Consider the following 61873-nt stretch of genomic DNA (forward strand, 5'->3'; position numbering starts at 1 on the left):
GATATTAGGGGAGGGTACCGGGTTTGGGGGGAACACCCAGGTTTGGGGGAGTACTGAGGTTTTTTTGGGGAGGGCACCCAGGTTTGGGGGGGGTTTCTGCCAGGCCGGCCTGGATGGCGATACCCTGCCTTGGAAATAAATGAGGGGGGCGGCGGGGGGGGTTTAGGCCCCTTTCTGGAGGGTTTTGCAGCTCGGCGCCGAGCGGGGCCTGTTCCCGCAGAGCCGGGCAGGCCTGGCCGGGGGCACCCGGGCCGGGGGGGGCACGACCTGCGCCGCCCCCCCGCCGCCAAGCAGGCAGCACCAAGGGTGCCAAAGCAGCCGAGAGCTTTTTTTTTTCTTAAACTGCTGTCTCAGGTTCAACGGCGCGGCGTCGGCAACGTGGACCAGGTTACCCCCGTAAAGCCTCCTCTAGCGGCGTTTCTCTCCGAATATTTGGCTTTTTCAAAGCCTCGGCCCAAATACTGAGGTGCGCGCTCCGTACGCGGAGCGTGTGCTCCGTAAAGATGTGCCTGAAGTTGGTAGCGTGGGGCGCTCGGACGGAAACCCAGCAGGCAGCGCTGCTTATTCTTCTTGGGATGCTGGAGTTAAAAAAAAGAATATATATATATATATATATAGCGCTAAGCATATTGGTTCGCCAGGTGAAAAGGCCCATTTTTGAGATGTTGCTGCATAAAAGCAGTAAGACTTAGTCGCTACTAGCAGCTAAGTCCATGCAGTAGCCTGTTGTTATTTTGTCAGTTGTATTGTGCTGATAGGAAGGGAAGTAATAGATTGTTATTTTTTTAAGGCCTCATCTGTTCTCAAAACAATGTCTTAGAAAAACACTTTATTTCCTGGCTGAGGACATGGCTTGCTGTTGAATTTGTCGAGGAACGGCAGCGGGGTTTTTTTTAATGTCTGTCTGCGACTTGCAGGGGTTATCTTCAAACATGTTTGCTCAGAGTTGAATACAAATGGAGAGGTGGGGAGAACGAAGCTGCATCTCTGCGTTTTATGGCCGTGGGGAGCTTCTGCTATTCGGAAAAGGGGAAATTGCCTTGTTTGACAGCATTTCTGTAAGGATAATTGTTCTAAGTGGTTCCAGGCAGATCCTGTAAGCCTCACAAGCAGAGAAAGCTTGCCGAATCTGCTGCAGTTCTGTATGGGAGAGGCTCACAGGCTTGAACTTTGGCACACGGGAGCTAGAGGAAGCTAGATAACCCTTTAGACCATTTACTGTAGTGGTCTTGCAGTGTCAAGACAACTAGAGTAATCATAAAAGCTGAAAAAGAAAAAGGCATTTAATATCCTGCAGATGTGCTGGCTCTTGCTTATTTTATGAATCAGGTTATTACATAAATGAAAGAGTTAGTAAAGCAGCGTACTGTTTTTATAGAGCCGAGCGCATGCCAGGTGCTTTGCGGATCAGAAGAAAAGTTCCCTACCTTGGAGAGCTTATAATCCATAACGAGATATTGATAAAACCTGCTTTTGGACAGCTTGCTAGCCCGTGAGCCTGCGCTGGTGGTAAGATCTGGGACAAATATTTGCGGAGAATGCAGGGAATGGTGGCAGAACAGGGCCAGAGACTAATTAACCCGGCAATGTAGTGCAGCGTGTTCTCATTGCGTGTTTGGGTTTAGGTTTTAATTTGACGTTTTACTCTTTTGGTGTTTCTACAGCTGTGGTTAGATATTTGACACTAATGTTAATGTAACATCTGACATTAACTGCTTGAGCTGGATGCTTAAGCAGTTGCTGCCTAAACAAATAGGGGTTATTTTTCAGCCAGATGATTTTCCTGATCTGATTCACCATGTGACCACATAAACAAATGTGCAAGAACAGAACAGGGAGTCGATGCTGGGGAAGCGGAAGGGAGTTGGGGAAAAGGAAGCAATTGCTGAAGCTGGTAGTCCTGTGGAAAAGTTGCTTCTGAAACTGCACCCTAGCACTGCAGAAAAAGAGATTAGAAATGCCGTTGCTTGAGTTCTAGTTTGTTGTGGAAGCCCACTTTAGGGTGAGAACTCTCAGTGCAGTCGTTCAAAGGCAAATCAGATTTCACATTTGGTTGCCTAACAGGAGAATCTGATTTATATATATCTATATATCTATATAGTGTTGGCTGATTTGTCCTGTGGTAATAGCTAGAATGAGTTACAGCTGAGCAAATCTGAGCTTAAATAGCATAGTACCCAGTTTTTGTCAGCTTGTCCTCAAGTGAGCAAAACTGATCTGTGCTCAGGCTATGCTGAGAGGTGCATGCAGAGAAGACTTGTTTAAATAGTTAAACTCTTCTTACAGTGAGGCAACAGACTGAGCAGAGCAAGGTGTTGAACTGGGTCAAGCCGTGCGCTGTGTTCACAAGCTGTCCTTTTCTCATGTCAGGTGGTACTTGGAGCAAAAGGGAGACAGGGGCCCGATTTCCATTTTCAGCTGCAAGCTGGAGGTATCAGTCCCACGTCTTGGGTTTTTATGTGATGGGCCTCAGCCTGTGCTTGGGCAATGCGTTGCTAAATTGTGTCTCTCCAGAAGGAGTCTGGCTGTCCCAGTTTGATCCAGGTTAGAATTTTCCCAGCTCAGAAACAAGAGGCAACACGAGACCTCACAGGTGCTCTCTTTCCCTTGGTACTGTTTTGCCAAGGCTAAACGTCTCTCTAGCAATGGCATTCTCATATTTCCAGCTATTAGCTTGTCCGACTGCTTTTTTCTGCTGGGTATGATGGTCAGTTTTGCATTGCTGGCCCTTGTACTTGGTGAGGAACCACATCATGGTTCAGACTCATTAGGAAAAAATGAAGAAATGGAGTTTCATTGATTTCAGGGAAGCTTTGTTCATTTGTGAGCCGAGAATCTCAGCAACTTCTTTCTCTTATCAGTAAATTTCATGGCTGCTTTTGGTCCCTGGGAGATGCTGAACCAGCGGAGGCTGTTTAGGGCTCAGCTAACTCTTGTGTCTTTGGCTGCAAACAGGTTTGCTCCAGAGAAGCCTTTCTTCTCGCTTAGACAGAACAATGTTCCTGTGATCTCTTTGCACATGTTGGTGTTGAGCTGTATGGCTGCGGTGTGTTTTCTGTTGACGTGTTGAATCTCTCTGCAGGGATTTTTCATCAGAGGCCATGGAGCTTTCGACCAATGAACTCAGCATTTATGACAAGCTATCAGAGACGATTGATCTGGTGCGGCAGACTGGCCACCAGTGTGGGATGTCAGAAAAAGCCATTGAGAAATTTGTCAAGCAGCTCTTGGAAAGAAATGAACCCCAAAGGGGACCTCCACGGTACCCTATCTTAGTGGCTCTCTACAAGGTAAGATGTCTTTTGTGCAAGCAGGGACCATTTGAGGGTCTGAAGATCTTCTTTTGCACCAGAGCCTTTTATTTCCCTTTGCATTTTCTTGATGAATTTTTCTGAGTTGTATTTTTAAAAAGCCATTAAGTGTAGCTTACCTCCTTCCTCCCATGAGCTGGTTTGAAAACAGAAGGAAGGCTGACCGAGGCTTGGAATTGCTCGTGTGTGTTGAAAGTCGAACATGTCAACACCCCCTGCTCCTTAAGTTGTTAAAGAATGAGGCCTTTGGCTTGATTCTTCAGGCAAAGATTTCCAGTGTCAGCACCTTCGGTGGAAATGTGAGGAAGGAAGGAGAGTCTTAAAGTTCAGGGTTGGGTAATCGAGAGATCGAAGTTCTGTTTCTGATCCTGTCACAAGCTTCTGCCTGTCTTTATTCTGCCTCTAGTCTATAARATGGGCCTACTGCCATGAAATTTGATGATGGAAAAATCTTTTGAGAACATTAACTCTAAGATGCTATACAGAGTATTACGAAGTGGGTAAAAGGATGCTGTTTTGTTAGGTGATTTGGAGATATTTGCTACAGGGTGAAAAAATTACCATGAAGATAATATTCGGTAATGTTGTAATGTCTTCTTTACAGCTCAGTCATCAAAATAGTTTCCACTTAGAAAGGAATTCAAGATGTCTTTTCCCCCATCCTATAAATGCTGTATAACGAGGCAGGAGAACAGGAAACTGGAAGTCGGAATTTCCAGTTTCTTGGACCTTCTGTTCTTGTTTTTGCTGCTGATTCATTTAGACTTTGACCAGGGGGAAAAATGCATCATGTCATTTCTTTAAGGCTTATTTGGGATTCTGGTATGAGGGAGGGAACTGGTGCCAACTCTGCCAAAGTGTTTTGAAGCTTGACTGATTTCTGCAAAATGCCCATAAAACCTTGTGTAATAGGTATGGTGGAAGTACAAGCTTTTATTTATTTAGGTGGGAGGAATCTGAACTGTCTGTAGATATTTCTCATTGCTCTGGTGCCAGCTTATTAGCGAGGCTAAAATATATGTATTCAGAGTTTGGGGGGGGTTGGTTTTGAAACTTACTTAATTTCATCCTTGGACAGCCCTAGCAGTGGAAGCGAGTGACAGCTCTCTGGGTGTGTAAATAGCGTTGCAGTTGAATGAGGAGCCACAGCAAAAGTTCAAATGTTCATCTGATAGYGCACAGTCACAGCTCCCTGATACCAGCCAGAAGATATGTTCTCTTCTGAAGACACAACAGCTCACTGCAGCGTAATTAATTACGTGCCTGTCTTCTCTCGCAGGGCCTGCTCACGCTGGGACTGGTCTTGCTAACCGTTTACTTCGTGATCCAGCCATACAGCCCATTGCCGCCTGAAGCTCCRCTCTCCAGAGCCCATGCCTGGGGCTCCCTCATCGGTCACATCCGGCTGCTCTCTTTGCCTATTGCCAAGAAGTACATGCTCGAGAGTAAGGAAATGATTTCTCTGCTGTAACATAAGCACAGCAAGAAATACCAGGTTAAATACCAGCCATGCAAATCATTCGAGTGTCTCCCTGGGCACCAAACTAACAAATGTGTTACTGGCACAACACCATGTTTTTGTTTTTTCTTACCACTGTAGTTAAAAATAGCATCCTGTATTTTAGCAAGAGCAATTTCCCAGCTATTGCTTGGGACTGTAGTATTTTTTCTTTCCAACTTCATCATTTTCTTCTTGCCTGTTCTCTTTTCCTTGTTCTTAACACCTCAGTGTTTTTTCTTTCCCCAAAGCCGCCCTTTCTCTAAAAAATCTCAGTGAGGTTCTCGGTACTGTAGAGATAGGCGTACTGGGTAAAAGACGTTTTTTTCCYGAGTAAGCAAGCAGAAACAGTTTGTCAACCAAATCTTGGTACTTGTGAAMAAAGTGTAGAAATGGCAACACATGACCTGGGTTTAAGGAAAAGCAGTTTTTGCCAAGTGGCATACTGAAAAATTGGCTACAGTGTTTGTAGCAGTTAAAGTAACATTAAGGGTAATGTGTGTGTGAGGCAACTCGATAACTGGTTCCCTAATTACGTGGTCCCATCATGGGAGATGAAGATAATAGATGTTCCGAGGCTGGTATAATAGAAATGGAAAGGTCTGAGTGTTTCCCATTCCTAGTTAATCGTTTCCACTGACTTAGACTGGCAAATGGGCGTAAGTATGGGCTCTGCCTCTGTGATAAAATACAAAGACTGTCAGCAATGATAAAGCCGTGAATTATTTTGAGCAGGGAAGTGGCACAATGTTGATCGTCTGTTGGCTCCCTGTAAAAACAAACTCTTGTATCCGTGCCCTTGGCTGGTTTATATTTAGCTTCGGCGGCTCATTGTGTCAGAGTTCTCTGTTCTGGCTCTGACCTTCCTGCCATAGCTAAAAAGGTCGCCCAGAAACGCCAGCACCATTCTGCATTTTCTGTGTGTGTCTCCCTCTCTTCCGCTGACATGTATGACTGTCTGTTGATTCAAGTTCATATGGGTGGGCCAGGGTATCCCCCATTGTTCCTTTCCTTCCTTGTAAATTGGGATCTCCCACAGGGAGAAAAAAACAAAGGTGAAGAGATGGCTCTGATACCCGCTTGACATTAGCAGCCTGCTTATCTCATGCATGCATTTCAGTGCTGGCACTAGTCTGTGAAGACCTCTCTGCTTCTGTATCGAGATGGAAACCAACAGAAGCTTGTATGATCTTGTTTGTTTGATGTAATTTTGTTCAGAAAGCACTGACAGATTCTTCCTTCAAATGCCACAGTGTGTTTGTACAGGGTCAGCTTGGATGTGGAGAGTCCAGTGGGGTTCCTTGGGACACCAAAGGTTTCTAGGACAGGGGCTGCCCTAGTTCCAGTCCTGAAAGTCACGAGCATCTTGCTGTGAAGATAAGCAGGCGATGGCTACTGATGTGAAAACCGGCTGAATGGGGAGGAGATAGAGAAATATCCAAAGAGAGCAAGGGAAAACCAGGGCTTCTGGGAAGGCAGGATGTGAGGTTGTTGTTAAATGCACATAAAATCCTTTATGCCTCCATAGTTCCTGGAAATCTCCTGAAGTGATTAGCAATATGGTTGGGCAGAAAGCCAGATCTGGGGGTAGGAGGGAGGTACAGATGGGATGAGGCTGTTCCCTCTCTGCTTTTGCGATGTGTTAGGTTGTTAGGTGAAAATTACAGCATGCCCCAATTAACAAATATGCTAGGGATGGCTCGGCTAACTTTCATCTTGCCTCAGCAAAAGGAACTGGACTAGACCATGGGTATTTGAATGGGAGAGTGCAGCACCCAGGCTGAACCTTGGCTGGATTCCTGTGGGAATCCCTTGTGTCCTGGCTTCCCAGCRGGCAGCTGCAGCTCGCTGGGGCTGTCCCAGCGTCTGGCCGGCCCAGCAGCGCTGGTGTCACTTGGCTGCTTTTTGCTGAATGGGCCCTGGTAAAAAAACAGGGATGAGTAGGGATGAGTAAGAGCAAATGGTGTGATGCTGGGCTGGGTGGTCTCTCAAGCTCTCTTTCAGCACTTCCTTTGCATGATGTGACGTTTTGCCCTTTGTTTTGGCCTTATGGTCTCCTGAAGGGAAAGGGTAACGCTGCGTCTGTCCTCTTGTTTGTTGCTGTGAACATAAGCTGGGATGTCTTGTAAGCAGGTCTAGCATTCTCCAGTGCGTGCCTGCATAGGAGAAGAAACCATGCAGGGAGACAGAGCAKCAGAGGAAGACACTAACCAAGGGAATCGGCATACAGACTCCTCTTCCTTTCTCCATATAAGTGGTAGATTAATTTTTTGAGGGGGCTGAGGATGAAACGTGGAGTTTTTTGTGCTTGGGCACCCGTTCAAATCCAGCTCGGGCTGCTCATGTTGAAAGCCACCTGTTAGCTGTTTGGAGGTTTCTCGGCCCACCGGCAGTGCTGGCAGACTTCCCCTGTCCGCACAGCCCAAAGTGGTGTGGACAAAGCGCGGCCGTGGCGAGCGTGGGCACGTGGGTGGTCCGTTTCACTTCCTCTGGACCCGAGGTGTCTGGGGCAGGCAGGGACAGCCCGGCTGCCCGGGGCTGCGGTTTGGGGCTGAGCTGTCTCTCGTGAGCCGYTCTGGCAGTAGTGGGTTTGGGGCAGTTTTGTCTCCAAGGTTGGAGCCTGTTGCCCTGCCAGATGTGGGCTGAGCGGCCAGGTTGTGGGGCAGAACAAGGAGACCCTTGAACGCCTGGGTTCTCTGAGAGGCAGCGTGGGTTCGAGTGGCGACAAGGCTCCGAGAGGAGCAGGGATGCAGGATATTGCTTCCCTCTCCCTCCAGCTCAGAGTGTCCTGCCTTCTCCCTCACCTTCCTCCTAGTCCCTCCCACCCCAAGAGCCCTGTTGCGGATGACAAGGGTTGCCTGTATGTCTGTGGCTGTGGGAGGACCTTTGAGCCATTGCGGCCCAGCTGAGGTGAAGAGCGGTTTGTGCAGAGGGGGGAGTTACATCTCTGGCGTTAGGTTTGTAGGATCACATCCAAAGTAAATTTCCTTTTTGCCTCTCTTTCTCTTCTGTTGCTTGCCTGCTTTCTCCTCCAGATCAATTCCCATATTAAAACTAATGTTTCCACCCCTTGTTTCTTCAAAGCTGTCTGTTAGAACCTTGGGTTTGGCCCCTGTGCCTCTTTTTCAGCTGTTTTCCCAGAACTGGGAACCAAGGTCCCTTTGGTTAGGGAAAAGTTCTGCGGAAATGTGGTTTGCATTTGCTCTTCCTGAGCTTGTGTTTATGCAGAGCTTGTGAAAGCCCCAGCGCGGGTCACGCTGCCTGCYCTGGGTAGGGGAAAACGCCTCTCACTGCGTGAGCACGTTTTACGTAGGCTGGATAGCTTGGCACATTAGGTAGCACCCATGCCCGGGGAGGTGATGGGTTCACAGGCCTCTGGGCTTAGCTAGGGCTGTAGCTGTTTTAAGAAACAGGGAATTTTGAATGGGCACGTGGGTTAACACAAGACTTCCTAGTGTGCTTCCAAGGAGAAGGTAGAGCCAATGTGCCTTGGATTTGTTTCTCTGTCCATATCAGTCCCTATCAGAAAAGAGAAATCACTCTCTCTGTTACTCCCTACCTGCAGGAGTAAGAGCTCTTCTGTCTCCCTGCAAGCGTTAGGAAGAAATATAAGGATAGTGGAGCACTTGGAGCCTGTGGTAACAGGGGCCATATGAAAAAGGGTTTTCTCTTTTTCTAATGGAAGTTTTAAAACCATAATGGTGGACACTCTACATATTTATCCATGATTCTTCCCTTCATGGCACTGTGACATCCTAATAGCTTTGTTCATATCTAAATATGAACTTAGATGTCCCATTGACAACTGGTTGGTAACTGTTCCTTGCCAACCGTGCAGATACAGCAACAAGATGGGTAAGCAGAGCATAAGTTCCTCTTACATTAGCTTGTGTGTCTGCCCATGGCCAGTTCACTCCTTGCCTCTCAGAAACCTCTGCAGAGAGGGTCAGGCAGTGCTTCTGCACCTTGTCTTGCATGACGTGGGCTCCTGAGTCACAGTCAGAGTCTCGCTAGACTTGTCTCGACTTAAGATGGATGTTGTCAGGTGAGGCTCTTCTGGGCTGGATTTCTGAGTTGGTGAGATAGTGAGGAAAATTTCGTCCATGCCCCCCTCTCAGTCTCCTGAACCAAGCTCTTAACTAGAGATCCTCTGTGGACCTTGCTTTGTCTCCTACTCTGATCCCATGCTAAGCTGGACAGCACAGTGAGTGTATCTCCCTGGAAGTATAACTTCTAGATTCTTCATAGAAACCTAAAGAGTTACAGACCCTTTCTAGAAGGGTGGTGAGGTTAGGCTTGCGCAGTGGCAGGCAAACAGGTTCTCGTTGGTACAACGTGCAACTTCATGTGGTTGGGCAACAACCCCTGTAATGACCAAAAGACAAATCCAACTTTGCTCCTAGTAATGAGGCCCAGTCCTGGCTAGATACTTCTTGCACAGTTTAAAATCAACTTGGTCAATAGCTGGCACCCCTAAAAATCAGGTGCACACATGCACGCGCAGCTCAGTGGTGGAAAAGTGATCCTGTATAAGTGACCCTGGCTCAGAGAAGACTGCTTGTGTTAAAGACTCCCTTTTGCGTAGACCAAAAGGGCTAAAAAGCAAAGAAATGAACCTTGCTGGAGGAGCTGTGTTTAGGCAACACCTTGTAAATGGCATGTCCCCGTCATATTGCAGGGCCTGTCAGGTGCATCTGAGAGCTATTTGTGGGGATGGGTCACAGCAGGCTGGCTTTCTGGAGCTGCTCAGCTGGGAGAAAACAGCAGCCTCTGCCTCTTGGCTGGCCACCTTCAATTTAGCTTGAGGCTTGCGTTGGCACCTGGCCAGATTCTGGCTTCTTTCTGGACTTAACCCTTTGCAGGGAGCTCGTGATGAGCCAGCTGCAGGCAGATTTCTCTCCACTTCTCGCACTCGTCTCCCCCATTATCCTTGGCTCAGCTCTGTGCAGGAAGGGTGCGCACAGCGTGTCTGTCTTATACACACTGACATGGCAGGGGAGGACACATGCCTAAACTGGCAGTGTTCCTGAACGAGGGTGGACTCTGCTTCCTGAGCCCCGCTCAGAGCTCAGCGTGGGCTAGAGCACCAAGGAATTTAGTCGGCTTTTCCCGGTGGGTTTTGCAGTCCGTACTGACCTACCTGGGTTCACTGATGCTCATGTGCACACAGGCCAGCTCTGATTGGAAAGGTTGCACAAGAAGGCTGCTTGGAAGGATAAAGCAGAATCTGACTTCTAACTTGCCTAGTTCAGTGGTCTGATCACTAAGCTACTTTTCTTTGCTGCCTTCAGCACAGCCCCTCTCCACTCGCTCGCAAAGGATTTCACTTTGTTCCTAAGCAAAATTCATTTTGGCCTGGTCAGGCTAGTTTGCTSTTGTGTTGGTGCATGTCCTCATGCACCCATTTGTGGGGCTGGAGCATTTTGAGGTGTATGTGAGCATGACGTGGGTTGCAGCTCTGTGCAGGGCTCCCTCTCATCCACGCAGCTGCCAGTTTATCTGATCTTTTTTTCTTCTTTTTGTAAACAGCCCTTTAGTGATATAACCTGAGACTGACCAACAGACACGTGTGTTGGCTCATTCATGGGGAGGAAAGAAAAGGCTGACTTTGCAGTGCAGGGTGGTGCCAAGCTGTTTTCATATACTGCTTTACTTTGGCCTTCGTTCAGCCAGTGAATTGTTTATTTGGCTTTGCTGACAGTAAACTAACTCAAATAACTGTGGGAATCTGGAATGCTAAAACTCTTCCTTTTGCTTTTACATTTTGAAGCCTTCAGGATTTCTTGTTTCCTTGTTTGCCAAGCAAGTGAACTCTCAGTTYGGGTTTCTTTCCTTGGAAAGAGTGATTGTGCCATACAGAGCCTGTTGTAGAGGTATTTGGTAGACTAGCAGAGYCCTGTTTTCACTGGTGGCACAGGCATGTCAAACCTTTTAGGGACTTAAACTACGGTCAGGCGAGTGGAAGCAACTGGGGGGGAATTTGCTTCAAAACTATGCTATTGCTCTGAGCCAAATTGCTCACGCAGACACTGTCAGAGCAGCACAGACTGCTTTCTTGAGTACCTAACTAGAGACACAGGCTGGAGGGGACTTCTTAGGAGGTCTTCAGTTTTGCAGGTTGGAAAGTGCAGGTTTGTCCTGGAAACAGTGCTCCTTTGTCCACGCGGACTGCGAGTTCCTCTTGAACTAGGCTGAGCAGACTTGATTTCACAACGTCTCGCTTGATCAAAATCATTTTTGTCCTTTGCTAGGGATTGACTAATCATCCTTTGGTTGTTTGACCAGCCGTTACCCATTAGTGAAATGAATGAGTTCTTCTTCGAACTGTTGACTTTTTACCTAGAACAAACCCGGGTTTCTTGGGCGGGGGGGTTGTAGTTGTTATTTTGTTGCTAGCTTTTCCTAAAAATGCTATGAAGTAAACTGGGAGGTGCTTTCTTGTCCAGTCATAAATATGTCCAGAGTATTCAGAGCTACAGAAATGTCCAGTATGAGGAGGCGGCGAGGGTCAGTGCACTGAATAGGGACCCTCCTTGTAGTCCGTATTTAAAACCCCACTGTGATGCATTCCTTAAACAGGACTTCCACACTGTGATTAATAAGCGCTCCTTATGATTGCTTTCTGACTTGCTCAGGAGCCCATTGGTTTAGTCTGACTTTGACTTGACATTAAAATGATCAAATTTTTAGCCTGGTGAAAAACTTCAGGAAGATGGAGCTTTGGGGAAATGTTGCTTTTGGTCCAAGTGCTGCCAATGTTTCCCTCAGAACTGCACAGCGCAGTAACTGCATAGGTCTTAATTTCTATATCTGTAAAATAAGAATGATGAGATTTACTCATGTCACAGGCTGTAATCATCAGTTAATGTCTGTAAATTCCTTTGAGTTTTTAAAATACTGCTTCATCTTTCTATAAAGTCCAGGGGAAGGAATATGTTGATAAGCATATAGTAGTATATCCTGCTGCATTGACATAGCTGTACAAGTAGCAAGCTATTTTGTTGAGGAGTCTAGTATCTTTAAGTCTGCAGAGGTCCCAACATGGCAAGTGGTTAGTCATATCTCAGGAGCAAGAAAAAAATGGCCTTCTTTGGCTGTCAAAGCAATAACAGTATGTTATGAGCTGCAACTTCACTTCAAGGTTAAGGGCTAGACCTTGCAAATCCCTATCCTTAAAATAATGGAAAACAGCATTATAAAATCCAGCATCTGGAAGCAAGATATTTCCAAATGGAGGAAAAGCTGCAGCCCTTCTGTAGATCACTATTACAGATAGTAATTGGACACTGGAGCCCTGAGGATTTTGTGGGCTCTTCATCGCTTGGAATCTTACAGGTGGGTTCAGATGTCTTTTAAAAAGCTCTGCCCTGTGTCAGCTATAAGAAACAGCCTGTGGTTAACCTTTTGCTGCAAGAGTGACTGAAGGAGGTGAGTATTCCAGCCTGCCCGCAGGCTGTCAGTTACATGTCCGTAATGGTCCCTTTTTGCCAAGGAGAAAGTATGGTCAAAGACAGCAGATGGTAGGCTGAGGTCTTATTGATCCCTTCTTTTAAGGGGTCTGTTCAGGTTCACTTTGAAAAGCTCCTGATTTTGATAGATGTGCAGCTGTGGGGAGACACTGTAAGAGCAGAGATCAGCATCTTCTCATTTTTGCATCTAGCACGTAGACACGAGGCTGTGGCTGTCAATGTAGCATCACAGTTGAGTCACTGGGTTAGGCCCAGGTGAGTCCACCCCCATCCTGACTTACCTTTGAATTGTTTCATATGGAGTTAGTCATGCTTTTTCTGAGCTCTGAGATTTACCTGATGACCCACCCTGATTGCTAGTATTTTTGTAGTTTTCGATGGTGCTTTGAATCCTCTGAGGGATGGTCCAAAAGCACTGTGGATGTTAATGAACATTTGCAGCCAGGCTTGCGCATTGGAGCTGCAGGAGAGGGTATAGAAATGTCTTGTGCATACCCAATGCACAGAACTGTCTTTCTCAAGAGCCCTGAATTCATCCCAGGCTTGCTGAAGTTGCTTGAATACTCCTAGGACTGGTCCCTAGTGAGTAATGTGCTGGGATTGGGAAATATTGTCAGCCTCAGAAGAATCAGGGATTTGGAACCAACTTATCCAGGTCATGGAGCTGCTTAGTGCGTTCGACAGCCTTCTGGGGAGCTTTCTTCCATTTATTGTGGGTGACGGTGGCAGCAAACAGTGCAGAAGACCTGGAAGAGTCCCCCTTTCCCCTGGACCAGATTTTCCTGTGATGTAGCTGTCACTTGCCCTGGGGGAAGATTTCTTCAGCCTTACAGTCCTGAGTGCTGGGGAGCAAACAGGCTTGGAGGGGAGTCGGTGAGCTGCATTCAGCACCTGCAGCTCTACATGCATAAAGTTTTACATTCTGCGGTGCCTGAGCTCCAAACTGGCTCCGTTTCCACAAACGTAACATTTTCAGCACTTCATTAGGGTCAGCGGCAGCCCTTGGCTCCGTGTCTCATTGGAGCAAAAAGTCCCCCTGCTAGCTGGCTCTCCTTTGAACCTGCTGCRATGGCTGATGGATGTTTAGCCCTCTGTTGCTGAGGCCCAGCTCCTGCTCTCAGATCTATAYGGGCAAGTTTCCATGGGTTTAATTGCTGCACTGGAACTGGCAGAAGCAGGACCATATCTTTTCAATGATCTCTTAGCATCCAGTTTGGTCATCCACACCCAGCATCTCTGGGGCTGTGCGCACATGCGCCCCTCTGTAGTTCTAGGGACAGCCAAGAAACTTGGGAGATCCCAAGAAGGGCGGGGTGCTCATTTTAAAATGATTGTAACTCGACAATTACTTTTCTGCATAGTGGAAAGTACACTCATAAACTCTTAGCATTAATCATAGATGCAGCTTAGGGAAAGTTGTTATCTCTTCATCTGTGCTGCGTTAGCAGCTGGAAGACCTCAGCTCTGGCTGTAGCTAGGAACTATACAGACACAGGKGAGAAGACAACTCTTGTTCTGGAGAGCTAACAAAGTGTAAACACAGATATTCGATGATATGACAGACAGGGAAGCAAGGTTCTGCTTGACAAGCTGAAGGCTGCTTCTCAAAGAAGGGTGTGAAAGTAAAAGCATGAAGGAGGAGTTGGTTGGGACTGGCTTGCACTTCTGTCATGTAATGGCTAGTTGTACGTGTCAATATTACAGCTGCTTTCCTGCARTCAAGCTCTGCAGGGATAATTGCACACGCCCAGCACTTTAACATTTGAATGCAACTGGATAGGACCATGGTGTGACAGTTGCACGTGACGGTTGCATTGAGATGAAGAGTGCATCCTTCTTTTCAATCTCTATGCAGACTGTGCGTGCGCGCAGACAGTGCGCTTGGCTTAAACCAAAGCAATCCCCCAGGGTGTCTGGGCAGGGTGATAATCTGAAARGAATGTAGGGAGTGTAATCGAAAGGGAGAACAAGCATCCCTGGTGAAACTCCTGCGCCGGTCCCCCGTGTGCAGTTGCGTGCCCTYTTCTCTACGCACGGTCTCTTCTCCCTCCCTCCCAGGGAAGGGCAGGCCCTTCTCGCTGCCCATACTTGTCATGCCAGTCACACGCATGCTGGTGCACAGACTAACACCCTCAACAATAAATCTAAAAGATTAATTACAAAAAAAAAAAAAGAAAGAAAAAAAATCCCACAGCCCCACTTGCAGCATTTGAAATGCTTCTCAACCATGCTCCGCTTGGGTTATTCATGGGGAAAAGAAATAACCTCCTGAATCAAGCAATTGAGAATGCAAATATCCCAGACCAGCTCAAAAGAGGAATCAAGCTCTATACTGTCAAGCTGATTAGCATCCAGTTTTGTGGGCTACTGCCCTGAGCCCAGAGAGAAAATTTCAGGACCACAGCTGGACTTAACCCTCTGGGATGAGGTTTCTTAAGTTTTCCTCTAGAAACAAATTATAGTAATGTTCCTCCCGGTATCGTGGCAGACCATAAGATATGTTTTCTTGTTCTCCGTTCATGGCGACTGCCCTTCCTCTGGTGAGATCTTTCAGCCTTTTGTTTCCTGTCACTGACCAGCTGTTTTTTGTGAGTTGAGTTTTTTGTTGTTGTAAAATTGAAGCTTTCTACAGCCAGTGGAACAAAGATTTTCTTTTTTCTCTTGTGAGCAGGGAGGGAAAGTACGTTGGAGCAGTTTCTCATGGGAGTGGGACTTTTGCTTGCAATAAGAATTTTACACTTTGTTTTGCCTTTTCTACCCCTGCACTGAAAACAGTGTAGATATGTCTTCCAGAAAGATTAGGAATTATATCCTGATCCTTTTCAGTCTGTATCCCAGCAGTAGGGTGGGAAATCCAGCATTTGGGAGTTGACTGGAGATATTCAGAGAGAGGAAAGCAAAATAAATCCTAAACTGCTCCCTTGTTGTTATCTCCCAATGAACCTTAATCCTCTATACCATTACTGTCTGCTGCAGATGTCGGAAGGAAAAATAAAACAAATGCTTTCCTATTAAGTGGCGCTTGTCAACTGTGACCCACGCACCGAGCGTTAGCGTGGCTRTAAATGGAAACCACTGGGGCAGTGGCACCCAGGCTGCCTGAAGGGTTTTTTTTCCCCCCTTGAAAAGCTGCTGTGCATCATTGTTTCCCAACTTCATTTTTTTAGACAGGCTTCACTTTCTCCTCTTTCTCCCCTTTCCCATCCGCTCCGTTTCCCAAGTGGGTGGTCTACAGCGACGTCCAAGAGACATGAGCTGTTTTGACATGTGCTGGCACTGGACGAGCCGGGTGGGCCTGTCGTGAGGCCAGATCTCTGGACACGTCTCRTGTGAGGTGTGTCTGGGACCCTGGGTTTTTCTAACCCACCCTCCCGGATCAGCAGATCAGGCGTTTGGGTGGGTTTCCTGCCGCTGTCCGAGTTCAAGGTCTCCCTGCAGAAATACGGCTTTTGAACCAGGGCTGTCGCTGCTGTTAATTAAGACCCAGATCCCCTCAGTGTGATGGTTGTTCCTGAGGATCCCTTAACGTAGAAATATGTGGGGCATTCAGCATTATCTTCGCTTGGACTGTTCATTCAGTGGTGCAACAAATCACTCCTGTTAATGTTTACTTAACTTTTTGTGCTGGGAGAGCTGCTAATTTGGAGGAGGGAGGCTGGATATAGGCCTCAAGTAGTTATTTCACGTAGAAATCTAATTTCTGAAGATGTAAATGCGTACAGCGTTCAGCGTAGGCCAGTTCAGCTGACTGTGGTATAATGATTTTTGGAACTTAAAACAGATATAGCTGTGGTTGGGGGTGGGGCTACGTATCAGCTTAATAAGTTGTATATTAGGAAGCTTTTCCTCATGTTGGGACCTTCCTCCCCATTTCATCTCCAAGCGAGTACAGGAAATGAGTGAATACATCAGCAGCACATCTTGGTGAAACCCCACRTTCTCCAGCAGCCTCTGCGTGTTGGAAACTGTCTACGGGGCTTTGGGGTTTTGCCCAGGGCAGAGTCTTTTTCTTAGTTAACACAGGCAGTCAAGGGGAGGGCAGTGATTTGAGGGATGTCTTAGCAGGGTTCATGGCACCAGTACTACAGCTTTAAAGTTGCCTGTTTTAACCTGGTGCTTTCTTCTGCCTGCTGGGTGTCTCCTTGGTAACATATTTGGATTGCTCTTCTGCTTGTGGAGTTGTTTCAATTTAACTGCACTATATATGGTGACTGCCACCCTATGATTAAAAGTGAAAGAGTAACTTGCCCTGTGTGCCTCATATATACAGATAAATGGAAGTTCCATAAAGCTCTCCCACTTCTCACAACCCAGAAACGGTATCTCCAATATCTTCAGCCTGTGCTAGAAATGTTCTCTAATGAGTTCCCTGCCCCAGTGAAGCTTGCTCAATAGTTCTTTTTGAATAACTTAACTGGGAAGCTACAAGAAATCTCACTGTTTAGTGTTAGGGATAATGAGTTAATCATAGAGTCTGTCTCCTTTCCATTTCAATTTCTGTCTCATTAAATGTGATTCTCTTGTTTCCTACCAAGAATGCCAGGACTGGTGGGCAGCAGGTTGCAGACAGAACAGTTCTACACTTCCTGCAAACTGCACAGTCTGTTCTGCTGTGAAGAGCCTTCAGATAGTGACAGACTTTGGAGAAATATCAGAAAAACTCCAGAGGTCTCAGCCTTTTCTAATCAAGGTAATGGATTCGTAAAGCTGGATGATTAGTCCAAGCTCTTGCATAGCACCAGCTAATGAACTCTGCCCAGTATTTTCAATGACAAACTCATGACTGTGGTTTGAGCTAGAGCRTATGTCTGAGAAGGCGTTCAGCCCCTATTTATGGGATGAAGAGTTCACCACGTCCTTAGCAAGTTGTTCCAGTAGCTAATTACCACTGTGGTTAGAAGTGTACTAAGCTAGATAGCTGTCACTCTTGGATCTTCTTTGGCGGGGTGGAAATGGGAGAGGGGAAAAACCCCAGGTGCACAGTTCTCATCCTTCTGTCTTTTGTTGTTTAAGACAGGGCAGTATCTTTCTTATGAAGAGCTAAAGCATTTTCAGTCCCAGGATCCAGCACTGGCAGAGGTTATAATAGAAGAAAATTCAGCTGAGCTGTGGAGCTGCCTTCCAAGACAGAGCTTCCCATTTTTCTTTCCCTGGTGAGTCAAAGACAAAGCATGYGACAGATGTACACTTCCCTTCTGCAGGGATGCCCAGGCTTTGCCTGTATGAATTACCAGGAGTTTGCAAGTTGCAGTTTAACTGGAGGGAAAGGGAAAAGGAGCAGATTACAGGCTTCTGTCCACCTGCTGGCACTGTCTGGATTCAAGTGGAAGGCTTCTGAACTAAAGATGATGTGTTGTGTGTTGGGACTTGGTATGCTGCTCCCCTTACGACAAAAATATCCCAATGACTGCTTGGTCCTGCTCTTCAGTCCATACACTGATCATCTGGGTTGTGGTCTGATCGCCTATGGCAAATGGTTTACATTTCTAACATGGTTAATCACCTCTGCTCAGTGGAAATCATCTACCATTAGCTTTGATCAAGAAGCAGTATCTTGACTTTTGCAAAACACTGAAAAGTAACAGAAGGCCAGAGGATCCTGCAATTTGTGCTTGGTGTCACGGTGGAAAAACAGTCCATCTTAATCCTGGCCCTCTGTTAAGCATACTAAAACTTTTTATGGTTACAAAATGTTTGAACAATTCAGAGCTCTCTAAGGCTGCAGAGCAACCCAGCACGTTAGCAAACTCTTCTCATGTGGGTAACKGGAAAAAGTAATGCGGGAAGGTGCCACCTGGTGTGGAGCAGGCACGCTGGCACGTTCATAAGAGCAAAGGAGCAGTGTCCTGCTTGACGATAGAGGGATTGCAACCCGACTTGGCCAAAGGCATGATGGAGTCAGTACTTTGGCTAATGCTTTAGATGGTTCTTGTGGTGATTCTCAGCCACAGTGCTGGTGGATGGATGATCATGGTACAGAACTATTAATCATKTTAAGCCACTAAACAGAAATGTAAAAATAACAAGCCCCACCCTGCCTGTTCCAGTTACATTCCCTGGCCTAGAGAATAGACTTGGATTCCCCCCTCCTTGCCACGTGGTTTCAGTTACTGTTGTGTACARTGCCACCTCTCTGCACTTTTGTAATTGTTGAATATGATCAATGATTCAGATTGTTTTAAGGGAAGATGGGAAGGAAATTGTTTGGGTATCCATAGTGATCTGTTTGTTCCCTGTTTRTGTGGTCATGCTGCAGGTACTAAGAGGAAGGTAGGAAGGAGCCCAGGTTTAGAAACTAAGAAGTTGATTTTTGCTCCCAGGACTGATGTTTATGCTCGGTTAGCAAAATGCTTTCTCTAGTCTCTGCTTCAGTCTCCCCCTTCAGAAAAGGGCTAGCCTTTTAAACACAAGCATTATCATCATGTGATCTCTTTTTTAATTTAGTGTTTTGTTTTTAAGGAACAAATCTCTGAATAAAACTCGGATTCTGCAGGAATTTTTCCCTGCTTCGTCTTTGCTGTCCTTTCCTAAGTCGGTGTCCTTGGAGAGCTGCTTCCTCATCCGCGATCCAGATTTGGGGAATAAGGTGAGAAGTTCATCCCAGAGACATTATCTCCCTGTCTGTGGGCCTGTGAGTTGTCACTCAGAAGCTCCAGGCCTTTCTGGGATTTGCAGCAAACCCTCCTGTCAGGATTATATCAGCTGAGTCCATTCCTATGTAACGTGGCATCTCAAGGTTGCTGTACCACTCGGGAGGAGGGAGGAAGTGTGAGATGCCTAGTTCTGTGCRGGTGGTGCATTGTGTCTTGGCTCCCTTGGCAGTTAGACCCTYTTTTAGTGGTTCRTATATGGGGAAATGCCTGTGGGGARTCTCAGCTCTGTTCCCGTTTCTGTCCTGGCCTTGCTGTGTGACTAGCGAGGGGATGGTCTCCTGTCCATCACTCCCATAAGAGGAATTGGGCACAATTCACCTAAGAGGCRCATTAGGAGAGCTGCTCCTGGCAGTAAGTTTCACCCATTCTGATACACCTACCACAGAGATGTGTCAGGGACATGGGGGCTTCTAGCCTGGTATCCTCCCTTCTTCTCTGGTGGGTTTTCTGGGTGTGGAGGGCCTGCATTGCTTGGGACAAAAGAGGGGAGGAGAACCCTTGTATGCAGCTGAGCCAGAGTTTGCCATGATCTACTGGTAACAGGGGGGAGCAAGTAGCAAACCTGTGGTTTGCACTGTCTCACCTCGTGCAAGGCTGTGACTTGCCCCTTGTTTGATCAAGCAGACCCCAGAAAAGCTGGCAAGGTCTCTGAAATATTCTCCTCTCCTCCTAGAGCTACAGTTTGCACAGCCTGTTTGCTGTTGGAAGCGGACAGCTCACCCTGACTGTTGTGCCTCTGGACAAGTGTAGAGAACACTGCAAGATGTTCAAGGTGGAGCTGGAAGCTGGAGATTTTGGTGAGTACCTGTGTTGCAACATGCAGGGTCCAGGAGGTCATTTGGAGCCAGGAGACTGCTTCCAGCTGAGTCTCTTATATCTGACACCTAAGAAGGTGGTGTGTGCCATTACCTCTCCAAATTGGTGTGTGCCTTCAGCACTTTTGTAACAGGAGAGAAGAGTGATCCTTCTGGATCAGGAGTTTGTGGCCTGGAACACAAACAACCTGCTGCCATGAGATGCTCAGTGTAAAGGTGCCTAAAATGGAGCAGTAGTGTCTACATGAGAGACAATTAATGCTCTGCCGGGTGTTACAAAACCAACATGTCACTGAGGGCTGTGTCTTTTCAAAAAAATTCCTGTATACCTATCACCTCATGGGGAACGTGAGCAGTCATTAGGGATGGATTCACCTAATACAGCCTCTTCATTGCATCTCCCAAAGGTTATGCCAGCGCAGATTACTGGACGATGAGCTTCACTGCCAAAGGGACAGAGCCTGCGGTCGTTTGTGATGGAGCTGCTAGCTAAGGACAGTGGGGAGGGAAAATGGAGCTGCTTCCAGGACAAGAAGACTTTCAGCTTTGCAGCCAAAGCAACATCTTGAAAGCGATAGAGCCGGGGCAATGGGGCAGGCAGCTATGCCACCCTGCATGTTTACAGTGTTTAAAAAGCGACTGTTTTCCTGACCTTTGAGGTAATTCTTTGCCTTTCCTCAGATGTATTTTGGGAGAAGCTTGAGCTGCTTATATCCTTCCCTGTCCCCTCAGGTAAGCCCTGGGTTTGCAGCTAAGGATTTTTCCAGGAGCAGCAGAGGGATTTCTCAGGATGAGATTCACCTTGTGTCCTTTGTGGATTATGGCACTTCTGAAACTTTCGGGGAGGGTTGGTGGTACAGGGGGTGTGTGACACTTCTGTGTACCTTCTTCCTGGGGAGGAGGCTTTGAGCCTGTCTGTCAGGCCAACTCTGTAAAGGGAATGAATCGGTGATGTGTCCCAGCTCTACCCCATCTCTCCGTTGCATACGTAGCTACGTGCCTCAACAGTGTGCCCCGCAAAGCCAATCTCAGCCCCGTGCTCCGGGGCTGGGGTGAGCCTTACAGCCTAGGGGCAGAGATCCTCACCCCCTGCATCGTTCTTTTACCAAATGAAGCTGTTCAGGCCTCTTTGTGTCTTGTGATCACTCTTCTGTGGTACTCTATCAGCAGGTTGTAGGTGAGTCAAATAGCAACTGTGCTTTTTTCCCCCCATCTCCTTTCCTACAAAAATACTGGTGCAGGTTTCAGTGGTCATGGTGCTGAGAGTGCAGTAGTTTCGGATGGAGACAGGGCCAGGTACAGGGAAGCTCTCCACAAGTTTCATCATCTGATTGTGCACCTAAGGCACCAGCGCTGCTTGTCCATTTTCATATATTCCTTGTTGTGAGAGGTGCTGACTGCATTCCCTGCCCGGGGTACCTGCGGCAGCACCTGAAAGCTTCCTTGTCCCTGGCTTTTTTGCACTGACTCCTTCCAGACCTGAAACTCTGTCTTCAGAATGAACGTTGGTTTTTCCTGAGTCCCTTCCAAGCTGCCTTCGCATGCTTCCTGTTGCTTGAGCACTGCTTTATCCAATGCCCTGAGAGAGGCTCGGTTTCAGTGTTTGCAGGCTGCGGATGCTGYGGTCCCTTCCAAGTTTGATCCTTTGGGTCTGTTCCTGCTGTAGAAGATCATTCACAGATGTGTCAGGCTGAACTCATAGGCCAGGGCTGGGGTTCAGGACATACTCTCACACTTGTTAATATGGAATTGGGAGGGGTTTTGTTTGAAAGCAAGTTAATTCTGTTCTCAGGAGCAAGAACCTTTTCCTTTGTAAATATTTTACGTACATTTAAAATGACAGATTGGAAAAATGTCTCTCCAGGCATGGGAATTTTTTTTTTGGGGAAGGGGGAGGGGAGGAGGGTTGTTTTTGAGCAAGACCAGAAGAATGGGAGCAAAATTCTTATTTATTAATCTTAGTATGGTCTGGCAAAAGCTGCCGAATGGGATGACCATGTCTGGCTCCTGTGCGAAGATAAGACAGAGGACGGTTCCTGCTCCAAACTGTTTGGTCTGAGGCCTTGACACTGCGAACATTTCTATGCATAACCCTTGTGTTTCTTCTGTTAAGTGATGAGAACAACCCCAGCACCTGTGTCAGTCTGTACATTTGGCCCTTGAAACTGGACAAACATGCACCAGATTTAATAGAACCAAAGGGGGAGAGTTCAACTCTCTCAGAACAGAAAAGGACTAATTTACTTGGTAGCAAAGTATTAAAGGGAATTGGATTAATAAGATTTCTGTTAGTGTAGTTAGTGCTTGGGGTATGTTTTACACTTGTGTCACTACATGCAACCCTGTGCATGCCAAGACACACACGCCACCCCCCTCTCCCTTCTTAAAGCTGGATTGGATCTTAGTTAATGGAAAGTCAGGAGTTCAGTGATGGCAGGATTAGGTCCTATGTTGGTGACTGTTGCTATTTACACTTTGGCAGCTTCTCAAGTCGAACTCAAAGGCCGACAGGGTTACTTCACCTCTTACTGTTTTTGTACCTGATCCATTTCTGTAAAGCACTCAGAGATGCATGCAAGAGAACCTGCCGGACCCATTCTTATGGAGATTGCGGGTGGTTTGGTGATGCTGTTACTTCTAAGTGTCCTTGAATGTAACTTGTAAAAGAGCTGCAGAGACAATTCTCAAGCGTCTGTGAAATGCCTGTATTTTGTGAGTCGTGCTTAAGCCGTTGTGGCTGTCTGGCTGCTTTGGGAAGAAGCAGAAGAAATCGATCTATTTGCAATTGCGGTTTAGATTGGGGAGGGGAGGGCTCTAGGGCAAATTTGTGCCCGCTTAGCAAAAGTGCTCTCACGTATGGCTTCTCCCATGCTCAAAGCGTTGCAGCTGGTTGGACAGAAGATGGTGAATCTGGACTGTTTGCAGATCAGCTTTCCAAGTGCACTTTATGGTTTCTGCATAAGTTTCCAGATCTGTGTCTAGGCGATACATTGCATATGTCCCAACCTTGCTCCCTTTGGAATTTACATCATTTGTTTTTAAACTTCCAGTATATTTTCTCTTCCTCTTCCAAAAGCTGTAAGGAATTAGCTGCTAAACTAAAACAGGAGGGCAATTCTCCTGCTGATAAAGAGCCGATTTTGGCCCTAGCTGCTGTTGAGTGCAGAGCCCCAATCTGCAGCACAGCTTCTGGAGCAGCTCCTGTTTTCAGCTGCCAGAGAAGTAGTGCAAATGCCTTTCGCATTGCAATGTGGGCTTTGCATTTGCATTTTGCAATGCAAAAAGAAGTTTGACATCGTGGCCAAATGGCTGCAAGTGAGCTCTTGGCCATCTTGCCTGCTCCCAGAGGGCCTTTATCTGGGGCTCCAGCTTCATTCAGCCTTTCCAAAGGCTACAGGAGGCTGTTACTCTTCCCCGAAGAGCCAGCCAGCTCCTGGTGATCCAATGAGATTTGAACCAAATCGAGAGAATGTGACTGTTTTCTCTGCTATCGAGGCATCATGGTGACAAACRTGATCAGATGAGTCACAGACGGTGTGTGTCACATTGTCTCGCTTGCCTCTAGCTTCACTTTGGCACTTGTGCGTATCCAAGTGTATGTGTGGTTTCAGACAATCCCTCACCCTGGCCAGCTCAAAGAGGTGCCCACTAAATCTGTGCATCCTGTCTTTTGAGATCTATTGGGTGCTTCAGAGCTCTTTGCCTGTGAGCTGGGAGACAGGCTCCTGCTCACCTGACATCCCAGAGGCTGCAAAGCTGCTCAGAAATCACATGGCGAGGCACAGAAATTGGTGCTGCCCGGAACCTAGTGGGCAGAGATGGTGGAAGAGTCATTTCTCTGCTTGTCCATGTGAAAAGATGGACTGCCACCCAAGACTTGGATAGCAGGATTGTGGTCTAAAGCTGGTTTCCARAAGCAGAGGTCATTGACCATTGCTCTTGGTGACTCCTGAACTCAGGGTAACTGGAAAGGCAGAGAAAGGAGTATTACTGCTTACTTTGGTACCAGGAAATCAGCATCCCCTGTGGGAGCTAAGCTTCCAGTTCCTACTGATTTCTTTCATTGGTATTGCACACAGAAATCCCCGCTAGGCAGCTCTGCCCATCGCAGCCTCACGCTCCCTTTGCAACACCTGGGAGAGCTTTCTAGGATTGGGTTTCCCTGGAGTCTCGGGCCTTTAGCTTCTCCTGCTAGTCCTCTCGCTGTAATGGTCTGGCAGAGAAGTTGGTTTTACTGCAAGGGACTGGGCTGGATCAGAGCACCTCCCTCCTCCCGTGGCTGGCCTCCCCGGCTTTCGAGCAGCAAGTCTCGCCCGGCTTTTTGCAGCAAGTCCCGCTCCCAGCGTGAGAACGYGCCGCGCGAGAGGAGGTGGAGGGCAGGAGAGCACGTTGCTGGYGGCGCGTGCCGCGGCAGTGCCCGCGTCTCTGCAAGGCGATCCTCCTGCCTCCCCGTCGGTGAGCAAGCGCTTAAATTCTTCCTGCTCACGTCAGTAACTCTGCTCCCGRGAGTGAAAGTTGCAGGATCTGCCAGTCCCGTGCTCAGCGGTCCAGGCTCCTTGGCTCCCGTTTAGCTCAACGGCCCCCAGGGGAACCATCCGAGCACTTTCTGGGGTCGGGCGGTAACAAGGAGGCCGTTTCGGCAGGCCCTGCAGGGAGCGTAGGGAGAGCTCTCGCTTCCTGGAAACCAAACTTTCTCTTCGTAAATTTTGTATTTAGAGCTATATATTCTCCTCTTCAGGAAACTACTTCTTGTAAAGGATAGATTTACTGTCCTGCTGAGTTAAACAAGGGAGATGCTGGTCTTTCCCTTTGCTTTGGAGATTCGAACAAATGACAGTTGATTTATTTTTAGCGTTATCTCTTTGTCTACAGGGAGGGGAGGCATATTATAAAGGCTCAGGGGTGCTGGGAAGTAAAGCTATATATGCATAAAGACTGTTTCAATTCTGTACACTATAAATTCAGTGGTGGATAAAAAAAAGAATGTAAATATGCAATTAATGCAGAATTTTATGGATGGTCATAATTTAATATATTGCAAACTTTGTAAATACTTGGAAAAAGCCTGTAAAGTGTGTAAATAAATGAGATTTGTATGTAAGAAGAATAAAAAAAGTTTTTACTTTTTGCAATTAAATAGAAGTGTTAATGCACACTTTCCCCCTTTTCTAATTTTTCTTTGTTAAAATGTTGTTGGGGTTATTTAACCCTTGCTAGAGCACTTTTTTCTAAGTGGCAATGTCATTTTAAGGGAAAGTTGGAATCCTCTTGTTTGAAATATGTCAAAAGAAACAGATGTTTTGCCAGTTTTAGCCCGTTTCCCTARACAAAGTTGATGCAACAGCTCTGTCTGTCCCTCCTTCATTTCTAATAACAATCTCTGTCCTTCCTTCATAATTAGCTTATTTCAGTCAAGCTCTGACCCAAGGGTAGAAGATGGTAAGTTCTTCCAGAGTTCATAAAAACAGGCAAGTAAAGGAGAGAGATCCTGTTACTACCAGGACAGTGTGTTAGCCTTGTTAGAAAGCAGAGAGGCCACGTTGAAGACCCTCAAGACATGAGTCAGGAGAAAACCAAGCTTCACTACTTCTGCACTTCAGACTTCTGGCATTATGGAGCCCACCGGCGTTGAGCTGACCCCTTTACACCCCATCAGGTATCAGCAGCATGTAGCTCCTGTCCCGTGTGCTGAAGCTGTTGGGTCCCATGGGCTGTGATGGACTGGCTGTTTCTTGATTGAGCAGAAGAAATGCTGCATTCCTCACACACTTACCTAATGCCGGCTGGACACGAGCTTGTCGGCTCAAGGGTGGGGCTTGGACCTTGCACAGTTAATCTTGGTGCTTCAGATGTTGGCTCTAGAAAGAGCTGCTGGGGCAGGTTAGAGAGTTGAGAAATTGTCCTGAACCCTTTCCACCAACAGCTGCTCCTGACCTTGCCAAATGCACTGGCTATTACTCCCATTGCCCCAGCCGAATGTGTGTCACTGCCCCACAAGCTACATGCCCGAGCTGTGACTCTTCCAGGTCTGTTTTCTCTCCCTGAGAGCATCACATCTCCCATTTTCATTATTTGTTGCTGTCCTAGCTCCTCAGAAGCCTGGGCAGGATGCTGTAGTACTTGGGGCTAAACAGACTCTCCCCCTTTTTGGAGCTTGCTCCTTCATCTCTGCTCACAGTTGCAGACACCAGTGCAYGCACTGAGGTTTTCTCAGCACTGCCTTGTTCCTCATAAGCCAGGCCGGGGTGAGCTGGCTGATAGGAGTTGGAGCTAGTGTTGTTGTTTTCTAGTTGTTTCTCCAGGTCTCCAGAGATGCAGCGGCAGCAGAGCTGTTGAGATGTCTTGTGTTGGAGGCAGGTTTGCCTTGACTCAGACTCCAGGCCTGCAGTTGACCTTAGCAATAAATGGGAACCTCCTGGTTTGAACAGATGAGTTGAAGATAGCCTGTTGAGACATTAGGATCAGACCCTGCTTGCAGAAATTGATGGGCTGCTGAAAGCATGATAGACCCTGGACCTTGCTGCCTAATGAAGGAAGAGGTAATATGCAGAGGTAAGAGATTTGGGGGGCAGCAGGAGAGCTTTTGTGGCAAGAAAGGTTATCAAACTTGTCCAAAGCAAAAGGAAACAATCACAGAGCAGGACCTGGGGAGATGGGAGGGGAGAGGAGGAGGCAGAGCAGACAGTGTGTGATTAACTTGGCTCTGCTAGCCAGAGCTGCCCACCCGCTGATCCTTCTTAATAGCCTGGGATCCCCAAAGACAGTTCCTGGAGCAGAGCCGGAGTAGTTGCACAATCGCAGATGGGGAGGAAGAGACCGCAGGCAGGAAGGTCTCTGCCAGACAGTCTCCAAAGTAGTCAGTGTGCTGTGCGATTCGGGAGACCTGATGTTGAGCCCTCCAGGTGTCCGGCTGGGGGTGGCGCACAGCCAGTCCCTGCAGGGTTACTGGTCTGGTTATGCCAGCCAGAGCCGAAGGCATCTGCAGACCCTGTCTCCCTTGACTCCCCTTTCTGGGGCAATTTCAGCTCCAGGTCCTGTTCACCCTCTCCCACTCACCCTGCTCCTCGGGGCACGGGGAAGGGACATAAACCCTCTGCTTAATCACCCCCCTTTCCGGCAGGGTTGGGGGAGGTCTGGGGCTGCTGTTCCTCAGCTGCCCGCTGCCTTTCCCCCCCGACGTGACCAGTGCCCAGATACAGGGGCTGGACATGGTGGGCTCCGACTCCCGGCTGGGCAGTTACAACGCTGCAAACCATTCAGCCATTGCATCTTGTTGCCTCCTTTCTAGAGGTGGCTGCGTTCCAGCCGCAGGGGAGGACCCTTGCGKACAGCAGGGCTTTGTATTTATTTGCCAGTTGCTTAGGGATTATTATTATTATAGCTTAAGAGAAGAAGGGCAGGAGGTAGAAAAGAGACCCCATAACTGAGGGCTAAGACAATGTCTTACGTGTGGAGCAGCAGATCCCGACAGAGGCTTGGATGGAAATGCCAATCCAGGGATTACGATTCACGCATGGGCTCTGTCTCGGGGAGTGGACCCTTGTGCGCTCATTGGCATTAGMAGCGCTGCTGCTACTCCATCAAGGCTGATATGTGAGATGGGTGTGTTCCATGTGGCTCCGAAACCGCTCTAATAAAGAAATACGTTTCCTCCCCAATCTTCAAGCTGTTGGGTGTTCCTTGCTTTTGGGAGGTGCTTTAAATCTGACTGCCAGAGCYGTGGGCTGCTAAGAGCAGAAGCTGGCTGCACAATGCTGAGCTCAGGTCTTTCTCCCGTTTTCCTGTTGTTCACAGCGCTGGAGCTAAGCTGGTCCCTGAGTGATGAAGAAAAGAAGATAATCGTGGATGGGCATAATAAATACCGCTCCCAGGTCTCTCCTCCTGCTATGGATATGCTGAAGATGGTAAGTGGCTTTTATTGCAGTGAATGTCAGTGGGTGTCTGTCTAGTCCAAGCCTCTACCTTAATGCTAGAAGGGATCGGGGTCTTCTTTAGGGGAGGCAGAGGAATTCTTTTATAGGGCTACAACTAGACATCCACAGAGGAGGGCCCTAAATGGCCTCCAGAGAGATGAGTTTCCTTTCACCTACAGAAGCAACTTTGATTTTTTTTTTTCTGCAAGTTCCTAACTGTGATCTGAGTCCCCTGATGTGTTAAAACAGCACAGCTTTCACTCACATCAGTGCCTATCGGAGCTTCGTATGATGGGACAGAAAGGCAGGTGCTTGCGGTGAGACATTGCAATGAGCGGGTGCCCCGCAGTGAAGTCGCCCCACTGGCAGGAGAATCCCTCTCTGAGCACTGTGTGGAGCACAGTTCTGGTGCTTCGCATGCACTTTATTTGCCTTTGCAGGTGAACGGACCTTTTATCTATAGGAGAGGATGTCAAACTAGAACCTGACCAGCAGATCACAGTTGTTTTGGCTTTTCCTCATGCTCCCAGTCCCCACCACTACTTGTGCATGGTTGCCTTGGCAGTGAGGGATCTCCTGTTTTGCTGGGGGAAACTGAGGCACAGGCCTAGCATCACTTGTCGCTGCAGTGGGACCCAAAGCAAGCTCTCAAGCCAGTGCTGCTTTTTGTCTTATTTGGCCCCTTGATTTGGTTAAAATTTGATTACCACGTTCGTCTTGCACCTCATGTGATTTTCCTCACTGTTTGCAGCATACTTGGAGGAGCACTACTGTTTATCATAGCTAGTTGGAGTGCTTCACTCTTTCGGTCACAATGCACTTGGAGGAGACCTCTCTGTCTGGACCAGAACTTGCATAGACTGAACTAAATGTTTGTGGGTTGGTTAGTAGGAGTTTGCCTGGCAAAAAAGGCAAAAAAGGCTATGTTCAGGCATAGAGAGTCCAACAGGTGATTTCAGAGTCAAAGGGAACAGCGCAAGGACCATGCGCAGCATGATTCCCATGGAAACCCACCAGAGCAAGGCACGCAAAACTCAAAGAATAAGGGCTTTGGAGCCAACGTCTTAGTGAAAGCCTGAGGGACACAATCTCTTATGTGTCAAAAATGTGGGTCAGGCTTCTTAAGTCAGGGGCAATTCTGAACAAATGAGTGCTGCCCTGACTGCAGCTTTGATTGCAGATCGTGTGCTTTCAGAGATGCTCTCCTCTGCAGGGCTGCTTTGTTTCTTAGTTTAGTAGGATCTGCTTAAATCTAAAGGTAAAGGTAAAGCAGGTAAAGGACCTGCTAACAGTCCAGAGTGGAAGTAGTTTTCTGAAGCGCAACAAATGTTTAGCGTAGAACAGCCCGGACAGTTTCTTGGAAGAGGTTTTCCATGAAAGCGCTGTCCTTGCCTCCCTCCCTGGGACATTTGCTTGTTCTGTCTTCGCCTCTGCCTCCGAGTTCACCTGCTGCTGTGGCACTGTGCCCGGCTGAGGTCACCCTGGGCTCCTGTTTGGGACACGGATCTGGTTGCTGTGGAAATCAGTTAGACGATGGGGGATACATAGCCTAAAGCGACTTTTTTAATGAGGCGAATTCTGCAGGTGCRAGTCCCCTGTTTATGAAGCCCAGCCCCGTGTCAAAGGGAGGGCGGTGTGCGCTCCCTAAGCAGGGTTTGCAGCCACCGCTCTCAGCCTGGCTTGGGGCCATGGTTGGAGATCACCTAGTTCCCTGTGCCCCCACCCAGAGATTTCGGTGTTTCCTGCCTCTTTCCTGCTGGTTCTTCAGTGCTGCTACTCTGCCTCAGCACCCCGGGGTCTTCCTGCCTCCCCTTGAAACCCCAATGATGAAGTGCCCTGTGTCGGGGCCGTGCTTTGTCCCCGTCGAATCCAGCCCTGACTCAGGCCGCGAAGGTCCCCCTTAGGGCCTGCTGCTTGCCTGGGCTGCCTTCCAGCCCGCTGCAGAAGCAAAGCTGCCGTCTCCATCAAATGGCGCGAGGACGGTCCAAACAGCTGCGTCGTAGAGGGTTCCCTGTCTGCCTCCTGGGCAAGAAAACTTCTCCCTCTCCTGCCTAGCAACGCGACTAGTGAGGGCCCGCAGGCCAGGGGGCTCAGCTGGCGGAGGGGCTGCTGCAGCTCCGCGTGCTGGAGGGGTCTCTTGGCAGGCAGCCGTCCAGCCATGTCTTGGATCCAAGCGAACAGATGATGTTCCCAGGACTGTGTGCTCCCTGGCTCTGTGCAGCTGCTAAGGGAGATGTGCCCCGCTCTCCTCCTGTCCCCATCCCCATCCTGGTCAAAGAGGGAGGTCTCCTTCCCATTCCTGGGTGACCCAGGGTGAGTTTCCTCCCTTGCTCCATTGGACTTCTTGGTTTCTTCACCCTGAGTCAAGGATACTCTGTACCAATGTTACAGATGCTCTGAGACCCAGGGAGGGGGACCCATGTGGCAGGGTTGTCAGATTTGTGCTGCTGCACTGACCCTACCCTGTTTGATCTGTAGGCTGAGGTTTAGTTTGTGCTGGAATCGACCAAGGAGCTCCCTTCTCCCAAGGGCTTTTCAGAGGGCACTAAGAGAGACCCACATATTGGTCTGGGATTTGAATTTTCCTCGTGAATCATGGTGAGAGAGCCCAGGGGTCCTTGGTACCCATTCCTGCCACCCCAGGGAGGGAAAAAGCAGACATGTCCTCGTAGACATCAGAGAGCCCAACACACTCAGTAGCGTCCTTCTCTGTATGCTGATGCTGAGCTCCTTTCAGAGCTGGGACACGGAGCTGGAGGCCTTTGCTCAAGCCTATGCAGAGAAGTGCATCTGGGACCACAACAAGGAGAGGGGCCGACGAGGAGAAAACCTCTTTGCTATGACCCCAACCCTGGACCTGGAATTCGCTGTGGAAGACTGGAACGGGGAGGAGAAGTACTACAACTTGACAACTACCACATGTGCCCCTGGGCAGATGTGTGGCCACTACACCCAGGTACAGGGCTACTGGGGGCAGAGGGCCTGGGTTCTTGACAGGAGAGCTCTAGAAGAGCCTGAGTTTTCCCAGAGCCTTTGCAAAAGGATGTGGGACCAGTGCTGGGCATCAGCACAGGAAACAAGGAGAACCTGGGCATGGTTCTAACTATGACCAGCCTTTCAGATCAGACCTCTTTAAACAGTCTCTGCAGCCCTTTTTGGTTACTCAGCAGAGCTTGATGTCAGCTTCTCTTGGGCAGAGACAAGGTCTGAGCGTATCTTCCCAGCTCCAGTTTCTTTGGGTGGGTAGGTGGGAGTGGGGAGGAGCAATGACATTGGTGATAAATGTGAGGATGGCTCTGTGGAGACTCCCAGGGCCAAAACAGAGCTGATGATGCTCTGCTAGGATGGATTATATGGTAGGAAAGCTGTGGCACCTGGATATGTGGGGCTGTAGGCCTAGGCTGGGGAGGTGGGTATGTGGTCCAGATAGGGGCAAGGAATGCGATCCTGAATGCTAATGCACAGGGATGTGGGATCTGGGGCACACACGAAGAAACAAGGGTGACACTGGTGTGGTGACAGAGCAGCCTTGAGGGTCATGGAACAGGTTGCCAACAGGGCATCTGCCTTCAACCGATCACCTAACATTCATCTCCGGTCCTTGCCTTAGGTGGTCTGGGCAAGCACACATCGTATCGGCTGTGGGGTGAAGTTTTGTGCAAAGATCGACGGTATTGAAACAGAAGACATGTACCTGCTTGTTTGCAACTATTATCCCCCGTAAGTTCCTTGTTTCACATTGCTTGGTGTATCTTGACTGGGTTTCTTTACTGGAAATGTCCTTCCTTCAGTCCCCATAGCACAGGAAAAGCCTTTGGTGTTGTTCAGAAATAATAGCAAACCCATTCCAAGGAAGGCCTTTGTTGTTTTAGGTTGGTCACAAAGGAAGGAAGGGTTGTCTGGTGATCCTTGCCCATGATTGCAGTTCCTGAGACCTGGTTCAACTCTGGCACAGACCTACAGAGGGAGCTCCCCCCTGGAGAGCTGCCCAAGGCTGATGCCGCAGTAACCGAGGGTTGAAAACGGCAGCTCTCTTCTCTGAATCTTGTTCTTCCCTGCCAGGAGCAGCCATACGTTGGGGTGGGGTGGGAAGAGCGTTCACACCAGCAGGACGTGCCATGCTGAAGTGACTGAGGTGGGAGGAGGGGTGGGTGCTCACTTGCTGCGTGAGGGCGAAGCCCTGAGACTAGCCTTGGGGATGACTTAGTTGGAGCTGGTGGAAAGCAATCCTAGCAGTCAGCTGCTGCAGGCGTTCCTGAGGGCGTTTAGTAGAAGGGAGACAAAATCACTGTCCCAAATGCCCATCGATTRCCCTTTTCTAAGTAGTAGTAAAAGATCTGTCTCACCTTCTGCTGAGGCTCATGGAGCTGTTTCCCCTGATTTCAGTGGGCTTTGGGGGTCAGGCCMCTGAGTAAATGGTATTAACAGTTGAGGTGCCTGTGACAGGGGACCAAGACCTGTTTTTTACATTAACTTTGAGTTTTATCCTGGTGGGGATATTTCAGTCAAATCAAACACTCTCTGTGGGAGGGGTGTTTCCTCTTCTCTCTCACAACTTTCCTCTTTTTGTTGGCCTTTTCTGCTTCCAGGGGTAATATGAAAGGCCGAAAGCCATACAAGGAAGGAGCCTCATGTTCCCAGTGTCCAGAGGGTACCTTGTGTGTCAGCTCCTTGTGTGGTAAGTGAAGAGAAGCGGCGCGTGTCCCTAGACAGGCTATTGGGACTGATACCCCTGGGTTGGGTCCAAGCTCTGAACCATCCTGGAGCCATCAGAAAGCCCTGGGCTGGCAGCTCCAGGGATGCATGGACCATGAGACAGGTGATGGCAGCCCTGAGACAGGTCAGCTGCCACGGACAAGGAGGATTGAACAAGGACCTTGTACCCCTAGCCAACGTTTGTTGCCCCAGGAGGATGCCCCATCCCTAAGGGACAGGGCTGTGGAGTTCTTGCAGCATGTTGTGTGAGGGAGATGAGACATCTCCAGCTTGGGACCCCAGACTGGGGGACATCCCAGAGTGACCTGAGAGGGGTCGGCTACTGCTTCTCCATGCAGCGGATTTCTGTGGACCCCACTCAGCGGTGGGGGATTCAGTTGAGCTCAGTTGACTCTAGTGCTAACCCGTGGCACTTTTCATCTCTTACCAGAACCCACTGTAGAAGAGACCACTACATCCCCTGTGACAACAAAGGCAAGCCCATCCACCACAACCACGGCCAAGCCAAAACCCACAACCACACTACCAACCACAACCACACCACCAACCACAGCCAAGCCCAAACCCACAACCACACTACCAACCTCAGCCACACCACCAACCACGGCCAAGCCAAAACCCACAACCACACTACCAACCTCAACCACACTACCCACCACGGCCAAGCCAAAACCCACAACCACACTACCCACCACAGCCAAGCCAAAACCGACATCCACACTACCCACCACGGCCAAGCCAAAACCCACAACCACACTACCAAACATAACCACGGCGAAGCCAAAACCCACGACATCAGCACCCACCACAACCACAGCAAAGCCAAAACCCACAACACCAGCACCCACCACAACCACAGCAAAGCCAAAACTCACAACACCAGCACCCATCACAACCACAGCGAAGACAAAACCCACAACACCAGCACCCACCACAACCACAGCAAAGACAAAACCCACAATACCAGCACCCACCACAACCATGGCCAAGCCAAAACCCGCAACCACAGCACCTACCACAACCACGGCCAAGCATAAACCCACAACACCGGCACCTACCACAACCACACCATCAACCACAACCACATTAGCAACCCCAGCCAAGCCAAAACCCACAACCACACTACGAACCCCAGCCAAACCAAAACCCTCAACCACGCTACCAACCACAACTACAGCCAAGCCAAAACCCTCAACTACACTACCAACCTCAGCCAAGCCAAAACCCTCAACTACACTACCAACCCCAGCCAAGCCAAAACCCTCAACTACACTACCAACCCCAGCCAAGCCAAAACCCTCAACTACACTACCAACCCCAGCCAAGCCAAAACCCACAACCATACTACAAACTACAGCCAAACCAAAACCTGCAACCGTGCTACCAACCACAACCACAGCCAAGCCAAAATCTGCAACCACACTACCAACCACAACTACAGCCAAGCCAAAACCCACCATGCCAGCATCCACCGCAACTGCAGCCAAGCCAAAGTCTACAACACCAACACTCACCACAGCCAAGCCAAAACCCACAAAGCCAGTACCCACCACAAGCCTTACAGCCAAGCCAAAACCCACCATGCCAACATCCACCACAACTATGGCCAGTTCAGAACCCATAATACCAGCAACCATCACTATGGCCAAGCCAACACCCACCACACAAACATCCACCACAACCACTTCTGCGGCCAAACCAAAACCCACTGCTACAACATCAGCAAAGCCAAAACTCACCACCACAGCACCAGTACCTACCACAATGATGACAACCCTGCAACAGAAACCCACCACAACTACAAAGCCAGCACTCACCAAAACAGAAAGATCCAGTCCTACTGAGGCAGCTGGGCTAACGCTGTCCTTTGAGCCCACATTAGACTTGGATTATAAAATATCTCCAGACACAGAGGCAGGCACTGGAGAGCCTCTTACCCCCTTAACAACTGAGGATCCCGCCTTATTAGAAATGGGCACAGCCTTCAGCCCAAAATCAGTCCCAGAAACAAATAAAGATGTGAAAGAGAGTGGGAGAGAGAAGCCAGTCTTCTCCTTTTCCAGTCCATCTCCATCCCTCAGCCAAATTATTCCAGAGATCAAGTTAGGTTTCAATAAAACTGAGCTCATAACTCCCTCAAAGTCAGTGGTCTTCAGCCCTGAAGAGCCCACCTTCTTGCGTTTAACGTCATCTTCCAAAGAAACAAAGGGGCAGAGCCCCGCTTTCCAGACCTCCCTCTCAGGTAAGGTAATTGTGGAATCTGTCCTGGCATGGACACACAGATGTTAAGTGATCCCCAAGCAGCATGGAGAGCGCTTGGGAGGCACCAGTATCAGACTGGTCCTCTGGATCCTCTTGTATGTGGCACCAACCTTTTTCCTCACTCCTTCTCCTAACATTGAAAGGGGCCATTTGGACCTGTCTCGTTTGTGAAGCATGGGTATGTTTCCAGCCTGCGCCCCACTAACCCACCAGCTGTGTTGTGCCTTCTCAGGATCTGTGCACTGCTGCCTTGCACCTCGGGTTGTCTTGGTGCACGTCACTGATGGACCTGCATGAATGGGAGTTTCTCTTTTGTCTGGCTCTTCCCCTCTAACTACAGGTTTTTTCCCTTCTTCCAGCAGGTGCCCTGGACACTGAAGAACTGGAGACAAACTCAGACCAGACAAGCATGGAGCAGCCTGTGGCTGGAGCCCCCAGCACCTCCTTTGGGCTTTCTCTCTTCCTCCTGCCCAGTGCCATCCTGGTGGGCCTTCTGCTTTGAATGGTCTTTCTCAGCTGTCCCTGCACCACTTGCCAAGGCTTTCTTCAGCATTGGTTGTCCCACAACCCTGGTAGGCTTGGGAGGCACCACGGACAGTTCAGGTTACCACACTYTCTGCTGGGCCTTCTTACGCTGGCTAACCTGCTCCAGCCCCATTGTGCCAAGGGTGGCTGGTAGTCCCATAAGCACTAGGTTCCCTGCCTGAGATCCGAGGGCAGGAGGGTGACCATGGACACTGACACCTCACCTTTCTTCCCAGCCAGCCTGGGTTTCCAGTCCATTTCCAAACTGGAAATGATAAACAAGCCCATCTCCCTGTGTGGCTGGCAGGCCCTGCCTCACTGTTTCCACAGGGAAAAGCAGAACACCTTGGAAACCCAAATGGAGATGAGACATGGTTGTTGGTTTGGGGTTTTTCTATCAGGATGAGTTTCCAACAAAAATGCTCTTTTTTTTTTTTTTCTCCTGATGTGTCTGTCTGTCTCAGTTGTGGTGAAGTTTCACCCCTGCCCTCCTTGTACAAAAAGGGTGGCGTGGTTTTTTTTCCACAGGAGAGGCTTTCTGTTTACTTCCTGTTTCTGATACAGCCATGGCCAGTACTATAAAGACGTRCTCCTTTCTCCTCCTCACACCTCTACAACACTTGCCTCCTTCCTCGCTTCTGTCTGCTGTATGTATCCATTCCACAGTTAGTCCATTGCTGTGACTTTATTTTACGCATGTGCGTGCATCCGTGTGCATGCATAGAAGAAACTTGTCAGCACTAGAAAGGAGCTACTGGCTCCTTCATAAAGTGTTTTTCTGCATGACTTCCCTCTTTGTGTAACTTAAGTGTACGATGTATTTGAAGTTAGATACAGATCCTGGTTGACATATATTTCACATGTGGTGGAACCTGGTCCAGGAGAAAAAACTGATCACATGCCTTTGTACAGTTGGAGCTTGAGAGATCCAGGTGAACGATGTTAGAGGTTAACAGTGGTTCCAGGACTTGTTGCAGGACAGCTTTTGTTCTCTGGGACACTCGTGTCTTCTTCCCCCATGTCTCTGCTCTGTTCATCTTAAGATTTCCAGAAAGGTGTGTTAAACATGTGACAAGTTTTGCAGAAGGGACTAGGAGAAACAGTCCTTCCTCTGACTGTTGCATCCTTTGGTTTCTTAAAGATGAGGTGGAAAATGACCTGAAGTCTAATATTCCTGTCCTCCCCCAGGATGCTGTTTTCTGTGCATCCCCAAGGGCATGCACTGAATAAATCCTGTTGCGAAAGCCATGCCGTGGGGCGTGCAGTGTCTCACTGTGGGATCCAGAGGCTGGGGGCTTGCTTACAGTATCTGAAAGATGCTCTTGGTTGTGTGCTTAGGTAGACTTGCTAAAAGAYATGGCTCCTGGGGAGAGCTGAAGGTTTCTTTGGCTTTCCAAATGCATCTGGGTGCCAAAGTCCCAGAGGAGCCATGGGTTCTGCAAAGTTGCAACTGTATGTTTTTAAGCCTGTCTAAAAGCACCAGGAGGAGGAGATTTAGCATGACGTGGGGAATATTCCCCTAGCTCCCAGCTGAGTGCAGAGCAAAAATGCCACCAGGAATTTTTGGGCAAGGAAAGCAAGAGGAAGAGAACTCTGAGTGAAAAAGATTGAAACTGGAGCACTTCTGGTTCCCTGTTCAGAGGGGCCCAGCAGCCAGCCTCATCCCGCCCCTGAACACACACACACACACGTTTTCATCTTTACAGCAAAAAAAGAAGTTAAATGCAAGTGTCCCTCCTCCCCCTCCCCTAGGCACCATATTTATGCAGCATTTTTGCTGCAGAACTTTATTCAGTGGCGAGCAGCACGCAAGGAAATGGCCTGGCAAGGAGTAAACCCATAGCATGGGAGTGGGGAAGCACCAGCAGCGCTGAGATTAGATCTTTGCTTTTGCCTTTCCCCATCCTTGTGCCCCTGCTTGGCCTGATAAGGCTGCCTTGAGGCTTTGTATTTCCCCTCTCCCTTTAATCTTGCTGTGCGAGACCAGCGGCACCAGCTCTCTTACAGGAAGCCAGCTGCTTGCGGGGTTTTTTTAGGTCATGGTCACCGCTAGCCCTGCTAAATGGTGGCCGGCAGATGGCGGTGGGAGAGACACTGCAGAAAACCGGGCAGCTTTGAACTCGCTTCACAACCCTACAGAGAGCTTAGTGCTTTATTTAATCAGAAGCATCAGCTGTATTTAAGAATCAGATTAAAAATAACCTCCTGCCCAGGTGCTGTGGTTGCTACATGGTCTCCTTGCAGGCTGAGCTCCTGGAAGCTGTTGCCGAGCTGCTTTCAGTAGAAAAAATCAAGCCTTGGGCTAGTGACAGATGATGAAAATACAGCCGGAGCTTGTTGTAATGGGCCACAGCCTTGCTAGGGGTAAAGCTGGGCGAGCGTTTCAAGACTGCAACYGTTATTCTGTGTGGGCAAAGGAGGGGGCCATAGCGTTAATTCCCTACAAATGGTTAAAGGAGGAGAAAAAGCATTTCTCCTCCAAGCAAAATCAGAGCATTTGGGTAACACTTGACTTTTTGCAAAGCGAGACCCCTTCCCTCATTGCGAGAGCCCTCCCCAAGCAGGGAGCRGCAGCGTTGCTGCCTAACAGTGTTAGCACAAGCCTATCAAGATAATTGCAAGACTTGCACATTTTATCATGATTTGGGTGCTCCTGATCCTAATAAGAACGGTTGGGTTTCATTTTCCTTAGAGCTTCAACTTCTAGAGCCAGGCAGTTGTGCAAGAACCTATTTATATAAGTTCCTTATTGCAGAAAATTAGAAACCAGCAGCCTTTCCTGTTCCCTCTCTCTCAGCATCCCCAGGACAGAGGGGCTGAGAGTCCCCTAGATAAGGAGGGTTTGGGTTGGTTTGTTTTAATTCCAAATTATGGGTTTTTAGGGAAGGTGACTCCTTGGCAAAGGCAGGTTGTGGTGTGCTGTGGTGTGCAGGGAAGGCCACAAAACACTCAAGGGAGACCTTGGCAGCATTTCCAGACTCAGGTTTCTGCYGCTGATTTCTGGGACTGGTCCAAGGTGGGTATGAAGGATGCTCTGGCATCAGGGCGCCAAACCCACTGGTCCAGGGAGGGGGARACAAGGTGAGACGTGGGCAGAGATGCTGCTTTGGAGCTGCTGGTACCGGGCCAGCCCCATGGCCGCACGCGTGGCCGGAGGAGGYGGTGTTGCACACGGCGAGTCCTGGCTGACAGCGAAGAGGAGCCGTGCGGGAAAAGAGCACGTGGAAAGGGCCGGGACTGGCTCTGTCCGGAGACAAGTAGCCAGCTCCRTCATGGGGAGCCCCGAGGCTAAACCATGCCCGGAGTTATCCGAGATCAGCCCCATCCCCGGGGCTGGGGAGGTCGAAGGAGATGGAACGAGGCYGGGGTAACTTTCGGGAGCAGCAAGGGGGGATGCCCCATCCGATGGGGAGCGGGGAGCCGCCAAACGCGCCATGTTGGGATGCCAGGGGCCTGCTGCTCCCCATCGCCCGCGGGGCGCAGACTGGGGCAGTTCGGTCACCACATTTATTTATTCCCCCCGCCCCCGGCCCCGGGCTGGGTTGTCATGGCAGCTGCCTGCCAGGAACACAACCCCTTTTGTTAGCGGCGGGCAAGGGCCAGCTCCTGCCCTCCCCGTCCGCCCCCTTCCCTCCTTCCCGGCTTCTCGGCGCAGCCAAAAGCCTCGGGCAGGGCACAGGGTGTTTCTGGGGTGACAGATGGCGCTCACCATGGTGAYCAGCAGGGAGATGGCCGCCTGCCACCAGGCCCCRAGGCACCAGCCATCTCCGGGAGGAAGGGCCRACCGCCATCATCCCTCCTCGGCCTCCCTCGGGGCCGGCGGTTCAGCCGAAGCCCCATGTGGCCCGGTTGGCAGCACGCCATGAGGTGTGGGGCAGCAGCTCCCTGGTGCGGGGCACCGTCACCACGGCAACACTGTGCCGCCATCTTCCCTCCCGCTGCCTTCCCTCCTGCCATCTTCCCTCCCGCCATGGGCCCTGGGCTCACTGACATGAAATGCCTCGGGCATTTCACAGCCAGCCACGGTTAAAACCACAGTGTCGCGACAACCCCGACGGCTGATTTCCACCCGCCACCCCAGGACCTGTTTCCCAGAGGGGCGACGGACCCGCTCAGCGTGGGTGAAACGTGAGGAGGTCGCTCGGCTTCGGCTCCGGGAGCTCCCGCGAAGACGGTGAGTCCCCAGGGCGAGGGGCTGGGTCGGGGCAAGCCRTCCTGGGTAGCTCTTCGTGGCAGGGATTTGCAAGGCGGGACGGGCCTGATGCCGGCGCGTTCGGCCAGCTGGGAAGTGCCCGTCGCCCTGCCGGGACGCRAGCGGCCATGCGGGCCTGGCTCTGCAGGGAAGGGGTGTTGGCGACGGGGCTGCGGGGGYGAGGGCCCACCTTGCTAGCTCTTGCTTATTAGCCGCTTTTCTATAAAATACTGTGCCTGCCCCTCCTCGCCGTTGCAGCTGGTCATGGTGTTGCACCCCTGGTGGTCTCAGCTGCTTGGCCAACCCAGTCTGCCCCCTGTCCTTGTCACCTCCCGGCTGTGGCCTGCTCCAAAGTCCTCCTTCCCCTCCGTGCTCCTGGTCATGTGGAGCATTTGGTAGGTGACACACAGAGTCAGGAACGCCGGCCACCCCTCTACTGGTCCCAACTCAGCAGCCACGCTCACGGCGAGGCAGTAAAAAGGCACTGTTGAGAGAAGTCAAAATAACTTTGTTTTCACAAGAGAGTACCGCCAGGAATGTTTTATTCATGGCTTCCAGCTCACACAGTTTCACCACTTAAGAGCCCCTGCGTTAACATCAATGCAATGGAAGGGGGAAAAGTGCAACCCGAATTAATTTCATCTGTGACACACAAAATCAAGCCTTTTCCAGGGGATACCGCTCAGATATGAATATGTGCTGCCCTGCTCACGAGTTTGTGCTGCCATTTTGGTAACTTCCAAGCCATTTTGGGGTAGGAGCCCTGCAGCCCTTAGCAAGCAGTTAGAGGATAATAATGTGTRTAAGAGGACCAAGCTGTAGTTTTGTGCAGCAAGGCACCAGGACTGCTGAAGAGCCGGATTTATGGTGAGAGGACAGCATTCCTGTGCTGCTAGATACTGCAGCATTCCCACCCACCAGCTGCTGCTCAGCCTGAGGAAGTCACGTCCCAGCCTCRCTGCAGCTACGTCCCATCCCAAGAAGCAGAGGAGCCTCAAACAAACTGCTTCACTTCTGGAAGTCCCATAACCCAAGCAGGCAGGTCTGTGTCTCCTCATGCATTCCTCAGGCTGAAATTGGAGGGSTCCAATTTCTTTTTCCAGCCCTCTTCTCCCCACTTCATCTGTGAATGTGTCCTCTGCTTGCCCTTGGTCTCTGATGTCTCAGATCTCACACGTTTTCCTGACAGTGAGATGGCAATGATAATGGCCTAAGACGTCTTTCCCTCTTGAAGAGCTGGTGCAGCCCTGATCAGGTTACAGACCCACTCATGATCTTGATCCTATYTGCGCTGGAATATGGCAGAGGGATGGTCCCATCTGCTTCTAAGAAAGGGAAGAAATGATTATTCCTTGTTCCTTGTCAAGCAGCAGAGCTCTGAAGCATGCTGCCTTTTCATATGTCCGTTATCAGATATCAGGGCTACTGAGCTGGGAGAGCCCAGAAGGATTAGGCCTTATTCCCTTTGGCTCATACCTTTTCCTTAACTGTCTCTCCTCTAGGACAGGGCTTCAGTCTGAATTGGTGGCTCTATCATATGTAAATGCACAGGAGCCCTAATCTCCTAGCTAGAGTTTGCATGTGAGTTAGGTTGACATGGGTTATCAAATCAGAAAGAACCACCCTCTAACTCCATACCCTTGAAGAGCTGGGAACCAGTCCAAAACCAGAATGCACTTACTGAACAAGGAGCCGGCCAGCCAAATCAGAAAAACTCCCAGGGCTTTGATTTCACAGGCTAAGCTTGCTCTTGGATCTAGTTCTTGACCCAAACTTCAGAGTTGGGTGCAAAAAACTTAAATCCCAAGCTCAGATCTATCCTCTTTGTACCAAAATTTCCACTTCCCTCCTGACTCAGGAGGATAGACCAGAAAAGAATAGCACCTCTAAACCTTTCCCAAGTTGATCGCATCTTCTGGAAAAAAAGGATAGAACTGAACACCAGGAGCTGATGCACCAACTCATTTCACTGTTTATCTTGCACCTATTAAAGAGAAGAGATAGGTTTTCTTTAAGTAGATGGTTCCCTTTTCATATGCCTGAGGCACGGAGCAATCCCTGGAATAACATAATCCTGGATGCTGTAAGAGAAGACCCACTGAGTTCAACAATTCCACGCTGTAGTTTGGGATTCTCTTCACAAAGAAGTGATGCTTCAGGAGCTCTGTGGCCGAGCCAGTCCCYGGATGATTTTGCTGCTCTTTAAGGAAGGCAATAGACTGTATAGTTATCACCTGAAATGGGATAAAATCCCTCCCACCAAACTATACAACCTACTACCTCACCTCCACAGAGCAGTACAGAGGTCTCACGTGATTCACAGCCATATCACTGGCCTTGAATAAGGACAGGATTACTTGCACCACCTGCCTCCCTGCTTGTTGAAGTAGATGAGAACCGATGACCTGACTGTCTCCTTAGGAAAGACAGTAGATTGTATAGTTAGCTCAAAGGGAGGATAGGACTCCACAACTATTCAATCTACTACCTCAGCCTCAAGGACAGCTTGGGACCATGGTAGGCTAGGCCAAGGAGATGATCCTTATCCAGGAATCAGCTGCTCTGAGGCTCCTGTGAAGAGAAAAGCACAAAGAATTCATCAGATTTCATGATGTTAGGGGAAGTGAGTCCCATCCCCAACCCTGCCCTGGAGCTCTCTTTCCTTCTTTAAACCTCCTTCAGTCCACTTGGACTACAATTTATCCTTGGCAACCACACTGGCTGCAAAATTTATGTAGCCAAGGGCTTATGCAAGTACCAGCCCTCCCCTTCGAACCCAGAGCCATACATGCAGACAGTGTGGCCATCCTGGAACTGTAGTAACACCAAGTAACATACAGCCAGGCTGACCTCACCTCTTGAATACACAGCATATCTAGAACAAACCTGCCAGACCAGATAAGAGAATCCATCAATTTAGCTGCTATGCACTCCAGGGAATTGAACAGATTAGAAATAACTGAGTACAAGGAAGCTTTTAGGCTGCAAATGTAATGGTATCGAGTACATCAAGGCAGATCTCATTTCCTAAACAAATGAGTGCAACATGCAGGCTTGGTGTCCCTTTAATGCTATAGCATAGCCAGGCAATATTAGCATGGATACGAGACAGACTGGCTTCCCCCCAGCCCTTGGCTCACCTTCTGAGACTTTTTCATTCTCTGTACACCCAAATACAGATGCAAGGTATTAAGTTGGTAGTTTAAAAGAAACTTGTGAGGTTTTCTTGCAATGAGAAAGAATTCCTCTTGAAGATTAAAGAAGGGCATAACAAAAAGGGAGCTACCAGTAGCACATTAAATGGGCTGCATGTGCTGCACAGCAGAAACCCAAAGGAGGACTTCCCATGAGAGCTCAGCTCCTTGAGGCAGGAGGGGTCCCCAGCCTTTCTGAACATCTGCTGAGTGTGGTGGTGGGAGATTCAGAAGCCAAGGCAGATGTCCCCAAAGGGACAAAGGCTGCTTTGTGCTTCCACAGCTAACAGGGACCAGCTTAAAGGAGTGAGACTCCCAAATGTCTGGACAGCTGTTTTAGCTGGGATCCTTGAGGTGAGAGTTTAGGATGGCCTAGGGTACAAGGATATCTTTGCAGATAGGCTTGAAAAGTGCCCCCGTTCCTTTGCAGAGCAGTCTGGATGTCCTCACCAGCATTCAACACAGTCCAGGTAATTCTCTTAATTTCCTTTGACAAACTGAGCCTTCACAAGGAATGGCCTACTGTGTAAGGCCATCTGGCCCAGGCTTCTCCTAGTGCGAGAGAGTATAAACAACATTAAAAAAGCAGAGTCTTGCAGGCCTTATTCCTACAGCATTATAAGTATCCAGCCTATCCACAGTGCTAAGTACCTTGAATCTAAACAGCCTTCTGATGGGAAATATAACTCTTCCCGTTTTATTGGCATAGAAAGTGATGCACAGAGGTTAAACGTCCCTCCTTAGCGCATGCAACATCAGCCAGAGCTTCACTGAGATTACGCTCAGAATGAATGATGCATCTAGTCTGTCACAGGCCCTTCTGTTTCCTCAAAGCCAGAGATATGAATTTAGACTACAGCATTTCATCCTCCAGATGAATAAGCTAGTGCCACAGGCATGAACCAGAAGGGATCATGGTGGCAAGAAAGACACAGGTTGCTGCAATGGTAGAGGACTGGTGAGGTGAGTTGCCCAGATGTTCCCACCATGTGAAACACATAGCAGAGGACAGTAATCTTTTCCCAAGAGGCCATTGACAGCTGACCTGGAGGAACAATTCTTTACTGATTCCAAGTCTGCTGGTTTGTATTATTTTAAGCATATAAGCAAGATGTACGAGACCAGCATCTAAAAGATGGCTTTTGATACCATTGCAGAAAATAGGAGCTTGGGCCAATTTCAAACTGTGGATAGGCAATTACATAAAAGCATTCCTCTGAYTATACATGGGGAGGAAAAAAAAAATCTCTTTTGACTCCTGTATGTAATCCTGAAAGCAGGAGATTTAAATATATTTATCTTAATGATTACAGGTGTTGGGAATACCCAGCTGCTGACTCTGCAACCCTGATCTTGCAAGGATCCACAAAGAAAAAGTCAAACAGGCAGATTCAGAAATACCTTGCCTGGTAAGCATCATTCTAACCATCCTAGCCTTTGTATTACTGTCATGCTTGGTTGCGCTAGGTGCTATGCAAATTATAACAATAGCTAGCCCCTCTCCTGGATGGTTTATGGTCTAAACCATTAAGACAAAAGATGGGGAAGGAAGCAGCAGCAGAGAGGTGACCAAATTTGCCAGAGATCCCATAGCAAGTCCACAGTAAAGCTGGCACAGGAACCGGCCTTGGCAAGTTCTGCTCCAGTCTCTGGTCACATTGCCACAGTGATGGCTAGCCTGGGCTAGCCTAGCCAGGGTCAAACAGGTCAATACCCATCTCTCCCAACTGTTTTCAACAGAGAGGAAAAAAACATTGCTCCATTTTAAGGTCTGCAGGAGAAGCTTAGCTCCTAGGAGACAGAAGATCATACACATGTTGGATAACAGCTCAGTGGTATAAACCCTGCTGGGGTTGTTTCAGAAAGACACATATGAATTAGTCATATATCTGTGAAGCCGTAAGATTTGTGCAAGCTCTCTATCTGCCAAGATTCTCAGGAAAAACCCAGGGCAATCACCAAAACGAACTGCATTCCAGCCTTGCACTGGTTTCCAGACGTGAAGCTTTCTCTTCCAGCACATTGCTGCTGAGATGTTAGATTTATAAGAACCTGAATGTGATGCGGCTATGTCCAGTTCTGGATAAAATAGTCAAAGGTGTCCATAAAACTCAGAAGCCTGTATCCCAAAGCCATTCACTGATTTCTAAGTCATTTAAGCCCAGAGTTTTTGAAGATTTTTAGATACTTGATTCCTAAGAACAAGACCTTTTTGAAAAATACCATTTTCTGTACATTGAGTTTAAGCTAGTGACACTGGTATTTCCCCTTCCAGATCCATATGAATAGCCAAATATGGTTTCTGGAAAAAGCTCAGTCAGTGTCTGAGAGGCACTGCAAGAAGATCCCCACGTTCAGAGTATGCCACAGCATAGTCCTGCTGTCTAGATGAGTTTGGAGAGATGAGGGAAACTGGCAGGTAAAAGATTAGTATGTATCTTCACAGCAAGATCCTTCATGCTGGAAAAAAATTGGCATTTCCAGTCCAGCTCTCATACTCATTTTTGGGAGGGAGAGGTGCCCTACGGCTGTTCTTCAGTTAGCAGGGCTCAATGCAGCTCATGAGGATCAGCTGCTCAGACCCCTAGAAGACAACCCATCCTGGTGCCCCCAAGTTTATAAGCACCTATGGACAAAGACGCCCAAGCACGGTCAAGTCTCTGCCTTTAAAATATCAAAGGCACCGAGAGGTACGGAGCCTGCCTCGGAAAGGAGCTGGAAAGGCTCCGAAGCTTTGAGGTGCTGATCTGGTTTATTAAGGAGAACTGAATGAAATGGAAGAGGGGGGAGGAAGAGGGAGGAGGAGGAGGGAGGAGGAAACCATAAAACAACAAAGTCTCTCCTTTAAAAGCAGACACTGCTTTCAGCTTTTGTATAGTCGCAGTCCTGCACATTGGTGCCAAAATGTGCCGGGGACAGGCAAGGCTTCTCAGTGGGAAATCAGGGCCCTGCGTCTCTTAAAGCCCTTTCAGCCTCTTGGAGTAGTGGCTGAATTGGGACAGAACCAGCCCCGACAGACACAAAAATCTGCATGAAGTCAGCTGTCTGCATTGACACAAAATGGCTGACCGTCAGCCATTTTGTTTCCTTAGCTTCGCCTATAAGGAAGCATGTAGCAACTTAATGTCCTCGCCTTGCTGCGTTGCTAGAGTAGAAAAATAAAAAGCAAACRCAAAGAAAAACTGAGATCGGCAAAGTTTTCCATAGCTCCCCAACATTGCCGGGGCGCAGGGATGCCGTGTGCCTGCACGACTCCTTTTGCTCTCTCCGTTCCCTTTCTGGATTTGTTTCCTTGAGTCACAGCACTGCCTCAAATATTTTGATTTGCTCCAGACTCGGTGGAAACGCTGTATCGGAGCCTGCGTCCGTGTACAGCACCTTTCGGAGCAGTGCGGCACCAGCACAACTCTACCTGCCGGCAGCGAGGAGCCTAGATACAGAAAAAGCAGCAAACGGTCCAAAAAACGTCTTGAATGCACCCAGTGCTGCTGGAACGCAAAAAAATACATTTGCCGAACCAGCTGAGGGGACAAGTTTCTTTTAAGTTCTCACAAAACACATGCAAAAAGCAAGGCAAACCATCTTCCTAGACATCTGAACCTGGATTTTATCTTAAAATATCATGCTTCAGAAAAATTAATCACAGGTGCTGCAAACAGGCAAAGGGGAGAAGGGAAATGGAGGTAAAAATATTTAAAGTTCATTCTTATGACAGCCCTGTGTCTCAATAATTTTTTTCTTCCATGCTGTTTTAATGACGTAGATAGTATTTTGTATCAACATAGTAGTAGCATTTGTTTATACAGGATTTATAAAAGATTATTAAAAATTAACAGATATTTTAATAAACACCTACTGATTTGTTAGGGATTGTCTCAAGTCCCATCATATGTTTATAAATATCTAGACCATAATTAATGCATGTGGTTTTGCTATTATAATGCATGCATCTGCAACATGCTTGTTATACTACTTATCTTTTATTAACCCTTCATAAATTTATTATTAAAGGTGGCCCCCAAAGTAATGCTTTTTCTAAACGTTCATGTATCTTCCTTTTCAATTAGCATRTAATTTACACTTTCCTGCAGAAAAAAAATTCCAGAATTTTTTTTCTTAAAATTAAAACAGGTGCTATGGACATTTCATAGAATAATTTCTTCAAAGTACTAAAAATAAAGAGCTATAACAGAAAAAAAATCTTTTTTTGTTTATTTTTAATTACCCCCTATTCAGTTCTATAGGATAACTAAAAAATCTACAGAAAGAAGGTCCTTTCCTGTATTATTCTATACAACTTTTCCATTAATGTTGTTTTCCTTCAGGCTGTTCAGTTCAGAAACTGCTCTCAAAAGGTGTACAGGACACCCCTAATGTATATTCAGACCAAAATATTTAATTTGCAATGAGACCCATCCGCCCAGCGCCCACACATGCAGCACCAGCTCTGAGACCACCATTTCCACCACAATTGTCTACATTGTCCTTTTGTAAGAAAGCCAAGCAGATATGGAGGCAAATACCTTTCTATAAAAGAAAACCGATTTCCCTGTTTCTGCTCTCCTTCCCAGCTTCTCTCTGGAAGTGTCTGCTTCTCTCCAGATGTCCAGACACAGTCCCTCAAGAAAGATAAGGTGATCACCCCAATACTGATGTCTTATCAAAGCCTGGTCCCCCCATGCCTCGGGACGGAGCTCTTTCCCTCTGAACGTCCGTGAACGAAGAGATGTGACTACTAACTGAAAAGACGTCCGGGCTACTGAGGGAAATGCAGAATCACTTAAAAAAAACAATCCCTGTTATTTGGCGCATGTTCTGGTATTTTTGCCATGCTTTTGCGCAAAATTGTATGGAAACGCCACCAAGTTCCCTTAAACTTTCAAGGCATGTTACTTTTCATGGCGTCTCTGTTGTGTATCACACCTTAATGTGTGCAGGATATGCACATTGGTGCAGTAAACAGCTTGTTATCATAATACCGCACCCTCCACGTAAGAAAAACAAGTGCTTAACAAGCCAGAACGGTTATTTCTTTTAATATTTAAATTAAGATTTTGTATTCCCGAGATGAAAACTTTCAAGGCAAGAAGGTAATAAACAAAACAACCCCCCCTAAAAAAATCTTCCAGATCACAGTAGCTAAATCCAAGCACTGCCAGATCAGTGGAAAGGTCAAATATTATATTCACCAAAAACAAGAGGACACACAACAGGTTAAAATGCTACCGTCCGGCAATGACCGGCTCTAATCATACCAAGCCGATGTGTAAAACCATCCGCCCGTCCAAAAACAAATTAGACAACAGTGCTCTCTGGTACTTTATAAATACACAAGAAAGGAGGGCTGTTTTATTGAATATAGTGAACAAACCTTTCCGTCCGGCTATACCGTGCAGCCCCACGACTCTGAATGCACCGAGTAGCCTTACTCTGCTAATACAAAAGCTCAGTTTGGCAATTCCAGGCATTTTCAGTGCTCAACATACGCCAAAACTACCCACTCTCTGTCTCTGACTTTGGTCTCATTCCAAAAGGTCCTTTTTTTTTTTTTCGCTACAGCCGGTGCCACGTAGAGACGGGAGAGTTGGGCTCGAACATGGCCGCAGCCTCCAAAAAAGAGCCAAGTCCCAGCGTCCTTGCTTCTCCCTTCCAGGCAGAAAACAAAATGGCCATGCAGCAGCCATTTTGTTTGCTTCGGGATGGGAGGGAGAAGGGAAGGGAGGGGAGACGCAAAGCAGGAGAGAGCGCACGGGAAGGATGGGGGGGGAGAGGGAGGGAAAGGGGAGGGTGTAAATTCGACAGGAACCAAAAAGCTTTGCAGAGATACCCGCTCGCGTCCTCCCTTCCTGATGCTGGGGGCTGAATGGCCCGTCCAGCCCCGCAGCAGGACCGAGAGAGACCAACAGATGCGGAGGGGCTGATGCGGGGTCGAGTTTTCCAGCTTTCCAGAGCCGGTTGAGCTTGAATTGTCTGGCCTGAAAGGGGTTACGTTTCCTTCCCGGGGCCTGGCTGGGCGCCTCCATCCTGCCTACTGGCACAGGGCAGGCTCCAGCCCCAGCCATCGGCAGCACCGAGGAGACGCACAGCTCGGTCTGTGTAAAAGCTCCCGATGGGAACAGGGCAGGAGAACGGAAACCAACCCGGTAACGTCAAACTCCTGAACTTCCCTGGACAGGAAACTGTGTAAATAACACCCACAGGAGGGTGTGGGAGGGGGGAGAGGAACCCGGAGCCGGCAATGAGGCCTTTGGGACAGAGGTTCGTAGGCAAAAGGGACAGTATGGACCCTGGAAACCAGATCCTAAATCGCACCTGCAGCGAGGTGGCTCAAGGAGAAATGATTTTAATAATGTTTCTTAGCTAAGCTCAAATCTCCTCCTCCTCTTCCCTCCAAATCCCCTCAGTCCTCATCCAGCAGCAACACACAACACCTTGACACAGCAAATGCCGCAGTTCTGTCCGGCCAAGGCCCCATGTTTAGCTGCAACTCAGCTGCTGGAAGCATCTTCAACTCGGGCCTGATCCAAAGCCTCCAGAAGTCAGTGGGACAGTGAGGACAACAAGGTTCCCCACTGAAGGAGCTCACACTTCATCAGCCATGTCTGCCTAGCACGGCTCCCTGCAGCTCTACAGAAAGCCCTTGAGGCTGATTCAGAGTCCTTCTCGCAGGCTTTCTTTGACTGCTGCGGATGCTAGCAGGACTGATACAGGGATGGATAGTGATGAAGGACAAAGCGTCTGTTCCAGATGGAAGCTGGAACCACTTCTCTGGCAAGAAGGCTTCTTCTCCTATTTCCAAATGGTGGGCAGGCAGCAGCCTAATCCTGCTCCTCCCATTCCTGGAAGTAAACTTTCCAGTTGAGAAAGTTAACAGGATGCTTGCCCGGGACAAGTCTACATAAGAAACAGAGCTGCATGGCTAAGATCCGTCCATGGTCCAACCGCTCAAGAGTCAGACTGGCCTGGAGCTACCATCCCTCCACCGTCAAGCGCAACAGGGGACAGTGCAAGCAGCTGCCCTGTATTATCCCACATCCCAGGGTGCAGGTCTGTCTCCCATCCCTCTGAGTATGCCAAGAGGAACAAAAGACTGGAAGCACGAGGAAGGATTGGGCTGAGGCACTCTGGAAGGAGCAGTGCAGCAGGCAACAGGGCTCACAGCTTCCCACTGCCAGTTCCGTGGCCAGCTGACTGCCTCCAGCAGTGCCTCACACCTGCAAAGCACCCCTCAAGCTCCAGTAGTTTTACCTGCCTTTATCCTGTTCTACAGCATGGCTTCACACCTTCCAGTCTAGACAGCATGTCTATGGCTTGAGGGACAAGAGGAGCATGGAGTGAAACCAGCTCAGTGCGGGACCTTGTTCTCCCTAAACCACAGAGCTGTTAGCAGTCTTGGTACAGAAGCCAACAAACTGCAAAGCTGAAACCCCTCCTCCACCATAGAGGTAAATCCCTTCAAGTCCTGACTAAAACCAGAGGACAGCAGGTTGCTAGAGTGGGACAACCACCTAACAGTGTCGCGTGAGACTGTCAGACATGGGAAGAGCCTTCAGAGCACACAGAGCAAACGCCACCTAGACTTTCTGCTTTGCAGTAGGCAAGATAAATCAGCAAGAATCAGGACTGTTCCCAGAATTTAGGATGGTTTAAAGTTCCCAGTTACAAGCCTAAGATGAAGGGAAATGCAAATGCCAAAACTTAGCACAGTTTTGAAGCTATTAAAGATCTTGTAGGAAAAATTCTGTAAGGAAGGGTGTTGGACAAGTCACTTAGCATCAGGTTCACATGGGATAAATTTTGGAGGTTAGACCTGGTAAGTTTTATCTAGTCACTGGAAAGGGCATTTTCTCTGAAGAACAATTCAGAGCAGGAACCTAATGCCAGCATCTTGAATTATCCTGTGAAGAAACCTACAACCTTAAGATTTTTAATAACCAATATTCCTCACAATATGACGGAATGGAGATCTTCACCAAACTCCTTCAAATTATCCTAAAATCTCCAGATGAAGATTATTACAGATTGCTTGCTTAGTGAACTGCTGTGTTTGATTGTTAAAATGTCCTTGAAGATGAGCATCACCTGTAACAAACTCTATCAATGCCTGCCTGTCCTAACTTCTCATTCAGGCTTGGTGGGCAGCTGCAAGACCTCTTTCAAAGGCAAGTTTGTGCTCTTCATACCAACTTAGTATTTTGGAAATTTTGAAGGTATTTGAAGGACCAATTCCTGTTTAGTTTAATAGGATTTGGCAAGTCGAGGTTCACTTGAAAACCCTAGCCTTTGCACTGAAAGAATTTTGCATTTATTGTGCAAAATTCTTTTATGAAAAACATTAAGGCGGTTTGCAGAATGAAGACGAAAAAGCTCTAGGTGTCTATACCAAGAGATCAGGAAATGGCCACGTGCAACATGTCAATATGAAGCTAGGAATGAGAAACAATTTGAGCTGCTCAGACACAGACACTCTCTTCTAGAAAAGCCCAACCTACAGGTATCCTGACAGACTGAGGATCTTTATTTTTACCCTTAATCTAAGTGAAAATTTATTACTTATGGGACAAGCTATGATAAATTTACAAGACAGTGTTTTACCTTTCCCAATAACAGAGCCTCTGGATCAGCTAGGCAGCATCTTCCTTGTGAGTCCTGAGCTGGAGAGATAGTGGATTATAGACAAGAACGCCATGGGACTGGGATCATTGAGGACCTTAATAAACCAGATACAATTGCAAATAATTCCTCAGCACCATTTGCTTATTCAATATATCTTGGTCATAGTGGTGGTGTGTGTTTATGAGGGGTGAAAGATGGGAATGGGAATCTAAGAGTAAGCAAGGGAGTGTGCGTACTCAGACTTTGGAGTCTTCTTAGCATGGAGGGGAAGGTATCTGACTGCATAAGCAAGGGAAGGATATCATGAATGCACAGGTTTTGTGGACATGAGCTACTGAGAGAGCTGCGATGTTGGTTTGTATTAAGAGAGGGAGGTGTGAATGCCATTGTAGTGCTGGACCATAACAAAGAATGAGGGAGGAGCTGGTGTGCGGGGGCGTGTTCTTGTAGCCTCCAATATGCAGATGTGCTGTCTATGGGCTGCTGTGGGCTTTGCTGGTGGTAGATTGAGATACGGTCATGAAAGGTCTACAGGACAGGCCAGTTGCTCTAGATGCTTTCTGCTTTCAGCTGCTGCTGCTGTGACCTCACCAGAGCTCTCGTTCAAGCACATCCTTGACATTGTCGTTCAAGCTTGCAGCGCTGTGATGGGCTCGCTGCCTGAGCAAGAGTTGATCAAAAAACAGGAGTGAAGCACTGGTAAGGCACATGGGCCCATACTCAAGCCCCAGGAGATTTTCTTCTTCAGGGAAAGAATCATTCAATGCAAGGGTCGGTGCTCATTCTTCCACACACTTCTACTTGCTGCTAAGCTTTTGAAAGGATTGTCTTTTGATGGTTGGTGTTAGGTAGAGCAAACAGTGCTGTCTGACTTTGGATCAGAGGTGGGTGGGGACAACAAGACTGCCCGTTTCTGTTTGTGATCAGGGCTCATGAGACAGAGTCTGTAATGCTGCCTTGAGTCTTGAAAAGAACTATATCCTTGTGTTTCAGCTCTTTTTTCCTACCACATTGGAAAGCCGTGGAAATCAGCTGCTCATCATCATGTGTTTGAGTGTCTGTGCTTCCTCAGCATCAAAGCTTTTCCTCTGGCTGTTTGCTGGAGTGTCTTCAGGACTTATCCTTCTGGTTTATTCGTGTCCCTATGAGCCTGTACAAACACAGTCCCACTGTCATCTCTCACGTGCTCTCTCCTCCCCATGCTGGCTATTTTGCTTCTGGTTCATGAAACTTAGAGTGGTTGAAAATGTGAGTAAGAAGCAAAGGGATTTTATTCATTCACTGATGAGGAAAACTTTCCTTGTGAATGGGGAGAAATGACATCAGCTTTCCTCCTTAGCTGGTACAAGTGTCTGCATGAACCCAACTGCCTTCTCTGAGTATATCTGGATGGATTCTTTTCTTCTCCACATTTGTCCAGTGGCACCTTTCCCCACTGGGCTTGAGCACTCTCTCAGGAGACTTTAGGACTCCTCCATTTCTACCACTGGGGTACATAAGGTCACCACATCAACAACAAATTCATTTGGGAAGGAAAAACAGACTTAATGCAGCTGCATTGCTGAGCTCATGCATCCAGTCTTAGTGAGTCATTTTGCCTTTGTTTCCTCCTTTGGGAGATAGATGCTCCCTACCTGCAATGCTGAGAAGGTTAATTAGTTAATGTACTAATTAACTGAATGTGCTTTGAACAATGGAATTGCTTGAGGCAGCAGATCTCATAAAGGTCTAAGTCTAATACTGGCTTTAACAAGGATGGGCTCCCAGTTTTTATCAGCCAGGGCACCTTGCCCTCATCTGGAGAGAAAAGATTTAAACTTATCTGCATTATTCACACTATTTCCACAGCATGTTTGAATGAAATGAAAATAGGCAGAGTCCATCCTAACTCTTCCCTGCCAGGTTCTCTCAGCAAGGCTGAAGATGTTGACTTTCTTCTCCTTGAAAACATGGTTCTGGACTCCAGACCAAGGAAGCAGAGAAAGCCAAGGTAGGGTTTTTGACAACATCGCAAGTCTTCTCAGTACATGCCCAGCAGTCTGTTTGTGACCCACAGCCCACCTCACTCTAGAAGACTGGACATGCCCAAAGCAATTTCTCCTCTCTCTTTCGGAAGATATGTGGTGATAGAGCACTTTGCCCACTAAAATGAGAAGTGACTTCATTTTCCACATCACTGGGACCCACTCCAAACTGGATTTGGAGCTGCAGCTGCAATGAATCCCACAAGTCAAACCATTTTAGACTTCAGCCAGTCCTGAACTCATCCAAAGGCCATTTTTTGCAGCTTCAAGCACCTTCTGTTTCTGCCTATAGAGGCAACTTAACAGTGAAGTCAAACCTCAGAGCAGGGACTGTGACCTAGTTCTGAAAGGTCCTAACAAAGATGTAACCACTGGAGCTGACTGAGGTTGTTTGCCTTCCTCAGGCATGATTATAGCAATCCGTCTAGATCCTGCACTTCATCAGGGTGCCAAAAGTTGCCCCTTAAGAGCAAAACTCTCCCCAGGCCATCCAGTGTAGGCTGCATAGAGGAGAAGTTCTGACAGTTTTGTCTGCTCAGGAAACTGAGATTTAAATGTGAGACCAAATTYTCCCTCCATATCAATCCTGCAAGCTCTGAAATGCTGCAGATTTAGCTGTTTTCCTCCCCAGCTGGAAAAGAAAATGCAACGGCTGTGTCACATTTTTACAATGCAAAGGCCTAATCTTAAGAAGCTGAAAATTTATAATTAGGCAGACAACCTACAGTCTGAAAAGTGCATCCTTCTTTCTAGTCATTGGGAGTCTCTGTTGTGTATTGGATTAGATTCTTGCGGGCTGAGTTTTCAGCAATGCATTTTCAGAAATGAACTGTACCAAAAGCAGGCCCCCTACATTAAGCAAGATTTGCAAATGTTCCCATCTCCAGCAGTTCCCACTATGACACCAACAGACCGATGCTGATTCTCATCACTCAGTTGGCTGAGCCCTTCTGAAATATGGACATATTTTCTACAGGCAGAGTCCTTTACAAAACTCTCCTTTTCAAACACACAAACTATATGGATTCCTAGTTGCAGCCAAGTTTGACCACAGAGACCATAACACAGATTCATCTCTCTTTCCTCTTTGTTGATGCAAAACTGCCTTGGAGAAATGATATCAATATGTCTTTGCTAATTGATGGTGTCATGTTGGCTTTGACCCATCATTTGATTGGCCATCCTCAATTGTCATTTCATAAAAACAATATTTTGCTGGTTGTTTATCTTGCCTGGCCTTGTTTGCACATAGCCACCACCCAAAACCCCTCTCTGTCCAGGGAGTAGGATTTATCGCTTCTGTTTCAGTAGCAGCAGAACACAGAACAATGTAGGGCCTATGCAAACAAGTACTGCTGTTTTCTTTTGCTTTTCATTTATTCCTCAGTGGTAAATCAATGTGTTCCAAAACAAACAAAAATCACAAGATTTAGGACCCAGAGAGCAGTCCAGAGCAATATAATAGGGGCTGAAGGCAGGTTGCATTTAGAAGTTAAGCAACAAGTGCCCCTTAAAAGCAAATGAAATGCTTAATTTGTGATGCATACCTCAAATTATTTCTGCTCGGTAGTGATGTTTTGGCACTCTGTGCATGGTAGTGATGTTCTGGTGCTCTCTGCAAATGGCAGATGCTCAGGTGTCCAGACTGTTTAAAACTACACACAGGTGAGATCTGGGCTGAGCACATAAGCTGCCTGAGGTAGGGAACATCCTTATCTTCTATGTTTGGACAGCACTTAGTGCAGTGGATCCCTCAAGGAGCTCCAATGACCAAATGCAACAGAAGTAAGAGCTAATATAACTGCAAGTTCACACTGTTTGAGTATACTGGACACCAGGATTTGGGATTGTAACCCTTAGATTTTGTCCTGATTCTGTCACCAAGTTTGACCTTTCAGAAGACCCTTAAGGACCATGAAAGCTTGAGCCACTGTGTTATGAAGAAGGATTCATCTGCAGGGCAGCTGCTCCTTTGACTTCACTTCAGTTCAAGCCAACAAGCTGCCTGGTGTTTGCAAGCCAACGCAAGACCATCACATGCTTTTTGCATAGTTGGGCAAGACTGCCAAGGAAAAAAGGGTGGAACAAATCCTCAAGATCCTGCATTGGCACCTATCAACTTTAACCAGCATTGCTATGCAGCAGGACTGAAAGCCAGGTCCCTTCTGCAGACACGTTAGGACTGTATAGCCTGTACTCAAGACCCCACATGATCAGCAAGACTTTACAAGCCTGGAGTGCCAGCCAAACATAATCCACCTTTACCTGCTCAAGGTAGAGTTGAGCTCAGCTGAGCAGCTGGTGTCTGGAAAGCTGAGCTTATCAGCATGTTACAAAGATCACTCCGGAAAGTTCAGAGCCCTTTGGAGAAGACACCCGCCCTCCCTCCAAAGGAGAGTGTTTTCCTGGGCTTGGCCCACCTGCAGCAATTGCAGCCGTTCTTTCAGCCATGGCTCTCCTGGGGCTCCCTCTGGCCTGACCTATGCTGCAGAGCAGATACAGTCACGGCACCCATGGTTCAGAGCGAGCCTTGTTTCCAGGCTGCCTGGAGCGGCCATTGCAGATGCAGATAAGAACAGTGCCCGGGAGGCATCTGCCTGCGATGGGGCATGTGCTGTTGATGTGCAAGGATGAACAGATGGGTTGATTACACAGGGAGAAATGGACACTAATCGTATCCAGATTCACCAGCTGCAGGATTTCCTCCTGAGCCCTAAAGGACAGGAAGCCCTTACCTGCTTCGTTATCCTGTCCCCCTTCATTAGCCCCTTCCCCCGTCCTGGGAACCACATCTCAGCTAATCCCATGAGGAGGGGAGGTCCCAGACTGCAAAGCTGAGATCCAGATGGGAACTTCCACAGTGCTCAGGCGTGGCTAGCTCCAGCCCGAGGTCAGGGGCCTATCTTGGCTGTCAGCTCCAGCACAGCCAGGCTCCAGTGGCTCAAGTTTCCCTACTTTGGGAGCTCGTTGTGGGACTCTTTCTTTGCCACTGCCTCTCTGAATGGCCAGGAAGCATTCAGGACTAACAAGAGCAAGTCCTGCAACAAAGACTGTGTTGGGGATCAACGTATTATGTGGTGGGGTTCACCGTATCCTCCACTGAGATGTGCAGCCACTTCTGGGGTGAAGTCCACTGTGTGTTTAACAGCACACAGCTGACCAAGCCAGGAAATGAAGGAGCTTTTGCAGATTTAAAACATCAGAAGGAATCCCCCAGCAAGCTGTATAATGACTGGCCACACTGAAGTGGGATGTGATGTTGGAAATCTTATCTGCATTTGTGCAGTACTTGGAGAAAGGAGAAAACTCTCCCAGACCTCTTTATCTGTGTCTCTCTGCGTCCATCCCAGCTGTTCAGCCACAGTGACACGCTCCCAAGGCAGCACGGCTGGATGGCTAGCCCCAGCCGTGCTTGCCCTGGGACTGCTCAGCTTCCAGGGTCCTACCCCAATTCTTCTCCCACAAATGGGAACACCGGGAGCAGATGTGTAGAAATTCAAGAYGTTCATCGTGTTGTTACCAGCACCAGCCCTTGCTTTTGGTGGAGTTTTTATACGAGGAGTGCAGCCTGCTTGAAAACTCTTATAACCCAAGCCATTGCTCCAAGCAGGGCTTTCTTAGGACCCTCTCTCCTTGCATGCCCTGGGTGCCTCCGTTTCTAGGTCTCAGGCATCTGTTGCCAAAATCAATGCAAGAAAATTAGCCCGCTCTTACGCCACTGCCTGTTCCCAAGCCATCCCTGGCTCTGTATGCCAAGGCAGCTCTGGGATGCCACACGCTGCCCCTGCGACTGCCATTCCCCTCAGCAGATCTGGTGCGCAGTGCCGAGCTGGGGGGAAGAGAACAAGCCAAGACCGAAGGAGAGGAGAACCACTCCCTGAATTCTTGGTGTTATTCCCAGAATCTCCCAGCCCAGCTGAAGCCATTTGAGGTCCCCACGCCTGGCATTAGAATGTCGGCACAGGCCATCCTGCAAGTTTAAACTAGACTCCAGAGATCCTGGCCAAGCAGAGTTGACCAAGTCAAATGTGGTCATGGCTACCCCCCGAGCCCTCAAGCCAAGAGGAGGAGGAGGACTGAGGAAGCACACAACACTTGGCACAGTCTTGCAGGTGAGGAGAAACCTCCTTCTCAGTTCCCCATGGGCCAGGGCTGCCCTACTGGGCACAGGCATCTCCCTTGGGCTTGCTCCTTCACCCCTGAGCCCACTGGGATGGTGGCACAAATACGCTGGCAGCAGCCGCAGGAGAGAGTAGTGCTGTTAGAAATAACTGTGAGAGGTGCTTGCAAAGCATGGACCCCCCCAAAATCACAGTGCATTGTGCACAGAGGGTGATTTTTGGTTGTCATCATTACAGTAGTATAATACCTACCTCAGCCTCCTCAGAGCACCTTATACCACATGTTGGTTGTGCCCTTTGCTGGGCTGCTTCTTCTCTTACATTTTCTGCAGCTGGGACTAACTCGTGAGCGACCTTAGCATGACAAACCCTGCATGTATAGCCCTGCATATCTCACAGGCTTTCCAACAGCAAATCCAGACAGCACAGCTCAGTGCCCATGAACAACCCTACAATAACAAACCAGCTGCCTCGCTTTGTCCTCCCAGACCTCACCTTTTGCAGCAGCCAAGTAACATCAAAGATAAATAGTAGCCATGAGCAACTCCACARTAGCAAACCAGTACTACGGAAGAAGTGGAGGGAAATTTGGGAATGAAACACATGACACAGAGAAAATTGTAGCAGGTGAAATAAATGATATYGATTCTTCTAAGGACCAGCTGTTGGGCGGTACAGAGGATGACTCGGACCTGGGTGCATCTGGATACTCCATGTTCCCCATGGAGCATGAAACCATTAGCATCAGCTCTCACTGGGATGCATTTCTACCAGGATCCCATTAAACATGTGCTCCCAAATCCACTGGAACAAGCTAGCAATCAGTAGAAAGGCTAAGGACTGACCCACAAAGGCTGAATTCAGTCTCCCTCCCTCTCACCTCCTCCTTCCCCACCAGAAGTGGTCACTGGAGGGGCAAAGCTGACTACACAGATGGTCCAGTGTGGGGGCAGCCTGCTCAGCCATGGTCCCCGTAGGAACTGGCCTGCAGAGAAATAGAGCACAGCACAGCACTCTGCAACTGTAAATCAGGTAATTTTCACCAGGGTGAGTTTTGCTCCAGTTAAAGAAAAAGAAAAGGGGGGGGGAAGGAAAACACAATCCAAACTCTACTTTGGCCAAACCTGGCCCTTTTAAGGAAAAGAAATTTCCCAGAGTCACCCTCGACAAACCTGGAGGCCTGATCCTGCTCTCAGGAATGTCACTGCAAACCCAGAGTGGCTCCTCTCAACTGCTGGGGAGGTTTATAATAGCCAAGCAAGGCTCGGGCCTTGGAGAAAAACTCCTGATCTTCCCTCCTGAGATGGAGCAGAGCTCACACCAGAACAGCCTGAGAGCAAACTCCAGATTCAAAGGCAATAAATGGCAAAAAGATCCAGCTCCCAATTTCAAGAATTTATCCTTTTTGCTGAGCCATGTTCTGGAAGCATGAGCCCTACTTTGCTGGGAGCTGTGTGGAATAAAACAGCTGCATCCCTTGGCTGCATGGGCTCTTACAGGGGTGCCAGATGTTTTGCTTAGGACACGTCAGAAGTGTCTTCCTTGAGTTGGGACTCTCTCTCCTCTCAGGAGCTGCCCAATCCAGAGCCCACTGGAGTCACGCCATCGGTTCAGTGGCGTTTTCGTATCAGTCCTCCACCGGCTTTTTCCAGGGAAGCAACAGAGATTGGCGGCGAATTGGGAAATGTATCGTTCCACCCCAGACTCTGTTTATATGAATAATCTGCAAGGAGAAAGCTCAACCAACTAGCAAAAAAACTAGTGCTCCCTTCTCATTAACATTAAGCATCTGGATGTAAACCAGCGTGCAAATCAGCTCCGCTGAAGAGGACATCGCAACACATCTTTGGGGCCCGATCCCAAGAACTACTGATTGCCCACAGCTCCTGCTAAGGGCAACAGGGGAGTTTCAATTTCCAAACCAACCGCTGTGTCCTGTGAAAGCCAAGGACCAGTTCCCAGAGTAGTGCAGGACCTGCAACTTCCCTCGCCTTCGGCTGCCCTCGCAAGTGTGTGAAATACATGCAGGGCAGCCTTAAGGGCCTGCGGAGTGAAGCGTTGCTCTCAGATTTGTTCAGATCATGCTACGTCTACTGTCATGCTGCTGGCACTTGAACGATCGGTGACAGTCGTGAACTCCAGAAGACGTCTTGTTAGARGGGGCGAAAGCAGACATGACGGGCTAATCGTATGCCGAACTAGACCATTTGACATAACAGGAAACTGAGACCTTCTAACAGGAAGGAATACATTCAAGACGGTAAAAACCAGTATTGCGCAGGGGTCGGACTCACCCCACGAGGAGTTTGGTACCTAGCTGCCTTCGAAAACCCCATTCAGCATCTTCCCACGTCTGATCCGGCCCGTCGCGAGCGGTGTTTTGCCTCACGGCCGCACAGCACCTACCTACAGGAGGGCCCTGGCCATGCGGACCGGCAAACGAGTGAGCGGGGACGCCGAGAGCCGAGCCCAGGCGTCCCGGCAGCCTGGCCCTGCACGGGAGGCCACGCGGCTTGCTGCAGGGCTGATAAGCCGCGCAACGCCTGGCAAAGCATCTCCGGGAGGAGAGCGGCGGGCAAGACGACCTCAGGGACGTCCACGAGAGCGCGGCCAAAACCGCCGCGCTCAGTGCAGGCAGGGAGCAGGCGGGTCGCGGAGGCAAAGCGGGGTTGGGGAATTCAGGCCTGGGCGTTTTGTGGCGGGTTTCGAAGGCTTTACTGTACGGCCATGCGTCACTCACTGAAAGAGGTTTTTTTCGAAGGAGGGAGGAGGAGGGGGAAGCCGGGAGGGGGGAAGGAGGAGGAAAAATTTGGTGAGGGAGGAGGGGCGGTTTTCATGGCTCCCGAGCGGTTGCGAAGTGCGTGGCGGTCGGGAAGGAGGCAGGGGGACTGCGCCCTGCAAACAATCTGCTTTTGTTGCGTCCCGAACGGGCCTAAATTAAGTTTGACAGAAAGAGGACAGATTCGCACGCGCTGGGGCCAAAGCCCTGAGCTCAGTTACAGCCGGGAAGACCTGGAGAGCTTCGGCGTGGTCGTGCCAAATCTCGCCCGAAGCGGCCAGGGGACGGGAGCTCACCGCCACAAGGCGGGAGGCTTCGGACGGCAACGAGGTGCTCCGTGCAAAGCGCCCGCTTTCATCTTCCCAGATGCCTTCGCAAGCCAACCTGCTTCCTCCCAGGAGCGCCCTGGCTCCGTCCATCTCCAAAGCCTAAAGGCCGCCATTGCCCCACGAAAAATATCCTCCCCTCTCCTTCCAGCTCGCGCTCTCCCCCGTGCCGTCGCCGGAGCGCTCCCTCGGCCATCTTCATCCGCCGCGACCCGCCAAGCCTGCCGCGCCGCTCGCGGGCTTCCCCGCAGCCCCCCGCCCTGCCGCCCGCCCCGGCGCGCTGTGCCAACCGAGCCGAAGGCATGAAAAACGAGCCAGCTTCTAAACAGTTAACGCCTCGCAAAACCAGACCGCTTGAGTTCCCTCCTTCTCGAATCGCTCCTGGTTGAAATTCATTCCCCCCCCCCCCAAAAAAAAAAATATATTCTTATATACCAAAGTGCAGACTGTAAAGCCAGAGGTACCTGAAAAAAAAAATATATGTGTATATATATCCTTCTCCTCTGACCTACCCCGGGCACCCTCCCTCCCATCCTTCCCTCTCCCTCCTTCCATCCTTCCCGTGCCCCCACCCTGCCCTGGCACAGCCGAAAAGGAGCACGCGTGCCCGTAGGGCTGCTCGGCACTACGAGCTCCGACCACGTTAGCTGCGGCTGCCATGTTGAATTGCAAATCCGACATGATTCGACATATTTTTTCCCCCCTTCGGTGGTGCCCGGCGTGGAAATAAAGCGGCAGCAGCGGCGGCACGCCACGCGCCCAGCCCCGAGCGGCTCTCGGAGACGTCGGCAGCCTGGGCTGCAGGGCGAGGGCAGGAAAAGAAATCGCCCTCGAATCCTGCTTCAAACACTGCACGTCGGTATAGGGCTAGCTGCTCTGCATCCCTCTCCGGGGGAGAGCGATTTTAAAGTCAGGCGTTTTAGCACCAAGGGCCGGAGGACTCGAAGGGAAGGGGTTTTGGGGAGAAGGAAGGTTACAGCCACAGCAAAGCGCCTGAACAATTGGAGAAATGAAACGTTATTTCAAATTAAAGGCAAAAAAAAAAAAAGAGCCAACCGAACAAACAAAAAAAAAATTAAATAAACCCCCAAAATTAAGAGTGAGGTTTGATTCCGTACCAAGGCAGCAAGAGAGACGCACCGTGGAAGAGAGTGGTTTTGTTGTTGAGTGGTTGCTGGATTTAGCTCCGCTTATCCGGACAATCATCAGGGAAGGATCCTTTTCCGAGAAAGGCCAGTTTGAGTGAGACAGCTTTTTTTTTTTCCTTCTCTCGCTCTCTCTCGCTCTCCCCTTTCCTTCTCCTCTCAGCTCAACGCCAAGAAATGGGCGGTGCCTGGATGCCAGGCTTCATCCGAACGAGACACCAAAGGCCAACGGAGAGGCTGGCACAAAGGCGAGCTGGCAGGAATTCCTGCACTCGGAGCCGCTCGCCCGCTCGCGCCCGCGGGACAAGCTGTCT

At 48.8% G+C, this 61873-nt stretch overlaps 1 protein-coding gene and 1 long non-coding RNA gene across 2 annotated transcripts; one reads left to right on the forward strand and one right to left on the reverse strand.

Annotated features, from left to right (window-relative positions):
• The first annotated feature begins 3086 nt into the window (after positions 1-3086).
• CUNH6orf89 (chromosome unknown C6orf89 homolog) lies at positions 3087-24874 on the forward strand. The gene is made up of 7 exons (XM_026056658.1): positions 3087-3290; positions 4591-4756; positions 16814-16968; positions 17292-17431; positions 18738-18864; positions 19605-19728; positions 20154-24874. The coding sequence occupies exons 1-7, from the start codon at positions 3102-3104 to the stop codon at positions 20237-20239; spliced, it is 987 nt and encodes a 328-aa protein (XP_025912443.1). The 5' UTR covers positions 3087-3101; the 3' UTR covers positions 20240-24874.
• Positions 24875-39879: 15005 nt separating this feature from the next.
• On the reverse strand, positions 39880-41708 carry LOC112961454. Its single transcript, XR_003252029.1, has 2 exons — positions 41454-41708; positions 39880-41338 (listed from the first exon to the last, which is right to left on the reverse strand). It is a non-coding gene; the product is annotated as an uncharacterized LOC112961454 (long non-coding RNA).
• Between the last annotated feature and the right edge of the window lie 20165 nt (positions 41709-61873).

The sequence above is a fragment of the Apteryx rowi genome, unplaced genomic scaffold, assembly GCF_003343035.1.
Source record: "Apteryx rowi isolate R43461 unplaced genomic scaffold, aptRow1 scaffold_132, whole genome shotgun sequence".
Lineage (NCBI taxonomy): Eukaryota > Metazoa > Chordata > Aves > Apterygiformes > Apterygidae > Apteryx > Apteryx rowi.